Source organism: Podarcis gaigeae (assembly GCF_964106915.1).
Source record: "Podarcis gaigeae genome assembly, chromosome: 2".
Taxonomy (NCBI): Eukaryota; Metazoa; Chordata; class Lepidosauria; order Squamata; family Lacertidae; genus Podarcis; species Podarcis gaigeae.
In genome coordinates this window covers 7,400,960-7,473,048 of record NC_139679.1, presented here as the reverse complement: position 1 = coordinate 7,473,048, position 72,089 = coordinate 7,400,960, and the positions used below count along the sequence as shown (strand labels likewise).

At 45.0% G+C, this 72,089-nt stretch overlaps 1 protein-coding gene across 1 annotated transcript; it reads left to right on the top strand.

The window, feature by feature from the left end:
- The first annotated feature begins 29,886 nt into the window (after positions 1-29,886).
- Positions 29,887-70,858, top strand: FAIM2 (Fas apoptotic inhibitory molecule 2). Its single transcript, XM_083729512.1, has 12 exons — positions 29,887-30,267; positions 34,336-34,525; positions 44,167-44,267; positions 45,053-45,117; positions 48,230-48,283; positions 51,854-51,904; positions 53,231-53,270; positions 54,604-54,641; positions 55,465-55,552; positions 57,541-57,636; positions 62,055-62,108; positions 68,263-70,858. Exons 1-12 carry the CDS (start codon positions 30,253-30,255, stop codon positions 68,410-68,412), a joined length of 942 nt encoding a protein of 313 aa, XP_083585638.1. The 5' UTR covers positions 29,887-30,252; the 3' UTR covers positions 68,413-70,858.
- Positions 70,859-72,089: the final 1,231 nt, after the last annotated feature.

Genomic DNA, 72,089 nt, shown 5'->3' with positions numbered 1-72,089 from the left:
ACAGGGAGCCCTCCGGAGGGCTCCCCGTGCTTCGGGCGAGTGTCTGTAAGCCTTGCGCACCCTGCAGGAGCTCCCGCCGGGAGCTGCTGCTGCTGGGAGCCCCCACAACCCCCGAAAGAGGACTCGCTCCAGAGATCCTGGCGGCTCCCAACCCGGGGTCGCTTCACCGTGCGGGGCAACAATGAGTGAAAGGAGGCGCACTAAAAACAATGGCTCACGGGGAAGGCGGGCGCGTGCCGCTCGGCCCTTGGGGAGCCTTCCTGCTGCCGCTGCCCTGCGCCCAACTCGCGAGGAGAGTGGCGCTGCCTTCTGCTCTCCGCTGCCGCCTCACAGATGACAGCGACTGCACGGGAACAAAGGAAAATGCGCCTCCTCCCCTCGCCTCCACCCCGGAGCCGCGGCAAAGGCGTTAAAGAGCCGCATGCGGCTCCGGAGCCGCAGGTTGCCGACCCCTGTCCTAGCTGATAAAGAGCCCGAAATTAACAGGCCTGTGGCAAAGTACTGTTACATTGCAACAAGAATAAGACGAGCAATGATGTCAGCAACGGAGTTCAAATTGTAAACACCGAAGGAACGATAACAAACAGTAGCGACATTTGAATTTAATTCTTAAGACCTTAACAGACGAAAACTGGTCATAAATATAAGCACCAATTCTGTGAATTGGCCATATTTCCACTGTTATTTGTAGCACAATACTGCTTATAATGTCATATTTCTTTTATAAATTGCTTTCTGGTCATTGACCGTATTAAAGATATTAAATAAGCAGTCACAATGAATTGCCCACACACAAATAGCCACATCCTGATATGATTCATACGGCCAGCAGACTTGCTTTTGACTACTCTTCTATTTGGAATGCAGCTCTTTATTTTGCATGTGTGTGAGAGTGTGCCACATTTGTAAATTGCCCATCCTCATAGAAATGCAAATCAGAGTGAATGGGAGCATTTTGGCTTGATTAAGAGGTGAATGGGGAACCATTGCCATGTGTGTCTCAATATTTTCGTCTTCTAGGAATTTGATCCAGGAAGTTATCATCATTTCCCCTGAGGCAACTAGAGAACCCAGACATTGTTTTGAGAAAAAGAAGGAGCCATTAAGCAAAGTCAAGACAAACAGTATCTTGAATGGACAAGGCTCTTCTTTTTTTGCTTTTCATGAAAGATTGACAATTCCACGACTGACAATTTCTAAAAGACCATCTGGTGTGGTGTGCAATGTTTGTAAATTGCCATTCCTTGAAGGAAGTCACAGGCCATATAATCCAGAACAGTAACTTCTAGGCCCGCATGTTCAAAGGGGACCAGTAATTTAGTATTGTCATTATTTTATTTATGGATTGCTTCCTACAAAACAGCTTGAAGCAATTTTACAACATAATAAAAACCAACTGCAAAACAATTGCGTACATAAACAATTAAAACAACTGCATATATGAAAAAGAATACTGCCCTTGTGGCACAAAACAGGTCAAATCCATCACACGTTTTATTTGATTGTCCATTTTATGCAGAAATATATGAAAAGTATTTTGCCCCCTTATTGAAGGAGGGGATTTATCACACTGACTCGTCCAGGGTGTCTTATCTGCTGAACAATTGTAGGAATGATGTTGTGGAGAATGTGGCAAGATTTTTGAGTGACGCCATGAAATTACGTCACCATAGGTCCTAAGAGCCATTTTTGTACCTCACGATGTCTGGACAGTTTTATCCTAAAGTATATCCTACTATGTTTCATTCTCTATGTTGTGTTCTGATCCACGTATACGATGCACTTTTTCACTGCCAATAAAGGAGATTGATTGATTGATTGAAAAACGATTAAAACAATTACATATATAAGCAATCAAAAAATGACATATAGCAAAACAACTGCCTATATAAAACAATTTTGAATAAATTCAGATTGTGATTGGGATAAAAGTCTTTAGCAGCGACTGAAAATACCATAAAACAGCACCAGTCTGATTTGTAATGGGGGCCAGTTGCAAAGAGTAAAGGTAAAGGTAAAGGTAAAGGCAGTGGCGTAGAATGGGGTGCAGGGGGGGGCCGGCCGCACCAGGCGCAACATCTGGGGGGGGGGGCGCGCTCGCACTCGAGTGCTAAAATCCACGGGTTAGGGGGCGCAAATTCCTTGCCTTGCCCCGGGTGCTGACAACCCATGCTATGCCACTGGGTAAAGGTAAAGGTAAAGGGACCCCTGACAGTTAAGTCCAGTCGCGAACGACTCTGGGGTTGTGGTGCTCATCTTGCTTTATTGGCTGAGGGAGACGACAGTTTTTCCAGGCCATGTGGCCAGCATGACTAAGTCACTTCCGGCGAAACCAGAGCAGGGCACAGAAACACCGTTCACCTTCCCGCTGGAGTAGTACCTATTTATATACTTGCACTTTGACGTGCTTTCAAACTGCTAGGTTGGCAGGAGCAGGGACCGAACAACGGGAGCTCACCCTGTCGCGGGGATTCGAACTGCTGACCTTCTGATCGGCAAGTCCTAGGCTCTGTGGTTTACTTCACAGTTCCACCTGCGTGTTGCTTAAAGGCCCTGTTCATGATAAGATGGTATCTGCAAGTTGCCCTCTCCTGCAGAGCACAGTGATCAGCTGGGTATAGAAGGAATAACACACACACACACACACACACACACACACACACACACACCCTGCACTTTGGGCATTGGCCTCATTCCATTCCACTTGGCACTGCATGTCAGGAAATTACAGGTGACCAGCTTTCATGCACATGTAATGGTAAGTAACAAGCTTGACAAATGGTTACTAGGGAACATTCTCTGCCTCTTTCATTTCCACCTCTATCTCTCCCCACATGAGTTATGATTATTCTGTTCATAAATTATTAACAAATGATTTTTGTGAACTAATTTTTTGGGGGAAATCACATGCTGAATTGAGCAATTGACAGTATTCACATAGCACTCAGGCAGAGAAAAGTGCAGTGGAGCAAAACACCTGAGATGAGCCTATTAGTGAAATACAAAGCCCCACAGTGAAATACACGGAAAATGGAATTTATGTCATCTGGAGCAGAAACATACCTGGCGCAAGAAAAGCACTAGTTTGGCCAACACTCAAACCATGTTAGCGAACTAAGGACGTAACTGTAATATCTACCTCCAAATTATTATTCCACCCTCTCCATTTTGCATAAGTCTTTAGTACTGTGGTTGGTTGATAGTTTACTGAAACTAACTCACGGATGTCATGCTAGCAGTGCAACAGCAGGGCTCATTCAGCTTGAAACTTAAGGGTTAATTCTGTTAAGGTTAAAGTCAATGAGCCATTCACCTATAAAATTTTGTGCCTAGTCTGTGGAAGTCTGTTGGACTCATAAGCAGGATAGTCTCGCAATACTTAAGTTTCAATATTCTTTTTTTAAAAAGATAATTTTATTGGGTTTTACATTTTTATCACAATCACATCATAACAAATAATACAAATTTGAATTTCCCCATGCGTTCCCTCAACTTCCCCTTCTGGACTTTTTTTTTACATATAAGCTTGTCCTGCTTGCAATATTATACCTGTACTTCAAAATCCTTTCAATCAGATGTTGTTTTATTTTTGTCACTTTAACCTCATCTTTATAGCTTCTATGTTGGTTTTGTTAATTGTAATTATCTTCATAAATATTAATGTTTCTAGTCAGGAATATTTTACTTTTTTATGAATCTCTATTCCTATAGCATGAGATAATTCCTTTTTATCTACTGCTGTAAGGTTTTTGACTAATAATTTTGTATTATTTTTATTTACGGTAATTTAAAACCTGTGACTTGCCCAGACTCCAAGTTTCAATATTCTCACTTGCTTAAGTTTCAGCCCCACCAGGAATGAGTGGCAGTAGTCAGCTCTTGAGGTTATGAAAGCACAAATGATGATGTCAGGGATCTTATTCTCCGATGTAGGTCAGGTGAAGAGTTTGACCATTTGATCAGTGGAAAACCATACCCATGAGCTCCTGGAGCAGAACACTCTTTATCAGCATTTCACAGTGATCAAACATTAATGGTTGTTAGCGAAGCTTCTGTTGCTCCCTTATGTTTGAGAAGAGAGACCAGAGGGCTTTGGCTTCCTCTGACTACAGAAAATGAAGGAAGTGAGCCAATAATGTGTGTTTGATAGCTGTTTTGCAATGCTAACTGTGGCTTAGATCTTGGAGATATCCATACTTCTCAGGCTCCAAAGAAGACATAAACAATATCACAAGTTGAGTTCCACCTGAAGAAGGTATGCTGAGCTTCATTAGTATTGCAAAGGGAGGCTGGGTTGCTTTCCACTCCCCCCCCTGCTTGCGTTTGGTGACCCAGTTAAGGGGTGGCATGCATGCTCCTTGCCCAGCAAACACCCAAGTGCTGCCACCACGCGTCTGGCTTGCTTTAGATCCACAGCTTCATCTCAAAGGTGTCTGTGTTGGGGGAAAAGGAGGCTCGCTCTCAACAGGGTGAGGAAGGCACTTCCTGTTATCAATATTTATTCTATGCCAGCCTTCCTCAACATGGTGCCCTCCAGATGTGCTTGACCACAACTCCCATCAGCCCCAGCCAGCAAGGTCAATGGTCAGGGATGATGGTAGTTGGGAGCTCAGCAACATCTGAAAGGAGCCTCATTTAGGAAGGTCCTGGAAAGTATCTTCTGAAGTGCCATCCTTCCTTTCAGCCTGAGCTTTGCTGGTGCTATGAGGGGGAAATAGTCTGAACATCACCAGAGAATGAAGGTGGACTTCAGGTGAATGGAATTATTCCCTACTGACCTAAGGCCAAAATGCTTTTTTACTAACTTGGAGTCCTGAAGAAACCTGGCCCACCATTGGGATTGCTAATTATTAAGGGGTGGGAGAAGTGGCCTAGCCAGGAATTCTGTTTGGGGTCACAGTTTTTGTTTGTTTGTTTCTTATAATTTTCTGTATCCTGCCTTGAAGCCCCATGGGGAACTCAGTAGTGCAGATCAGGCAACAGTGAGCCCTGCAGGCCACTGCACAAGCAGGAGTGTACCCATGTCTCTACTTGTCCCATATCTGACATCACATGTGATGTTTGGTGTGAGATAGGTGGCTGCGGTTTGCGGGAAATGGCCTTGTGGGCCAGATTGGGACCTATGTTGGGCCTAATTGCACCCATAGGCTAGAGGTGCTCACCCCTGCTTTAAAGATATGAACACCTCCAAGTAAAATAACAATCGTCAGTAAAGCCACAATGAAACCAAACCAACCAGTGTAAAACCAGAAAATATAAACTTCTGTCTTCTAATCTTTCTTTTCTGTTTTATATTGGTTTGGCTTTATTGATATATTTTATGTGATATACACTGAGTACAACAAAGCACCTTTTTAATATTCTAGGTCTCATGGCTGTTTATGCATTAAGAACCAGAAGTGGGACATGGGGCAGAATGCTGCATTTTGCTCCTGTAGTGTTCTATGTTCCAGCCAGCCAACAACCTTTTCAGTTTACTCCATTCCATCCCCACTGGTTTTCAACGCACACACAAAATACTTAATCAATATTCTATGGCCACTAAGCATTCTCAAACTGGGGTGTTTGGGGGTTTCTACTGCCTCAACCCTAGAGTCGTCTGTGACTGGACCTAATGGTCAGGGGTACCTTTACCTTACCTTACTGCCTCTTAGGCCCCCCCCTTAAATATTTTGTTCTGAAACTTTGGGATGCCTCCAAGCCTGCTGATACCTCTGTCTCTCTCACCCCCCCCCCCCAGTGCTCCTGTGTGGCTGAGCAAGACTTGTGCCTTGGGTCACAAATGATTCCCTACATGTGTCTTCAAGATGGCTAACCCTTTTCTTTTATCCAAGTCTTCCTTCCTCTCCTTCCTGTGTCTTCGCTGTGTCCACAGAATAGTTGAGGGCAATGTTCTCTTTCTAGTACATTCTGCTCCTGAGAGATTTGCTGCAGGTTCCAACTGTGTGTTCCTCAGCCAATTGGCCAGGTCTTTGGAAAATTAATAATGTATATGTGTGTACATTGTGTGCATATCAACATATTCATGGCTTCCATTTCCTGCCTAACTGCATCACGCTGCCTAGCTCCTGTTCCAATATCTTTTGTATGACAGCCTTCCCAGTTGTGGGTTTCAGGAACTCAGCTTGAGAATGCCAGTGTTCTTGGAAAGGACAATTTGCATGTCTTGGAACCACACCTGTCACGATAATGTAAACTTGGGGAAGCATTTATAATTGATTGCCACAAGTACAACAAGCAAAGTTATTGTCTGTTCCTCATGATTTCCTCCTAAGCAGGCAGAACACTGGCTCTCAGTCTTCTTGTGAGAAACTATTGACATACAGGATCAAAACATAAAGTTCAGCCAGACTGCTAATTATCAGTTCCCAGCAATGCCTGCCTGTTTTGTTTTTTGTTTTCTTTTTTTAAAAAACAACCATGCCAGTTTCAAAATGTAGTTTGCTTTATTAATCAACTTTATTCATAAGGACGCAAAGGAACTAAATACTTTAAATACAGAGCCCCTCACCTGTCAATCAAATGTCAGAATCCCTTGTGCTTTGCAACTCTTCCTGCACTCCCCTTTTACATTCCTGATCTAGGAGGCTGAAAGGGGAGTGTGGGGAGCATCACAAAGCCTTTTGCAAGAGGGTTGCAAATGGCTGTAAGGCAGCCCCCATGTTTCTGTCTTAAACCCTTTGCAAAAGCACTCTTTGTTGTAGCTCTCGTGTGATCTGTTTCAAAGAACACTTTTGTAAAGGACTATAATTCCTTCTCACATGATGAGCAGGGATTAAATTATGCTGCTATGACCATGTGATCTTGTTGGGTCACACAGCCAGTGCAGGATTAAACCTGTCCTATTGCCTATCAGCTGACATCACTGGCATGATTTGGGAAAAATGTCCTTGTGGGCCAAATTGGACCCCCTTCCAGGTGATGATTGACTCATGGGCTGGAGGTTTCCAATACCTGGCCTACAGTAACAGCCACTTAGACTGCAGTCCTATATACACTTACTTGGAGAAAGTCTCACTGAACTCAGTGGGAATTACTCATAAGTAGACATGCTACTCATAAGTAGACATGCTGTCAATACTACTGATTGAAGAAGGTTTCCTTACATAGCTGTGAAATCCTCCTTCATTTTTTTAAAAAGGTGCCAGCATAATTTCCAGTTTCACACTTGCCAGTCCAGGCTGCTGCCCATAATTTGCAGAGAAAGAGGTTCCTTCCCTCCTCTTCCTTTCCTAAGCCTACACAGAAAGTTCACTGGAGAGCTAGGGCCAGATCAAACAACAATAACGTGGCACATGGCAATAAAGCCCTCCATTGAGTAGCAACACCCTGTTCGTCATGTCAGAAGGGATGTCAAGATGGAATGCAGTTCCTTGGCAAAACAAAGGAACCCAGAAGTGGCCTAAGTCAATACAACTGCCTCTGCACTGTGGCTAATTATGGGTTGATCTGCTCAGCCTGTGACTACAGGTGATGAGGGAGCAAGATTTTGCACAACTGGCACATTTTCAAAGGTAACAACATAAGAACAGTCTGCTGGGTCAGACCCAAGACTCATCAAGCTCTGTGTCCTGTTTTCACAGTGGCCAAACAATTGCCTGTGGGAAGTCCACAAGCAGAGGGATGCAGGTGGCGCTGTGGTCTAAACCACTGAGCCTCTTGGGCTTGAGCTCCCATTGCTCTGTCCCAGCTTCTGTCAACCTAGCAGTTCAAAAGCATGCCGGTGCAAGTAGATAGATACCGCTGCAGCGGGAAGGTAAATGGCATTTCCGTGCACTCTGGTTTCCATCACGGTGTTCCATTGCGCCAGAAGCGGTGTAGTCCTGCTGTCCACATGACCTGGAAAGCTGTCTGTGGACAAATGCCTGCTCCCTTGGCCTGAAAGTGAGATGAGCAACCCCATAGTTGCCTTTGACTGGACTTAACCATCCAGGGGTCCTTTACCTTTACCTTTCACCTTTACCACAAGCAGAACCTGAGGGCAATAGCATTCTCCGCATGCCTGACTCCTGGCAATTGGTATTCTGAGCCATTCTGCCTCCAGCTGTGGCTCGCAGCCATTGACAGCTTTAGCCTCCATGTACAAGGCACCACACACAGCTGGCATTAGCATGTCAACTCACTCATTCACTTATCATGCAGCAAAAGGTAGGAGCAAATGTTCTCCATTTGTGTTTGTATCATTTCTGTTTTTGTTCTAGCTGCTTCTTCCTAGGCAGGTGAGGAACAACTGCATCTGGTACAGCACCTATTTCCCTTTGCATATTGCCGGCTCATCATCTGAAGAGGTGCAGAGAGGCCGTTGTTGCTACAGGGCACAGATGCAATAAGTCACACCTATCCATTTTCTGCGTGTGACTTCTTCTGTGCACCTTACGGTTGTTATAGGGATTTCTAAAGTTGCAAGGCACCATGCCTGTTATCTGTCGGATCTGTGTGGGAGGGGAATGAATTGGCGTGTTCACACTATTCATCAGAGTCTTTTTTCTCCCTTTCGCTTGTCTGAAAGGTTAAGTGCCCTTGGGGCTGCTTTACAGTGTAAATAGAAAGGACCCAGAGGGGAGATAGCATGGAGCGTGTGGAAACTGTCTGTCTACAATTAGCACCAATTTGGGGAAAGGGTGAAGCATTCACTTTTCATGCTGAAATGTCCCAAGAGGTTGTGTCTCAGTGAGCCTCAGACTTGAGCTCCCCACTCACCTCTTCCAGTATGCCCATAAGGTGGAAACCATGTTATATTGACCCCAGCATAACTTTATACCAGGGGTCAGCTACCTTTTTCAGCTGTGGGCCGGTCCACCATCCCTCAGACCATGTGGTGGGCCAGACTTTATTTCGAAGGGGGAAAAACGGAACAAATTCCTATGCCCCACAAATAACCCAGAGATGCATTTTAAATAAAAGCACACATTCTACTCATGTAAAAACACGCTGATTCCCGGACCGTCTACAGGCCGGATTGAGAAGGCAATTGGGCTACATCCAGCCCACGGGCCTTAGGTTGCCTACCCCTGCTTTATACCAAACCCTAAACTGGTTAATATAACAATGGTTTGCTGGAAGCCACCTTCTTTAATTAGATGTTGGCTTGTCTCAGCAAATCATCATTTCAAATACAGTGGTACCTCAGGTTAAGTACTTAATTCGTTCCAGAGGTCCGTACTTAACCTGAAACTGTACTTAACCTGAAGCACCATTTTAGCTAATGGGTCCTCCTGCTGCTGCCGTGCCGCCGGAGCACGATTTCTGTTCTCATCCTGAAGCAAAGTTCTTAACCTGAAACACTATTTCTGGGTTAGCGGAGTCTGTAACCTGAAGCGTATGTAACCTGAAGCGTATGTAACCCAAGGTACCACTGCATAGCAGCTAAACCATGATGTGAACCAGGCAGATTTGGAGAGGTCTGCCTGAAGATGGAGAGTTTCAGAGCCACTTCTCTACACCATTACCATTCTTGGTTGAAAAGTACCAAATTCCGTACCTAAAGGAGCAGCGATTTTTACCATTTTGAACAAAGGGCCCTCTGAAGTGATAAAAGCAGAGGTTTTTTCTCTCTCTTTGCTGGCATCTGATGAAAGATGCCCTGTTGGGCAGCCAGAAATAACGAAGCTATAAGATTCCCCTCCCCCAAACTTGACCCAACAACATATGTAAATTGCTGTGCTGTTAGATGTCTGAACCTGATATACCACGGTCAGTTTTAGCTCCGCATTGGAAAAAGTGACGACTTATAAACAGAATGTCAAGTTGCAGCCAGGGGCTGTCGACTTTTGAAGAATGAATAGATAGGGATTTCCTTCTCTGATGTATGTTTAACACCAGTCACGAAACCTATGTTATCTATAGGTTAAACCCATCATTAACATTAGCAGCCTAAATATTAAAAACGAAAAGGAAAAAAAGCCTGCGTTGGATGTCTGATGGGAATCGTGGTCAAATGCAAGCTGAGCGCAGTAATTCAGTAATTCATGCTCATAAAAAATTCTGACTCTGCAGGCAGTGCTCTGGTGAACTATTTCTAAATTCAGAGCAGATATCCAGTTAGATACCTGTTGACCTACTAACTAAGGATGAGGGAGAAATTGGATTATCTTCTCATATGAAGTTGAACCTGCCTTTCCAAAATGATACATGAACTTGCATTTTAAACACAGCCATCCCTTGGCAAAACACCCTCTTGTGCTTAGCTGGTGGTATCAATGGGTGGCCATTTAAATTTCCCACAATGCTACCACCACCACGCTCTCTGCCAAGCCCTTTCTGAGGTGTGTGTGTGTGTGTGTCTGCTTTCATTTGATGGAACAGCAGCGAACCTGCTAACTGGAAAGCGTGAGGGGTTAGAATTCCAATTTTGGGATAACACATTTATTTATTTATTTATTTATTTATTTATTTATTTAGTTCGTTCGTTCTCCATTTTTTTCAATATTGCATCATAACAAATAACATAATTCACAATTCCAAAATTTCCCCATCCCCCCCTCAGACTTCCCTCAACCTCTTTCTCTGGTTTTTTTCAAGATAATATCATTTCCTGCATGTTTCCCTTTTCTCTCCTTTTTTATATTTTAGCTTATAAATTGTATAAATCTTGCTAATTGTAAATGATTATTCAGAACCTACCAATGAGTCCAGTTCTTTGCACTGATTCTGTAAATAGGGTGAAAATGGTTCCCAGTCTTTATTAAAGGATTTTTTTGTCCTTATTTCGAAGTCTTTCAGTTAGTTTTGCCATTTCTCTTGCCATTCTTTTTTGGTCGGTATTTTATCGCTTTTCCATCTTTGTGCCAGTAGCATCCTTGCTGCGGTTGTAGCATACATGAAAAGTTTTTGTTTGCTTTTTGGTAAATCTTGACCTAAAATTCCTAACAGGAAAGCTTCTGGGCTTTTAACACGGGTTATCTTGAACATTTTTTTCATTTCATTATATATCATTTCCCAATATTTTTAAACTATTTTACAATTCCACCATAAATGATAAAAAGCGCCTTCCTTCTCTTTATACTTCCAACACTTATTGGAGCCTGTTCTATACATTTTAGCCATTTTCACAGGTGTAATATACCAACAGTACATCATCTTCATATAATTTTATCAAAATACAGTCAATAAATGTCAAATTCACTTTCCATAATTTCTCCCAGTCCTCCATTTGTATTTTGTGTCCTATATCTTGTGCCCACTTAATCATTGCGGATTTCACCTCCTCGTCTTTCGTCTCCCATTCTAATAAAATATTATACATATTTTTTAATGGTTTGAAATTTTCATCTACAATTTCTTTTTGGAATCTGGATACTGTAAAACTAAAACCTTTCTTATTATCTACTTTAAATACCTCATTTAATGGTTGATATTGCATATCAACATATTCTCTAATTTCATCAAAATCCTTAAGTTTCAATTTTCCTTCTTTCTCCTCAAACAGCTCTCTATATGTTGGCCATTCCCTTTCTCTATTTAGGGATAACACATTTATTGAATACTAGTTGTAAAAGGAAGTCAAGGCAGCTGTAACAACTAGACAGTTGTTGTAAACAACATTAGGTAAAGGTAAAGGGACACCTGACCGTTAGGTCCAGTCATGGATGACTCTGGGGTTGTGGCACTCATCTCGCTTTATTGGCCGAGGGAGCCGGCGTACAGCTTCCGGGTCATGTGGCCAGCATGACTAAGCCCCTTCTGGGAAACCAGAGCAGCGCACAGAAACGCTGTTTCCTTCCCGCTGGAGTGGTACCTATTTATCTACTTGCACTCTGACGTGCTTTCGAACTGCTAGGTTGGCAGGAGCAGGGACTGAGCAACGGGAGCTCACCCCGTCACGGGGATTCGAACCGCTGACCTTCTGATCAGCAAGCCTTAGGCTCTGTGGTTTAGACCACAGTGCCACCTGCGTCCCACATTATCATCATTATTATTACATTTCCATGCCACCTTTCCTTGAAGGAGCTAAATGTGATGTACACAGCTCTTTCTGCCTCCTCATTTTATCAGGACAACAACCCTGTGAGGTAGGTTAGGCGGCGAGACAGTGACTGGCCCAAAGTCACTCCAGTGAGCTTCTCAGCAGAGTGGGCCCTTTCCACCAGTTCCAATCCCCATCTGAAATATAGAAATCATAATAGATGGTAGCCGTTGTAACAGAAACTGGAAAATCATTAAGCTGCTAATCGTTAACTGCTTAATTAATTACTGTTCTGTTAATGGATGGTCAGTACTGCACTTACTTTCCTATTGTTACTTTCAATAGAACTTAACAATGAGAAAGGAAGCGCAGTATTGACAAGCCATTAACAGGACGGTAAATAATTATGCAATACGTGAATAGTGGTTTAATGATTCTCTAGCTTCTGTTACAACCACCACTTAGTATTATGATTCTGTATAAAAATAAAATTAAAAGGCTGAAGAATCACAATCAGTGAAGGTCTGACCTGCCCGGGCGGGGGGGGGGGGGAGTGTGGGGCAAACAGGGATATTGCTACAAAGCAGGGATGAGGAGCTTATGGTGGACTTCAGGTTGTTCCTTAGCAATTGGGGCTCACTGACAGTGCTGATCAACTGGAAGTCTGGTTAATTTTCATTTTATAAAAATTAGATATTCCTGGCTAACATAATCTATTTTAGCAAAAGTTATACAGTGGTTTGTTGTTGTTGTTTAGTCGTTTAGTCGTTTTGGACTCTTCGTGACCCCATGGACCAGAGCACGCCAGGCACTCCTGTCTTCCACTGCCTTCCACAGTTTGGTCAAACTCATGCTCGTCCTCTGTCGTCCCCTTCTCCTTGTGCCCTCCATCTTTCCCAGCATCAGGGTCTTTTCCAGGGAGTCTTCTCTTCTCATGAGGTATATACAGTGGTACCTCGGGTTAAGAACTTAATTGGTTCTGGAGGTCCGTTCTTAACCTGAAACTGTTCTTAACCTGAGGTACCACTTTAGCTAATGTGGCCTCCTGCTGCCGCCGCGCCACTGGAGCACGATTTCTGTTCTTATCCTGAAGCAATGTTCTTAACCCGAGGTACTATTTCTGGGTTAGCAGAGTCTGTAACCCAGTGGCGTAGCGTGGAGGGTGCAGGGGGGGCCAGCCGCACCGGGCGCAACATCTGGGGGTTAGGGTTAGGGGGCGCAAATCCACAGGTTAGGGGGTGCAAATTACTTGCCTTGCCCCGGGTGCTGACAACCCACGCTACGCCACTGCTGTAACCTGAAGCATCTGTAACCTGAAGCGTCTGTAACCTGAGGTACCACTATATATAGATCTGCTCATGAGCAGGACTTGGGTAACCCATAACTAATCACACCTTATTTCAGTCTGGAGGGCAGGCACACCTTACTGCCAGAGAACGTGATACATGATGGCAGAAGATGATGGGATAACCAAAGGGCATCTCTCGCTCATGCAGAGTTCTGTAATGCGAATCCACAAGAGGGAAACAGGTAAGAAGTTACTCATCTTCCCTCAAAGCAAACAATTAACCCCAAATGTTGTCACTATCTCCATCCTGATCAATGTCACCTGAGAAATGACAAGGAAAAAGATTTTCCTTTTGTGTAAAACGCTCAGTTTCAACATGACCCCAAACAGGGAGGTGTCCGAACCACATCACATCTTCTGCCTAAGGGGAAGTTTCCTAAGGCAATTTACTAAATAAAGGTTTTAGTACATAGCCCAAAAGGCTAGCACGCAATGTACAGTACTTTTTTTTTTGGTTGGGGTAGGCCTAACTGTACAGGCACGTACGCTGTGATGCCAATAAAGTTATTTGATTTGATTTGACACCTACCCAACCTGGTGTTGCTAGACTCTGAGTGTTGTTCAGCTCTCAAGCCCATCTGTGGTTAGGGATGCTGGAACCTGGAGTCCAGGAGCATTTGTGGGCACCAGGTTGGGGAAAGGCTATTGTAGATTTACAACAGAGTCTCCCTCCTGTTAGATATGTTTTAAGAGATGATAAGCCACAGGTTGCTATATTGCATAGTGCACCTTGTAGCAAGGGCACAGAGAACATATCACTGATGTGGGGATAAACCAGAATTTTAATAACAACTGAAAGCTGAAAGTTTTATCTTTCTACCTACTAGAACTGCGCCCTTATACACACATACCCCCAATGTTGTTGTTGTTTAGTCATTTAGTCGTGTCCAACTCTTCATGACCCCATGGACCAGAGCACAACAGGCACTCCTGTGTTCCACTGCTTCCTGCAGTTTGGTCAAACTCATGCTGGTAGCTTCAAGAACACATTCCAACCATCTCGTCCTCTGTCGTCCCCTTCTCCTTGTGCCCTCCATCTTTCCCAACATCAGGGTCTTTTCCAGGGAGTCTTCTCTTCTCATGAGGTGGCCAAAGTATTGGAGCCTCAGCTTCACGATCTGTCCTTCCAGTGAGCACTCAGGGCTGATTTCCTTAAGAATGGCTAGGTTTGATGTTCTTGCAGTCCATGGGACTCTCAAGAGTCTCCTCCAGCACCATTCATGGGTCACTGCCTTGCCGTGAGGCTTGAATAACTCAGAGAAGCTATGCACTATGCCATGCAGGGCCACCCAAGATGGACAGGTCATAGTGGAGAGTTTTGACCAAATGTGATCCACTTGGAGCAGGAACCAGCAAGCCACTCCAGTATCTCTGCCAAGAAAACTCCATGGACATACCCCCAATACTGACCACAATTATCTGTCTTAAAGCATAGGATTTCAAATGTGGGTGGGTAATCTCAGGTGTGGGGGGCAAATGTGGCCCTCCATGCCTCTCTGGAACTCCCCAAGTCACACTGCTAACTGGTCCGGCTTTGCGCCCTGAATGTTTTGGCCTGGCTAGACTGTGTACTTGAACTCTGATCATACCTCATAGCTGTCAACTTTTCCCTTTTCTTGCGAGGACTCCTATTCGGAATAAGGGAAAAGTTGACAGCTATGTCATGCCTTCTGCTGGCTTTCATGGAGGACAGAGGGAGATGGGTATGTGAGTTTGAGTAGAAACTAGCACACTGTTCTTGGCATCTGCCTGTCTCAAAAGAAAATGGAGTGTGTCTCCAGGGGCAAAGTCAAACTGCTGTGTTAGTGACTTCCCCAAGGCACAAGCCTGGGCAGTGTGTATGGAGGTCATGAACTGCCCTGTATAAAGTAAAAATTTATATTCGTTGCTCCACCAACTTCAAGCAAGCATGGGGGGACATTTTCCATCTAATGGCCATGGTCATCAAACTGAAAAAGTTTCCCACACTAGATTTAAAGAGAAAGTAAGAAGATTATTCTGTCCCAGACCTATGATTAGTCTCCAGCCAGTGGCCAGCTAGGTGCCGTGGGGAACTTCACAAGAACATGGCAGTGGCCCTATAAATAATAAATAATTTATTTATACCCCGCCCATCTCACTGGGTTTCCCCAGCCACTCTGGACAGCTCCCAACAGAGTATTTAAAACATGGTAAAACATCAAACATTAAAAACTTCCCCAAACAGGGCTGTCTTCAGATGTCTTCTAAAAGTCAGATAGTTGTTTTTTTCCTTGACATCTGATGGGAGGGCATTCCATAGGGCGAGCACCACTACCAAGAAGGCCCTCTGCCTGGTTCCCTGTAACCTCAATTCTCATAGTGAGGGAACCTCCAGAAGGCCCTTGGAGCTGGATCTCAGTATCCGGGCAGAACGATGGTGGTGGAGACGCTCCTTCAGGTGTACAGGGCTGAGGCCATTTAGGGCTTTAAAACACTTAAACACTTTGAATTGTGCCCAGAAATGTATTGCAAGCCAATGTAGGTATTTCAGGACTGGTGTTATATGGCCTCGGCCACTCCCACTCACCAGTCTAGCTGCCACATTCTGGATTAGTTGTAGTTTCCGGGTCACTGTAACTGTTATGTGTGCCGGCGTGGTTGCTCGAGAGCAAACAGGCAAGACTCCCTGTTGGTCTTTGCAAGGCTTTATTATCTGTCCAAAACGTTCACAATGCCGATCGACTCAATTCCATGTCTGCTCACTTGCTAGCAGAATTTGGGAGTGGGCGGTCCTTAAACTTTCCCCAGCAGAGTAGTCTTTTGACCCCCCCACCCTACGCTTCTCCTCTCTGCGCGTAAACCGACTGCACAGAGAGGGCGTGGGCAGAGGAGGACCTGCCTCCCCTCCACTTTGTTCATGCTCGGTGCTGTGTCACTCCCTTGCATCCTCCGAGCCCTGCACCCCTTCCCCACTGGAGGTGTGGCTTCCCTCCTCCGTGGAGGAAGTGCTGCTCCTCACGATCTTTGGAGTCTCCCTGTAACCCAACTGCCCTTCTACCTCTCGCCTCTGAGCTGATGGCAGTTCCCTGACAGTAACATTTAATCATTTTGTTTTCCTTAAGTATGGCTAGGTTTCACAGTCTGCAGGGGCAACAAGTGATTGAAACTCCATTGGTCAAGCTCCACAGACAGAACTGTGCTGTCACCTTACTTCACCCCACAATATGATTCCATGGAGTCATTGAGCTGTGAGTCACCAAGTGTTGGGTAACCAAGGGACAAAAATGCCTGCAAATATCACCTAATCAGGATGTCCGTTTGCGGCACCTACCCTTAGGAATTTCCTCCCCTTGAAGATGAGTCAAGTTCTGTCTCTGTTGGCCCTTCAGCACCTACTGAAGACTTTCCTCTTTCAACAACTCTTCCAAAGTAGAAATCTTTCCCAGTCTGCACCTGTTTTGGGATTGATGTTTTGAGATGTTTTGGTTGTTTTAACGCTTGTAATATTTGCCATCCTGGGCTCCTTTGGGAGGAAGGGATATAAATTCAATAAATAAACAAATGAGTGAGCCTTCACATTGTGCCTGGATCTTTGTTTCCTTCCTTTCCCATTGTGCTGTGTTTCAATTTGCCCCTCATTGCTCCTACTCTTCTCTTTCTGTGTTTACAGTGCCAGTGTTTAAACACCACTGGGACTAATAAACCAGGACTGGCAGAAGTACAGTGAGAAACGCAGGAAAGGCTTGAATCCTGCTTAGCTAGGAACTGCTGGAACAAGACACCTAAATCATTGTCCTAGCACTCTTTTTGAGGCAGGTCCACTCAATTCAAGCCTGACTAAGAATGGGATTCACCCCTCACATCTTTCCTCCTAGGGTCCTAAGCATAAAACATTTGAGAAGCTCTGGAGTAATATGTTTGCAGTGCCCAGCTCCAGATAGCAACACAGACTAAGTAAAGGTAAAGGGACCTCTGACCATTAGGTCCAGTTGTGGCCGACTCTGGGGTTGTGGCACTCATCTCATTTTATTGGCTGAGGGAGCCAGCGTACAGCTTCCGGGTCATGTGGCCAGCATGACTAAGCCACTTCTGGCGAACCAGAGGAACGCATGGAAATGCCGTTTACCTTCCCGCTGGAGTGGTACCTATTTATCTACTTGCACTTTGACGTGCTTTTGAACTCCTAGGTTGGCAGGAGCAGGGACCGAGCAACAGGAGCTCACCCCGTAGCGGGGATTCGAACCGCCGACCTTCTGATCGGCAAGTCCTAGGCTCTGTGGTTTAACCCACAGCGCCACCCGCATCCCAGCAACATAGACTAGTGACCATGCAAACAAAAGCCAGCAATTCCAGCACTGCTCTTTAACAAGAGTGGGAAGTAGGACTAAACAATCCAAATCTATTGTCTCAAAAACACCTCTGAACTCTTCATGGGGCCATGGGCAAAAACCTCTGGCTCCCACGGTAAAGGCATTAAAACACATGCTTATCCTATGAAGCGGCCTTGTCATTGTAAAAAATAATAATAACACAGACGGCTTAGCTTCAGTTTTGCCTTTCTGATTGCTGTCACCTTAAAGTCTCCGGTCAGCTCTTGGTTGAAATAGCAAGAATAAAGCATAATCTGCTCAGATCTCCTTATGCAAGAGGGAGTGCCTCATAGCATGGGAATATCACCTTCCTTTGAAATGCATCTTGACTCTGTTGAGCTCTCCACCACCACCTCCCCCCCTCCAGCCCCCTCTAGCTTCAATGGCACACCTTTGCATACCTGTGCACCAGCCTTTCACTAAATGCACCTAAATCCGTGCCATAATGGCAGGAACATGTTCTTCAAGGGGTGGTGACCCAATCATTCTCCTAGATGGCAGAATAATTTAATCCCAGGGAGTGGCTCGATTTTTGCAATGAGTTGATATGCTCTGATCCTCCTACCCCATTCATCGCCACACCACAGAGTTTGGGTGTTGTTGTTTTTTATCCGCTGGAGCAAATAATAGCTTTGTGTTTAGCTCCAGGTCTGCTGGGACCGTTGATTTGGAATTAATATTACAGGTGCATTTTAAACCTGCAGTAGATTTGACACTGAATTGCACCTGTAAAGTGAAATTTCAGGGCACAGCAAGCAGCTCCTGCTGGGGGAAAAGAGATGAGGAATGTAGGTGGAAGAAGAGATTAGATAAAGAACAGTAAAATTTAGGGAATGGAGAAGTTCTGCCTGTCTGAGACATGTTGAAAATGCTAGGGCCTATTTATACCTTGTCTTAATGTAGATTGTGAATATCTCGTGCCTCCTTTAATTCCCCCTCACCTATGCAGCCTTCTCCTCCAACCTCAGTTGTCCCACACTTTCTCCCATGTAAAGCAAGAGATTCCCTATGGTTTGAAAATCCGAACAGCAAATCTACATCAATTGCACAGGGAACCTCTGGATTTAGGGGGCAGAAAATGTGGGGCAGCAGCAGTTTGGAGGAGAACTCCACATGAATGAAGGGGAATCAAAACAGGAACAAGGGGTTCCCAATCCACATTAAGCCGAAGTATGGATGGGCCTTTAGTTTAGCTGTGATGTTTGTAGCAGCTTCTTTTCCATTTACTGGGCAAAGCTGAGGTTCCAAATGCCACTAAATTTTACCTGAAGCAAATGTTCAAGACTTCTGCACGAGAGGCACACCCAAAGATTCTGGAACCTAACTCCCAACCCTGTGATTTTAAAATGAGGAAAGTAATCATCTTTAAATGTCTGTAAAGATATAGCAAAGTTGTCACCCCCCCCCCCCAATCCTGTCAATTTTTTGACAGGAAGAAATTTAGCAGATGCAGGGTTTTCCAACCAGGAGATATAGTCATATACTGTTATACAGTGTTACCTTGGGTTAAGTACTTAATTTGTTCTGGAGGTCTGTACTTAACCTGAAACTGTTCTTAACCTGAAGCACCACTTTAGCTAATGGGGCCTCCCACTGCTGCCACACCGCCAAAGCACAATTTCTGTTCTCATCCTGAAGCAAAGTTCTTAACCTGAAGCACTATTTCTGGGTTAGCGGAGTCTGTAACCTGAAACGTATGTAACCTGATGCGCATGTAACCCGAGGTACCACTGTATTTCTTTCCATGATCTTAACAACTCACCCACCTGGAAATATGCTTTGCCCCTTCAGTGTCCCCCCTTCAGTGTTCAGTTTATTCCATGCCACAACTGCTCCTCCAAGATCCCACAGATCTTTTTGCAGCTGTGACAAAAGCAACATTTTTTGAAAAGTAGAGTCCAGCATCAGTGGCGGAGCTTCATGCTCTGGCACCAGGAGGCAGAGAGCAGGTGGGGGCAGGGCTGGCACGCATCCTGGGGCCGGGACGTGGTGCCTGCGGGGGCTTGGCGCCCAGCGGGAGCGGAGGGCAGCCGCGATGGCACCCAACCGGGATTGCACTGCCAGGGGCAGTGCGCTCCCCCTGCACGCCTCTTCCTCTGCCAGTGCCCAGCATTCTGACGGGGGTGCAAGTTTCCTTCTCCTTGGACATCAGATGGACGAATCATCAAAGGAGGGGGCTGCCTGCTTCCCTGTGTCCCCTGTATCTGTGCATGTGACAGTGCGAGGTAGCCATGCCCATCGCTGTCATGGATGAATGTGGCCATCAAGTCAAATCAAGGCTGGCCACACCTGGCACAGAGCCGTAACAGGAAAAGCTACCAACTCTACAGTTAGGCTTCATTTAATTCTTGATTAACCTTTGATGTTTGCTTTCATAGACTGGTTTCTCTCATAAAGCTTAGCTCCTCCCTCAGCTTAATATTGTTGTGAGTTGCTCACAGGTGTGTGTGGGTAGGGGAGTTGGCTGCATGCCTAATCTGGGATCCAACAAGCGTCAAAATCAAATGGATGATTCAATTACTTGAATAGCCAGACAATCTCCTTGGTAAGGACCCCCTAAGTGCGGGTTGTTAAGGTAACAAAGGAAGTGGCTCTGGGCCAGAGAGCAAATGTGTGGACCCCCCCCTCCCTCAACTGTCTAGAAGTTAGAACAGCAAAAGTCAAATGCTGAGTTGAGGTGGAAGCCAGAAGCAGATAGAAGCCAGAGAGTCAGAGCCCTTGCTTAATTTCTACTTGATTCCAAAGCTATGACTATGGGAGAAGTAAGACCCTCCTGGTGGCACTGTGGGTTAAACCACAGAGCCTAGGACTTGCCGATCAGAAGGTTGGCGGTTCGAATCCCTGCGACGGGGTGAGCTCCCGTTGCTCGGTCCCTGCTCCTGCCAACCTAGCAGTTTGAAAGCACGTCAAAGTGCAAGTAGATAAATAGGTACCACTCTGGCGGGAAGGTAAACGGCATTTTCGTGTGCTGCTCTGGTTCTCCAGAAGCGGCTTAGTCATGCTGGCCACATGACCCAGAAGCTGTATGCCAGCTCCCTCGGCCAATAAAGCGAGATTAGCGCTGCAACCCCAGAGTCGGTCACGACTGGACCAAACGGTCAGGGGTCCCTTTACCTTTACCTAAGACCTTCCTGGGGTGTTAATGCTATGAACCCGTACATCATAGTCTCAGGTTGTGTATATATGCAAATAAACTATATATTACAATTAGACCACAGTCTTTGCTGTCCCTCATTCCAAGGAAACTGAACCCTGGGTAAATGCCTGGAACCCCTGGAATCTCACACCGCTCAGAGATTGGGGTGGTGTGCAACACTGGTGTTAGAAGTGGGATACATGTTTCCTGGAGGAGGACCTGTTAGCAAGATATGTCCGAGCCAAAATGGAAAGAGGAACAGCAACACTCCCAGAGCAGTGCAAGTTAATGCTTTAGCAGCAAAGCAGGCAAGAGATGGAGCAACTAGAAGCAGAGAGGGTGAAAACCTTCTTGGTGAGGAACGTATGGCTCCATGCAAGTTGAGAGCCCTGCCTGATGAGATGCTACAGGTGGGCCATTGGCAAGAACTGCTGGCTCCCACTGTAAAACCATTAAAACATGTGTTTATGCAGCATTTCTATTAAGTATTTTAGATAAAGAGATCCCCAAAAATCTAATAGAGGTATTCTTGTATGCAACCACAGTGGCTCATATACTTGTGGCCAAGGGATGGAAAGATCACAAGGCTCCAAAAATAACAGATTGGCAAATCAAATTACAGGAATTGGTGGAGACGGCTCAACTGACTAGTAAACTCAGAGGAAACTCAAAGCAAAAATTTGCGGGAAAATGGGATGGTTATAGAAGATATGTTCAAAAATACAATAATAGTTTTGACTCCATGCTAGCATTCGAGTGATAAAGGAACTAAAAGGAGGTGGACAACAATTAAGGATTTTTTATTATGTTTTCAGAATGTATTAGAAAAATTATATAGAAAGGTTTATTGTTTTGTGTACATTCAAATGTAAGATAAAATATATGCAAAGGGACTTGACAGGAAGTCAAAGTTGAAGAAAAGATTTTGGAAAATAAAAGGGGGAAAATATTTACTTTCATTATTATCATTTTGTGTGCTGGTGTGGGTGTGTGGGTGTCTGCACATATGTTGTTGTATGCAATGTCTGGGAGGAAATAAGACGGTAAATATCACATAACAAACTAAATATTGATGTATGTAATTTTTATTTCTTAATTATATTTAGTGGTAGTATGGCTGTATTGTTTTTTGTAAGATAAAATCATTCAATAATTTTTTTAAAAAACAAAACAAAACATGTGTTTATGCAGTAAAACAGCATTGTCATTATAATAAAAATAAGAATGACAACAACAAGTGACTTAGCTTCATTTTGCCTTTCTGATTGCTGTCTCTTTAAAGCCTCTGGTCAGCTCTTGGTTGAAACAGCAAGAATAAAGCATACTCTGCTCAGATCTCCTTATATAAGAGGGAGTTCCCCATATCATGGGAATATCACCATCCTCTGAAATACATCTTGACTCTCTTGAGCTCTCCAACACTGTCTTCCCCTGCTAGGCTCCTCTAGCCTCAGTGGCACCGCTCCACATACCTGGCACACACCTAAATCCATGCCATAATGGCAGGAACATGTACTTCAAGGGGTGGTGACCCAATCATTCTCCTAGATGGCAGAATAATTTAATCCCAGGGAGTGGCTCACTGTTTGCTTTCATTGCCACACCCCAGAGTTTTGGTGTCTGTGTCTCACCTGCTGGAAGAAAGAATAGTTTCATGTTTAGCTCCATGTCTGCTGGGACCGTTGATTTTGAATTAATATTACAGGTGCGTTTTTAACCCACAGTAGATTTGACACTGAAATGCACCCGTAAAGTGAAATTTCAAGGCACAGTAAACGTCTCCTGCTTGGGGAAAAGAGCTGGGGAATGTTGGTCGAAAAAGAGATTGGATAAGACCAGTAAAATTTCAGCTGGTTCTGCTTATCCAAGATTTGCAGAAAATGTTAAGATAGGTTGTTAGGGCCCATTCATACCACAGCTTAATTTAAGTGGTGATATAATTCCTTTTTGAATTATAATTCCTTTTTGAATTATGGTGCTGGAGGAGACTCTTGAGAGTCCCATGGACTGCAAGAACATCAAACCTAGCCATTCTGAAGGAAATCAGGCCTGAGTGCTCACTGGAAGGACAGATCCTGAAGCTGAGGCTCCAATACTTTGGCCACCTCATGAGAAGAGAAGACTGCCTGGAAAAGACCCTGATGTTGGGAAAAATGGAGGGCACAAGGAGAAGGGGACGACAGAGGACAAGATGGTTGGACAGTGTTCTCGAAGCTACCAGCATGAGTTTGACCAAACTGCGGGAGGCAGTGGAAGACAGAAGTGCCTGGCGTGCTCTGGTCCAGGGGGTCACGAAGAGTTGGACATGACTAAACGACTAAACAACAACAACAACATAATTCCTTTTGGGAATTATAGGGCCAGAACTACCCAAACTGAATAGAAATTTATTCGTGTATGCTACTACAGCGGCAAGAATGTTACTTGCCCAAAAGTGGGAAGAAGAAGAAGTCCCAGCAAAAGAAGAATGGATACAAAAACTTATGGAATATGCAGAAATGGCGAAACGTACCAGAAAAATAAGAGATCAAGATAATAAACTTTTTTATAAAAGAATGGAAATGGTTTATTGAATAATAAACTGTAAACAGATAAGAACACTGGCAGGATTATTGTAATTAAGCTGCAGTTTTATAAAAGTATATATTTAAAGTAGATGAATAAATGAGCAAATTAAGTTAAATTGGATATGCAGAAAATATTAAAAATAAATTTAAGGAAGCGAAGAAAGATGGGGAGGAAAGTCAAGTTTTGAAATGTTAAAATGATTATAAAATTATTGAAATGCATAAAATTGAAATGATGATGATGATGATGATAATAATAATAATATAATTTAGGTGGCAAATATCTTGTGCCTCCTTTAATTCCCCCTCACCTATGCAGCCTTCTCCTCCAACTGCAGTTGTCCCACACTTTCTCCCTATGGTTTGAAAATCTGAACAGCAAAGCTACATCGATTGCATAGGGATCCTCTGGATTTAGGGGGCAGAAAATATGGGGCAGCAGCAGTTTGGAGGAGAACTCCACATGAATGAGGGGGAATCTAAAGAGGAACAAGGGGTTCCCAATCCACATTAAGCCGAAGTATGGATGGGCCCTTAGTTTAGCTGTGATGTTTGTAGCAGCTGCTTCTTCAGGTACTATTAAAATAATAGAGCAGGGATATCCTAAAGAGCAGGCTTGAACCTCTAGAATCTTCTGCCGCTCAGATATTGGGTTGGTGTGCAATAATATTTTGTTAGAGACTCTAAGACATGTGACTCTAAGACACGTGACTGTCAATGCTGTAAAGAAGGAGACTGACATGGGATGAATCAATTCCTGGGATGATAATACTAATAACTGCAATACTGCAACAATCCAGTTACAGGTAGGTAGCCGTGTCGGTCTGCCATAGTATAATAATAATAATAATAATAATAATAATAATAATAATAATAATAATAATCCTTCCAGTGGTCTCTAAGGTGCTACTGGAAGGATTCTTTTTTTAAAAATTGTTGCAATAATCCAAACACTTTTAAAGACACAACACTGGGGGATGGGCAGAGAAACTCTGTTCAGTTCACATTTTAATTTGAAACCAATTCACACTTAAAAAATAATGACACACAAATTAAAAGACAGCTAATCTTCAAAATTTTCAAAAATTCAGAAAGCTTTCTGAATTTTCTGATGCAGATCTCGAAACAAAAAAATGTTATATTAGGGGAAAGGGTGACTATAAAGGTGCATATACCCTCCTCCTCCTCTAGTTGTTGAAACTGTGAATTATTCTAAGTTCTCTGAGAAAAGCAGATACTTAATAATCAGTAATAGGCAGTGGGGTGGAGGCTTACCTGACCTCCCAATTGGTGAGTCTCTGTTGTTTACCATAAACCATAAGCATAAAAAGCAGCTATCCAGAATTCTGCTTGGCTTGAGCAAATCCAAAGAGTTCTTTGACAATCTTCAAACACGGTCTACAATTTAGCCTTAATGTGCTTGTCAAGAAAGCGAGTTTGCAGCTCAGGCTAGGCTTCTCTGGGTTTCCCGAACCCAAGTTAAGTTTCCTCTTCTTTTATCGCTAGGTCCTCACAACGGTAGATCTCTCTTTTACCTTTCATGTTTATAGAATGACATTTGTCTGTTTTGCTTTGTTTGCATACATCCATAATTTGATTGACAATCATGATTCTAGACAAATAAAAACCTTTTTGCAAGGCATTAGTTATATATGTAAACAGAGTAATGCTGATCTGCCTACAGAACATACACATTGGTTACATAATTAAATAAATTGTCTTTCTAGCTGCTGATTACTGTAAGTGATTATAGATATTGTCTTGTAAGTGAAGTATGTATCTTGAAGTATGTATCTTGGGTTTTGCGGTTAATTAACTGCTGGCTTTCTTCCCCTTACATAGTGCTTTGTAATTTAGCGTTAGATTACTGTGGCTTGTGGTTTTTACCTAGAGGCATCTCTACATGGCAAACTTCCTTGAAGAAATTAGTTGTGCTGACTGCGGCCTGCGGGAAGGAGGGACCAAACCACGGCTACCTAACCATAAAATAGGTCTTAGGAATGGTATTTGCAAAAAGCATGGAGCAGAGATGGGAACTTGTGTAAGCTGCACATTCAGACCACAGAATTACTGAATCATGGCCTTATTAACTTGTTAACCATCTTTAAAAATGTGGGTGTGAAGACTTCAAGCAGACTGGAACAGTGGCGGAGATCAGGCGGGGGCAGGGCTGGTGTGCATTCTGGGGGTGTGGTGCGTGTCCTGGGGGCATGGTGCACCATCTGTGGGGGCACGGCGCCCAGCAAGGGAGTCGTGGTGCCACGGGCGGTGCACTCCCCCCACTCCCCTCTTCCTCCACCAGTGGACTGGAAGAATTTATGAAGACAGGCAAGCTATGGACTAACAATTTATGCATTACTACGAAAGGTTACAGACCCTCCAAGTATCTCTATTTTCCAGGGATGTCCCAGATTTAGAGAAGCCACCCCAGTTTCTGATTTGATCCCAGAATGTCCCACTTTTCCTTAGGATGTCCTTATTTTCATTAGAGAAATGTTGGAGAGTATGGAGTTATCCGATCCCTGATTGGTCTGAGGTCGTCCTGTACAGTGGTACCTCAGGTTAAGAACTTAATTCGTTCTGGAGGTCCGTTCTTAACCTCAAACTGTTCTTAACCTGAGGTACCACTTTCGCTAATGGGGCCTCCCACTGCTGCCGCACGATTTCTCTTCTCGTCCTGAAGCAAAGTTCTTAACCCAAGGTACTATTTCTGGGTGAGCAGAGTCTGTAACCTGAAGCGTCTGTAACCTGAAGCATCTATAACCTAAGGTACCACTGTATAGGGAGGGTTTTTTATTTTTTAAAAAGGAATGTTTAATGTTTTCTTATGTTTTTATATATGTTGGAAGCTGCCCAGAGTGGCTGGAGCAACTCAGTAAGATGGGTGGGGTATAAATAGTAAAATTATCATTATGGAATGGGACGTCCCTATTTTCATCGGAGAAATGTTGGAGAGGATGAGAGTGCGCTTCTGGAGCAAGAAGACCAAACCCCCTCTTGGGCTCAAGGGGGAGAAACAAACTGTATTGAACTGAATGTATAAATAATGTTTTTGTTGTTTAGTCGTTTAGTCATGTCTGACTCTTTGTGACCCCATGGACCTCAGCACACCAGGCACTCCTGTCTTCCACTGCCTCCTGCAGTTTGGTCAAACTCATATATAAATAATACAACTTGTTAAACTGTTGCCATCCTGACAGGTAACTATTCATCTTCAAGTCTTGTATAAGGAGTTTACTTTATCGCTAAAGTCTGAGGGTGAAATTGCTGCATCACTCTGCATGACTCAAAAATAGACAACAATTTACAGGGATGAAAAAAGCAATAGTATTTTTTATGGGGATGCGGGTGGCGCTATGGGTAAAACCTCAGTGCCTAGGACTTGCCGATCGCATGGTTGGTGGTTCGAATCCCCGCGGTGGGGTGCGCTCCCATTGCTCAGTCCCAGCGCCTGCCAGCCTAGCAGTTCGAAAGCACCCCCGGGTGCAAGTAGATAAATAGGGACCGCTTACTAGCGGGAAGGTAAACGGCGTTCCGTGTGCTGTGCTGGCTCACCAGATGCAGCTTGTCACGCTGGCCACGTGACCCAGAAGTGTCTGCGGACAGCGCTGGCTCCCGGCCTCTAGAGTGAGATGAGCGCACAACCCTAGAGTCTGTCAAGACTGGCCCGTACGGGCAGGGGTACCTTTACCTTTAGTATTTTTTATGACACAACAGTAGCTAAGTTATACTGCACTGTGCCTATAGCTTTAATAAAACAAACTCCTGAATTTCCAACTTTGTTTTGGCAGCATTCAAGAGCAAAATGTTTTCTGGACTGTATAACTAATTAGCAGGTTAAAACTATAAACTGCAGGTTAATTGTTGAAATAAGTAAGTAAATAAGTAAAGCAAATCTTGTTTCAACATCAGTAGTACTTTTTACAGTATCCTAGCAAATGGCCAGGACCGGCCCTACTGTTAGGCAAATAATGTGGCCACTGCCTCAGGCAGAAGATGTTAGGGGGAAGTGGTGGCCATCTGTTGGAGGACTATTCCCCTGTGTTGGAGGACAGAGCTGTGTGGCTCGAAGGTTGTTCTTGTCTCATCTAAGCTAGTCTGCTGCCCTCAGATACAAGGGAGAAATGGGCTATGCTATCACCAGTGCCAATGGAACAACCCCCAGCTTTCATTTTCTTTAAAGAATCCCCCCCCCCAAGCATTTGTAGAACCTGGGATATGAGGCAAAATGTACAGGAGCTATTCTTCTTTTCTCTTTCTCTCTGTTTCTTATCTTTCATCTGCTCTATCCTTTTGGTACTCCTCCCTCCAACCTGGAAAAATTCCTGCAGGCTGCCCTGCAAGTGGGCCCCTTAGCCATAATGCTTCAATTTAATTTTATGTTATTATATTATATTATGTTATAATTATATTTATTATATTTTTATCCCATGTTTTAGGTGAAAATGGACTTCCAGTAATTAAAATTCAGTATGCAATGCCACATAAGGATGCGGGTGGCATTGTGGTCTAAATCACTGAGCCTCTTGGGCTTGCCAATCAGAAGCTTGGCGGTTCAAATCCCCGCGATGGGGTCCCATTGCTCTGTCCCAGCTCTTGCTGTTTGAAAGCAGTTTGAAAGCATGGCAGTGCAAGTAGATAAATAGGTACCTCTCTGGCGGGAAGGTAAATGGTGTTTCCGTGCGCTGCTCTGGTTTGCCAGAAGCGGCTTAGTCATGCTGGCCACATGGCCCGGAAGCTGTCTGTGGACAAACGCCAGCTCCCTTGGCCTATAGAGCAAAATGAGCGCTGCAACCCCAGAGTTGTCCGCAACTGGACCTAACGGTCAGGGGTACCTTTACCTTTACCTATGCACTGCTACTGTCAAGCACCATCTAGGAATGCCAGTGGGGCACACTCAGGGCTCTGGTTTGCATGCAGAATATAAGGCACACAAAGGGGAAGGCCAAGAATGCGAGTCTTGCAGCACTTTGAAGGCCAACGTATCATGGGCACAAGATTTGTAGTCGACTACATCACATGAATCCCACCACAATAAATATTTGTGGGTGTTCCACAAAAGCTTGTGCTCTTACAAATTTGCTAATATTTAAGGTGCTGCTACAGGGACGCGGGTGGTGCTGTGGGTAAAACCTCAGCACCTAGGACTTGCCGATCACATGGTCGGCGGTTCGAATCCCCGCTGCGGGGTGAGCTCCTGTCTTTCGGTCCCAGCTCCTGCCCACCTAGCAGTTCAAAAGCACCCTTAAGTGCAAGTAGATAAATAGGTACCACTTTATAGTGGGCAGGTAAACGGCATTTCCGTGTGCTGCGCTGGTGCAGGCTCGCCAGAGCAGCTTCGTCACGCTGGCCACGTGACCCAGAAGTGTCTTCAGACAGTGCTGGCCCCGGCCTCTTAAGTGAGATGGGCGCGCAACTCCAGAGTCGGTCACGACTGGCCCGTACGGGCAGGGGTACCTTTACCTTTACTTTAAGGTGCTGCAAGACTTGTTGTTGCTACATAAAAGTGACATGCGGCTTCCCTGTGGGGGAGGAACAGAGGAGAAAGATCTGTCATGGATGCTTTAGTTGAGAGTTCTACATGGCAGGGGGTTGGGCTAGATGATCCTTGGGATACCTTCCAACTGTACAATTATATGAATCTTTGACAATGCCCAAAACCAAAGAGTTAAGTTGTTAAACCTTGCACCTCAATGAAACTGGGTAGATCTCCTGCTAGTGTTCTTGCTGATGTGCATGTGGCTTGTGACTGTTTTTTTAAGAGCACGACAATAAAACAGCAGTCTTCAGGGCTCAGCAATTAAGGCAAATAAAATGCATGCTGAGCTGTAAGTTTTAAGAGGGATGAGAATAGTCCTGTAAGGCACCTAGGAATACAGGAATAGTCCTGTGTGGCACCTAGGCCATAATGCACACAGCATATAAACATGTTTGTATTTTAAAGGAGAATCTGACAAGAAAATGCAAAGAATAATGAAGGTTCTGCGTGAAACACACTCCAAATCCTGGGAAGTGTAGTTTTCCCTAGGAGAGCTACATTTCCCAGCAGCTTCAGTTCTCAGGATTCTTTGGAGGGGAATTGTTTTAAATATGTGGTGTGTCCACAGCCCCACAGCCAGCTGTTCAGGGAGGATTAAATATGTGCAAAGCCACTGTGTTGTTTCAAATGATATTCATCAGACGAGCACTTTTAGTGTTTTGAATTGTCCTATTGCTTTATTTTTAAAAGGCATTCTTTTAAAATTCTTTATTTTTAAAAGGTATTGCATTTCATCATTGCAAATCTCTTGGGGATGTCTTTGGATGCATGGAGTGATATATGCATACCTGATAAACTATCTAGCTGACTATGTGAAAGTCAGAGTGGAAGCAAGAGCGTCTTTCCCTTCTGATGTGCAACACCCCAAGCTGCTCTGCTGCTAATCGCTCCCTGGGCTGCTGTTAGTAACGCAGCAAAGTGGTGCATTTAAGTCTTAGAAGAACATCCTCTCCTCTGCATCACCTTCTCTCTTTCACCTCCCCTTTTGTTTGTTCACTCTGCGTTTTTGGTCCTCTGTCGTTCAGCTGCATTCTGGCGTTTGCTGGGTTTGTCTCCCTCTGTGTGTGACACTGCATCACACTCTGAAAGAGGCTACGTCAAAAGCTTGCACGGTCCTTCCTCAGCACCCCCACCTTTCTTTCTTGCATCTGCTTTCCTCAACATCCGCCCCCCCTGTTCAGCAACTCAGGAATGGTAGATTCCCACCTCCACCACCAGAAGGGAGATGAGATCTAGATGTTGCTGGAATGTAAGAGCATCACCCGACCAGGCTGCAGAGGTTGAAGCGACACACCAGGGAAAGAGCCAGCAAATAATACGTAGCCAGTCAGCTGCTGAGCAGAGGGGAGAAAAATAGCTCTCCTCGCTCTCACTTCCTGCGAAGTGCCATTCTCTCAAGCAGAGGAGCATCAGTCCATAGGAAAACATGACGCAGGGAAAGGTAGGTGGGGAGCAGAGCCAAAAAGCCTTGCTTATTTCTAATAATCAGGCTGGCTTGTAGATGCTTGGCAGAATTAAGCGCGGTGTAAGGACGAATGCAATTGTGGTGCTGAATTAATGCAACCTCACCATCTTTGTGTGTTTGTGTACGAGAGCAAATCATCCATCTGCTTGTTCTTTGCACCAAATCCCTGTTGCGAAAGAGAAAAAAGGGGGGGATGTGGGAAGAGGTTTATTGCATGTCACCGCAGGGCTAGTGACAGGATTGCTGTCAATCACCTCCACTTATCCCCTATCATCTCCCCTGGGATTTGTGTTCCTGCCAGCCCTTAAAAAGTGCTCTTGAACCCTTGCAAGAATAAGAAATCCTGTTCTTACTCATTGCAGGAGGTTGAACTGAAGGAGATTAAATTTCATCCATCACACCCTCCTGGCCCCGGCCTCCCCAACCCGCCCCTGTAAGAAATCAGTTGCCATGCAAAAGCAGCATCAGAGGGGCTTTAAATGCATGCTTTAGTTTTTAGCCTCCTGTAGGTGTTAGAACCCTGGACTTATGGCTGTGATGTAAGCAACAAATCTATGGCGGTTCAATTTTGGATGCTGCTGCAATCGCTTATGTCGCGTGTTCCATAATTCTGGGTCTCACCTGTGCGCAAAGGAAGTTATGTAATAGGGATGAGTTATCCCAAATGCTCCCTTGCTTGTGGAACTGGAATGTGGCCAGCAGGGTGTTGATGTCATGCAATGAGAGTCTACTCCCATGCCTATACTAGAGGATACGTATGAAATGCTAAATTTCTTGCACGAAGCTGGACCTAAGAAATCTCCTTTGCAAAGGTCCCCCCCTTCTCTTCTGCCCCCCTCACCTTCTAGGCACTCGATCCCTTTGAATTAGGTCACCTCAATCCAGATGGCACCACACTGACGCAACTCCTGGACAACTCCACACACCTCTGATTCATTTTGGCACTGCTGCTGATTGGCTCAGATTGTTCAGCTGCCATGTGTTGAGTTGTTATAATTATAGAAAGCTTTTGTGGGGTGGCTGCACTGCAACACTGCACTGCTGTGAAACAGCCGGGGGGTTGCATTAGCATTGTTTTTATGGAGCTGTGCTGTTGATTGTACAGGGTTGGAATTGGGGACGCCAAATTGAGTGTCAGGCTGCACTAGGACCTAAATCCTTCTGAGGTCAATAGGGCTTATTTTGAATCTGTTGTTCAAGATAGTGGTGTCAAGTGATGCTGGATCACAGAGTGTGTTGCTTCTGTTGTTTTAAGTATTTTTAACTGCTGTGAGACATTAGGGAGGACATGTGTTTTTTGTTCAAGCCACAGAAGCAGAGGCATAATTTGAAATGCTATGGGAGCAGCAGGCTGGATTATCCTGCAGTCTACAGGAGGGGTGGGGAAGTTTAGGCCTACCAGATGCTGTTGAACTACAACTCCATCAGACCCAGCCAACGTGGCCAATGGAAAGGGATGATGGGAGCTGCAGTTTGGCAACATCTGGAGGGCCACAGGTTCCCCACCTCTGGTCTACAGATTGAACCTCCTAGATGGCAAGGCTGAGCTTACAGTCTCACAAAAAGCCAGTGGATCAGTCTAGGGGCAAGGGTAGGCAAACTAAGGCTTGGGGGCCGGATCCAGCCCAATAGTCTCTAAATCCAGCCCGCTGCCCCATCCGGGAATCAGCATGTTTTTACATGAGTAGAATGTGTCCTTTTATTTAAAATGGGTTATTTGTGGGGCATGTTGTTGTTGTTGTTTAGTCGTTTAGTCGTGTCCGACTCTTCATGACCCCATGGACCAGAGCACGCCAGGCACTCCTGTCTTCCACTGGCTCCCACAGTTTGGTCAAACCCATGCTGGTAGCTTCAAGATCACCATCCAACCATCTCGTCCTCTGTCGTCCCCTTCTCCTTGTGCCCTCCATCTTTCCCAACATCAGGGCCTTTTCCAGGGAGTCTTCTCTTCTCATGAGGTGGCCAAAGTATTGGAGCCTCAGCTTCAGGATCTGTCCTTCCAGTGAGCACTCAGGGCTGATTTCCTTCAGAATGGAGAGGTTTGATCTTCTTGCAGTCCATGGGACTCTCAAGAGTCTCCTCCAGCACCATAATTCAAAAGCATCAATTCTTCGGCAATCAGCCTTCTTTATGGTCCAGCTTTCACTTCCATACATCACTACTGGGAAAACCATAGCTTTAACTATATGGACCTTTGTTGGCAAGGTGATGTGTCTGTTTTTTAAGATGCTGTCTAGGTTTGTCATTGCTTTTCTCTCAAGAAGCAGGCATCTTCTAATTTTGTGGCTGCTGTCACCATCTGCAGTGATCATGGAGCCCAAGAAAGTAAAATTTGTGGGGCATAGGAATTCATTAATCCCCCCCAAATATAGTCTGGCCCCCCACAAGGTCTGAGGGACAGGGGACCGGCCCCCTGCTGAAAAAGTTTGCTGACCCCTGGTCTAGGGAAATGGACACATCTACAAAACAAAATGGAATACAACAACTGTGGGGAACCCACTGAGGCCTTCGAGATGTCATTGGACTACAACCTCCATCAGCCACAGCCAGGGATGGTGGGAGTTGTTGTCCAGCAACATCTGGAGTATGTTGATATACTCACTTGATATACATGAGGAAACAATGGCTTTCATGAAAAACGTAATGAGGAGCCTTTTGCTATAACCCTACTAGTTCCTCTCTTGCTTCTTTAAAAGCACCACAAACTTGAGCTTCTGGGTCAGGGACTGGCTGGATGAAGAAGAGTGGTGGGAGGCTCCGGAAGAACCCCCACGGGAGGAGAGGAGAGGAGGCTGTGAACCAGGGGACTTGTGGTGGGACATGGAAGATGGGTCAGAGGAAGGAGGAGGGTGGGGTGATGAAGAAGCAACAGGCTTGAGGGCAAGAGAGGAGCCACAGGTAGAAAGCCATTCAAGGGCAGGGCAGGAAGCAGAGGGAAGAAATTCAGGTTCAGGACCTGAAGCAGAGGAGGAAGGGGACAGGAGCTATGGCAGCTTCACGGGAACTGACAGGTCCCACTGTATTAATCTCCCTTCCCACCCTTGTCTCCAAGGACACACAGAGCTTTGCATGTAGCCAAACAAAGAGCACACAGAGAACAAGAGGTTAAGGTTGTTTGGAAGACATACAGCTAATGAAGAGATTTGGGCTTGCCAATCAGAAGGTTGGTGGTTCGAATCCCCGCAATGGAGTGAGCTTCCATTGCTTGGTCCCTGCTCCTGCCAACCTAGCAGTTCGTAAGCACAAAGTGCAAGTAGATAAATAGGTATCACTCCGACGGGAAGGTAAATGGCATTTCCGTGTGCTCCTCTGGTTCGCCAGAAGCGGCTTAGTCATGTCTGTGGACAAACGCCGGCTCCCTCAGCCTATAGAGCGAGATGAGCGCACAACCCCAGAGTCGGTCACGACTGGACCTAATGGTCAGGGGTCCCTTTACCTTTACCTTAGGAGGTGCAGACAGGCAGTCTTGGCCACTGTGCTCCTGGAGGCAAGCTGTGCCCTGTGGTGCTCTCTGGATGTACTGTATGCTGTTTATCCTAATAAAAAGCTAACTTTACTTCAAGTCTCTGAATCTCCGTGCTGACCTGCATATGAACCACCTCTGGCATTAAGGTTCCCTCTTACGACTGTTGGCTAACATGCCATCATTGACAAGAGGTCTTAGGAAAAAATCATTTCCCAAGACCTTACTTGGTGTATATGAGAAATGAGCATGTCCTAAATCTGGGCAGTAGTCAATTTAGTTTACTCAAGGTGGAAAGACTCAGCATTTAGTTCAACCAAGGTTCACCACAGATCCATTGCCATTCTTACTGGACATGGGAAAGCTGAGAAGGTCAGACCATTCTCTGTATATATGCCCCACCTCTTCTAGGCTAAGAGGGCTGCTGAAGCTCCCTTGGCCATGTGTCCCCTTAAAAAAATACTGGACCTGGAACTTTGTTTTGGTTGCCTCCTCTTTGTCCCATATAAAACACATGAGGTTTTTTTTTAATTTATTTTCTTAAAAATAAAAACAAAAAAATTTCCTATTTTGCTCTGCAGCTCTCCGTGAATAACAAGCCTGCAAACTCTGAAGGGCAGCAGGCAGATGCAGACAAAAGGGACAACACAAACGTCCCATCGGCTCCTCCAACATACGAAGAGGCGACTTCAGCAGAAGGATTGAAATCAGGGGCATTCCCTCCACCTCTGAACGTTCCTCTCCATCCAGCTTGGGCGTATGTGGATCCCAGTGAGTTTCCGCTTTCTCTTAGAATACAACCCTATGAATTTAATCAGACTTACTTTTGAGTAGATACACATAGTCTTGCACTGCTATTGACTTCTTACCCTGCATGAGTATTTGAGTATTTGTGGTGTCATTATGCAGTTATATGCAATTATTTATTTATAAAAATATTCATATCTATCTATCTATCTATCTATCTATCTATCTATCTATCTATCTATCATCTATCTATCTATCTATCTATCTATCTATCTATCTATCTATCATCTATATCTATCTATCTATCTATCTATCTATCTATCTATCTATCTATCATCTATCTATCTATCTATCTATCATCTATCTATCTATCTATCTATCTATCTATCTATCTATCTATCTCTATCTATCATCTATCTATCTATCTATCTCTCTCTCTCTCTCTCTCTCTCTCTCTCTCTATCTTTCTATCTATCTATCTATCTATCTATCTATCTATCTATCTATCATCTATCTCTATCTATCTATCTATCTATCTATCTATCTATCTATTTATCTATCATCTATCATCTATCTATCTATCTATCTATCTATCTATCTATCTATCTATCTATCATCTCTCTCTCTCTCTCTCTCTCTCTCTCTCTATCTATCATCTATCTATCTATCATCTATCTATCTATCATCTATCTATCTATCTATCTATCTATCTATCTATCTATCATCTATCTATCGATCTATCATCTATCTATCTATCTATATTTAATTAAAATGTCTGCATTAATTCATAGCTTTGTGGATAAGTTGGGAGCTCCTCCACTGCTACCTTTGTGGAAACTCTATAAATTATGTACTAGTTGTTAAGAGAACTGGGAGATTTGATTTCTCACAGCTCTGTATAAACTTGCCATTCTCTCTTGTTTCCCTGACTGAGGAGTCAAGAAGGGACAGTTTAATATCTTGTTGCTATTTTGCTCTATGTTTGCTGGATTTTCTAAATTCTACAGACATTCTCCTTTGCTCAGTTAACATATATGTTCTTTTTATTGCATCATCTATTTCATAAATGTGTATTTATATGGAAAATGTTTGTGGCCATGTGCTTGCTGAAACATTACACACAAACCAATTTAGGTTTTAAATGTTTTAAATGTTTACAGTGAACATGACTTTGTGTTTGAAAGCTTGAAATCCTCATTGTGTGAATGTATTCCTGCAATGAAAATAAAAATAATGTCCAGTTTTAAAATTCCCTGCACAGTACAAAAGGAACTGAGTAGCATCTAGGAAAGTACAACAAGCTATAAATCAACAAAACCTGGTGGTGGTAGTGGGGGAGAAAAGTACATTTAAATTAAATTTTGGTTTGAAAATAAAGATTTAAGGGATGGATTGTAAGTAAAAATGAGCAGTCAAATCCAGATGGTTTTCCCCAGTTTGACAAAGGGACTCTGACTAACTGTAGAGCACAGATAAAATCCACAGGTAACAAGAGATCATTTCTTTCCATGTGAAAAAGCAAGAATGAGTGATTCATTCCACTGGTTTTTGAAATTCACAATAGGAAACAGATTAAGGTCGAAATCCTAACCCCCACTTACCTGGGAGTATGCCTCGTTGAAGTTTTGGGATTTACCTCTGAGTAGAACATGGTTAGGCTTGCAATCAATGCATATAGGCTCCCTCTAGCAACAAACACTTCAGAAATTTAAAAAGCAGAGAGGCATCTATTGGGACACTGGCAATTCTACATCAGTGATATGTAAATAATGTACATTGCAAAACAATTTATGCATCTATATATGTATCATGTGAGCATGTTTAAAAAATATTTTCAGTTTCATGAGCTAAGATGAAAAGCATTTATAGCAGGTTTCCTCAACCTCGGCCCTCCAGATGTTTTCCCTACAACTCCCATGATCCCTAGCTAGCAGGACCAGTGGTCAGGGATGATGGGAATTGTAGTCTCAAAACATTTGGAGGGCCGAGGTTGAGGAAGCCTGACTAATAGCAAGAGTCTGTGCTGCAATAGGGCTTGAATGGGTGGACAGAAGAAAATCTGTTTGATAGTCCATTTTCAATGGATTCCTTGGACATCCCTAGCCATGCCCCAGGAAATCCTCAGTGAGGAACCAAAGGCCCCAGAGGGATGGGTGAGTTCATCTGCCACCTGAAGGTTCCAGTCCTGTGCCATCACAATGATGTCACCAAGGAGGGGCATGCAGCCTTTCAGAATGGTTACTCTCTCATTGATCTTCACATCTGCTTCTGGGTGCTGGAGCCTTCAGAGGACAATGGACATGTTTTTGCTACGTAAAAGCAGCAATAAGAAGAATACGCTAGAGAAATACAGTAAATGCGAATTTTCAGCTACTTAATTTATAGCTTAGATCTTAATGTTCCAATGGGTGTTGGGAGTTTAATACAAGGTCCAACTGAGTGACTATGAAAAGGTCTCAGTGAACGTTGGCTTTGGTTCAGGCGCTTATTCATTCATTGATTCATTCCCCTCCCATCACCCTAAGGTCCCAGGCTGGGTTACGTAACACAACAGTAAAGCACAATATTAAAATCAGTTTTAAACAATTTACAGTCACAAAAATAAGGTGGGTCCTAAAAATATACACCTTAAGTGTCCCCCGGGGCGGCAGTATCATTTGATTGTTCTTAATATGAATGCCCTGATTCCACAGGAGTTTGCTGCATAAAGCTTGCAACACAGTGGTGGAATCTAGTTACCAGCAAACCTGGGTTTAGGGTTGAATAGCGGGTAATAATTCAGAAAAGCAAAGGTATATTATTCACCTTTATCACATGTCTCATAATCCGGGCTCCCCCTCTCAAAGCACTCATTCTGGGTGACCAGCATTAAACCACTCCAACGATTCCAATATACACAGAGCTGGAACAAGGCATTTGGGTACTGGGGGCAAGCAACCAAACAGCAACCCCAATGGCTGTAAAATAATGTAGAACCATCATAATGTTAATAATCTGGATAATCCGAATGTTGCTGCTATTTTTGGTATCCCCAAATCAGGTGACTGAGATGGGCTGCCTCACTCTGCCTAATGCCAGGGGTGGCTTTGAGTAGCATTGTGATTAATGAATATTTTGTTTTCCTGCGGTGGGTTAGAAATCTAATGCACATCATTCTTTTTTATTTGACATGTTCTAATCTTCTTCCTGAACTATTGCAAGAGGCCAAGAGGCCTAGTTTCAATATTCCCCCAAATTGATTCTGTCCGAAATGAACCCTATTTTGTGGCTTGATTAACCGTAACCAAAGTATCCTATCGTTTTTTGAAGTCCCTTAGAGTTAGGAATGTACAGCAACTCTAGGAAGGGGGTATTAATGGGAGGGAATTCTGTATGATACTTCCTCAAAAACTGCATCTCTTGAACCTCTGTGACGTTGGTGAAACATCCTTAGAGAGAGACTGCCCACAAGCTTGAAAGGGTGGTTTAGAATTAATAAGTCCCTAAGCTCCTTATCTGCAGCTCCCTTAAGACACTTAAACCTTGTTCATCTTTGCTTTCAGCCTGCTGCTTCACAACAGTTAAGTGCATCTGGAAATGAAGTTGGGCTTAGTAACAAAGAGCAGCAAGTTGCAATAGCCTATATAAATTCACAGAGGGATTGCATCATGGGTTGTTGACCACTGAAAGCCTGTGCTATTAAATTTTTACAATTTTACATGCTTGACAATCCAGGCTCCCTCTCTCAAAAATCTAGCATCTTTTATGGAAGAGAAGGGACCAAATGTCCAGTTTCCTCCCTGCCAAAAGTAGGAGGCCCAGCCACACCCTCCCCTATCTACTTTTGCAAGTCAACTTATGTTGTGCAGAGCAGATCATAATGTACTATAAGCATAAAGGCAACCTACACATGAAATAAAACCATGTGGCCAATAATTTCTAGGTCACAACCACTTTAGACTGTAGGTGGTTGAGGACTGCATGTTTGAAGGTTCCTTGCAATTTAAGAGTCCTGATAGAAATTCTGGACCAAATGATTCATATGGAAAGCTTGGTCCAGACAGCAAGTGAACCACAGAAAGATGTAGCTCCAGGTAACAGCATCATGCTGGCAAAACTACAAGGTAGAGTAGAGCAGGGCTGAACAGAAGGTAGATTGCAAACTAATGGTATGGCTTACAGTATACCAGATGTATGGTATAATACTACTACTGGTATTATTTCTGGATGGCTTGCAGTAGATGGGCAAGGGTTTCCTACTCCCTTGGGGGACTCAGAGGAAATGGTGTGGCGGTGGGGAGCTACAGCGGCCTCACTCTGCCTAATATCATTTGCATTGTCTGCTGATCCATTTCTAAGTCCAGTTCAAAGACCTGTTGGTGATGGTGAATGCCTTAAGGGGGCTGGATATTGTAAGGGCTGCTGCTTCTGTTATGACTCCACCTGACTCCTAAGCCCTCCAGCACTTTATCTTGCACCTCTGGCTGAGAGGTGTTAAAAGGTAAAGGTAAAGGTACCCCTGCCTGTACGGGCCAGTCGTGTCCGACTCTGGGGTTGCGCGCCCATCTCGCTTAACAGACCAGGGGCCAGCGCTGTCCGAAGATACTTCTGGGTCACGTGGCCAGCGTGACAAGCTGCATCTGGCGAGCCAGCGCAGCACACGGAAACGCCGTTTACCTTCCCGCTAGTAAGCGGTCCCTATTTATCTACTTGCACCCGGGGGTGCTTTCGAACTGCTAGGTTGGCAGGCGCTAGGACCGAACAACGGGAGCGCACCCCGCCGCGGGGATTCGAACCGCCGACCTGATGATTGGCAAGTCCTAGGTGCTGAGGTTTTACCCACAGCGCCACCCGCGTCCCATGAGAGGTGTTACCTTTGGATAATACCAACTTGTGGAAATCCATGGCTTAAGACTATCCATTTACCTTCCTCTCTATCTGCCTGTTACTATTACAGTACTTTATAAAAAACAGAGTCAAAACTAATTATTGATTTGGTTTTGCTGTTACTCTTGCTGACAAATATACCCACAACATAACTGGCTGTGTTTAAATTCTTTGTGTATAAATTATTTATACATCATATAAAGATAACTCTTTTCACATGATCTAATTGAGTAGAAGCAATTAAGGACCAACATTTAGAACAGGAAATACAAATAGATCAGTTCTTATATACGTAATGTCCAAATAGAAGCTTTTGTGTTCCACGTACAGTGGTACCTTGGGTTACATACACTTCAGGTTACAGATGCTTCAGGTTACAGACTCTGTTAACCCAGAAATAGTACCTCAGGTTAAGAACTTTGCTTCAGGATGAGAACAGAAATTGTGCTCCGGTGGCGCGGTGGCAGTGGGAGGCCCCATTAGCTAAAGTGGTGCTTCAGGTTAAGAACAGTTTCAGGTTAAGAACAGACCTCCAGAACTTATTAAGTTCTTAACCAGAGGTACCACTGTATGCACAAATGAATCAGTTTTTTTAAACGTAATGTCCAAACAAAAGCTTTTTGTGTTCCACGTATGTCTTAGCGAATACAAGTGTCAAACGTAACAACTTTAAGGAGGGTACTTGCAAAAGATGAACTTTTCTTCGTAATGTTCCACATCTGCCTTTGCAAAGTTAGGTTGTTGTATGCACGTTGTGGGTATATTTGTTAGCTGAATTTACGTAACTATCGATTTGACAGTGTTGTGTTGCTCTTGCTGAATCACATTGGAGTTTGCTGGTGGCTGTTTTATTTGTAGTGCTTGAATCTGAATTGTTGTTGTTTTCAAATGATGGATTGTTAGCCATCTTGGAGTCCTGTATGGATGAAAACATGGGGTAAAATCGTTTGGCTAAATTGCAGAGCAGGGAGGGCTAGTGTGGTGCCCTCCAAGTGTTTGAGGCCAGCATAGTCAATGGTCAGGAATGATGAAAGCAATAACTGGAGAGCATCATACTGGATGCTTTGGCTATAGTGTAGCTACCTGGTTCAAATACATTTGTACAACACAGCAATAGAAAACAGAGTGAGCCTTGCACCAAACAAGCAAATCTTTTACCATTTTAAGACGAATAACGTTGGAACGTAGGCAATGCAGCAGCTTGAATTCCATGTTCTCATTGTGTCGTGGTGCCTTGGGTAAAATACGAACTCTGTAAATGAAGCAGACTGTTGTATCTTGGCCAAATTTGTCCCTGGCGTGGATGGAGTTGTCATAATAGGTGATGTCAAGACAGTATAGTCTGAGACAATTAAACCAAGCGGAGGGATTTCTTCTGCATTAGGCGTAAAGGAGAAATATTCCCTGGGAGACCCACCTCATATGCTCACAAGAAGACTTAATGCTCTCTAATAGGAAAAGCCTCGGCCCCACAGCTGAAAGATAAAGGGCTAACCTGAGCCCTAATTGCAATATCTATATAGCCCATGATATGTATAGATACATATCATTTTGTAGCAAAATGTCTGTCCTGATTGGCTATGGTGGAGAAGAGGCAACTGTACTGCTGTATTTCCTGGAGGCAATAAATTGTATCTCTGCATTTTCTGCACACATATATGTATTATTACCCGCTATCACTCAATGATAGGAGAAGGGATTTCAAAGGTACAATCACTGGAATGCCTCTAATTTTATCAACCTGCCCATGTATCTTTAGAGTAGTTATAGGCGGAATACAATATGTATACAGTGGTACCTTGGGTTAAGTACTTAATTCATTCTGGAGGTCCGTTCTTAATGTGAAACTGTTCTTAACCTGAAGCACCACTTTAGCTAATGGAGCCTTCCGCTGCGCTGCTGCTGCACAATTTCTGTTCTCATCCTGTAGCAAAGTTCTTAACCCCAGGTACTATTTCTGGGTTAGTAGAGTCTGTAACCTGAAGTGTATGTAACCCAAGGTAAGTAAAGGTAAAGGTACCCCTGCCCGAACGGGCCAGTCGTGTCTGACTCTAGGGTTGCACGCTCATCTCGCTTAAGAGGCCGGGAGCCGGCGCCATCCGACGACACTTCCAGGTCATGTGGCCAGCGTGACGAAGCTGCAGCTGGCGAGCCAGCACCAGCGCCGCACACGGAAACGCCATTTACCTTCCCGCTATAAAGCGGTACCTATTTATCTACTTGCACTTAGGGGTGCTTTTGAGCTGCTAGGTGGGCAGGAGCTGGGACCGAACGACGGGAGCTCACCCCGCCGCGGGGATTCAAACCGCCGACCTTACAATCAGCAAGTCCTAGGCACTGAGGTTTTACCCATTAGCGCCACCCGCGTCCCATGGTACCACTGTATTAAAAAGATAGGCCCTTTGCTGTGCTGGCACTTCAGCTATGGAATGCGCTCCTGTGAGAGGTATGCCTAGCATCAGTTGTATATTCTGTTTGGCACCTTTAAAAAAAAACTTAAATAAATAAATATCAAATACATTTTTAAATATTGTTGAGTTTTTGGTCCTCTCAATTTTATTATAATTTTGTTGAATTTCTTTTGAGTTCATTTACACTATTTTAGTACTGCACTGCATATTTCAAGTGTTTATCTATACTGCTCTGTAATCTACTTTTGGATGAAGGCATGGTTTATACATTCTTAAAATTAATAAGTATGTATTTTAATTTTTTTCTAATCTCCACCATTATTTTCAAAAGAGATATTGGGGTCATGGTGAATGACAATGCTCAGTGAATCTATCAGCTCAGCTCAATATATGATGGCAATAAAAAAAGGCAACTTCCATGCTGGATGTTAGTAGGAAAGGGTTTGAAAATAAAACAAACCACTATCATAATGCCATCATATAAATCTTTGGTGCAGTCACTTTTGGAATACAGTGTACTGTGCTGGTCATTCCATCTCAGAAAGGATTATTGTAAAGTTGGAAAGGGGCAAAGGACCTTCCTTATGAAAAAAAGACTAAAGTGTGTATTGTTTTCAGTTTAGAGGGGGGGAAATCACAAGGGGTACATGGTAGAGGTTTTTCACAGTGTAACAACACTGAATAGGTGTTGGTATCTTGTAGTTACCAACTACCAACTCTTTCAATGTGGCTTTCATTAAAAATTATCCAGGGATAACAGCAAATCAGAATGTTTATTCAAGGAACAATGGAAAATTCACATTAAATCAAAGTCTGCAACAAATGAGATTTGAGCTAATGATCTCCTGAGACCATACCCACAAAGGATAGCGGGGAAATCTAATCCAGTTCACATTAAAAAGCACACTTAGCTAATTCACACTTTCTGAAAACAACACACAAACTAAAGCAGAGCCTGCCTTCAAAATTCGCACTTCTCTGAATTTCGCAGTGCAGTTGTCCAGCTAAGTAATGTGTACAAAAAGGCATACACTAGTGTAAAGTTTACACACACACACACACCAAGCACATTTTGTTCAGAACTGGAAAGTCCTGTGAAATGCCCTCTTTCTTGAGACATTCACATGATCCTGAGAGTACAAAGTCTACCTGGGCTCCCCAGGCCCTGTGGCCTTTTGATCCTATTTTTTGTTTCTTTGGTAAGAACTGGAACATGCAGTTTTCATTGTTTTGCTGGGTTTGCTACTCTCCCCCCCCTTATATCTTTGATCTATGATACTGTCACCTGTGACATCTTTTTAAACTGTTCATCTTGAAGATGGTAACTTTCCATTCACTTCACCCTCAAAAGGGAATCAAATGTTGGCCTTTTCCCCCAGCCTGCAAAGAATTTGTTTTGTTCCCCATTAACTAAAGCCACAATCTAACTAAATACTCCATCTTAATACACTGGCGCAGTTCACACATCATACATGTTTTCTATTAACATGCTCATCTAGGCCACTCTTATCCCTGCTAGCACATGGGAGAGACAAACCATGATCTCTAGCTTAGCATCACATCTAAAGCTAGAGATTTGACTTGTTTTGCTCAATGAAGAACAAAGTATTGTCTTCTCAGAAACAAATTTGGCAAAACGTGGGTGGATCTTTATCTGATCTACTGATACAGAATCAATGAAATATACAAGTCTCATTCAATGTTGCTGGCTAAATCCAGGGAACATAAATGTTAACCATTTTATAATGGTTAATATTAACCATTTTATAATGTCTGAAGAAAGCTTATGTATCAACAAAATGTAAGTAAGTTTGGGGGTTTTGTCTATTTTTGTTTTGTTTTGCAAAGGCCTTTGGTTTTATGCCATAAAGTTCATTCATACCTGATCCTTTTTGTGTGGTAGAACATTAAAAAAAGGTAAAGGACCCCTGACAGTTAAGTCCAGTCATGAACGACTCTGAGGTTGTGGCGCTCATCTCGCTTTACTGGCTGAGGGAGCCGATGTTTGTCCGCATACAGTTTTTCCGGGTCATGTGGCCAGCATGACTAAGCCGCTTCTGGCAAAACCAGAGCAGCGCATGGAAACACTGTTTACCTTCCCGCCAGAGTGGTACCTATTTATCTACTTGCACTTTGACGTGCTTTTGAGCTACTAGGTTGGCAGGAGCTGGCATTGTGTTTTTGTTAATGGCAGTTGAATATGCAGATACTGACATAGAAAACATCATCTGACATGCTGCAAACTTTACGGAAACCAATGACAGAGTATCGTAGTGGTGTTAAAATGCCTGGAAGAATTTGTGCTGGTTTGAAGAGTCATGGGCCCTACTTTCCCCCAGGAGAGCAGTGGGTCAAAACTTGACTTGTCTTACTTTCCATCCTTTTCAGGCTCCAGTCCCAACTATGGCAGTGGATTTTCCGGGGACACTGAGACACTCACAACTTTCAGCTGGGATGACCGCAGTGTACGCAGGGTGTTCATTAGGAAGGTAATGTCTGAAACAGTCAACCTTCCTCCATACTGTGCGGAACAAGGGTGTCCAACATGCTTCTTGCTCTAGGCTCACTTATAAGAAGAAGAGGAGTTTGGACTTGATACCCCGCCTTTCACTCCCCTTAAGGAGTCTCAAAGCAGCTAACAATCTCCTTTCCCTTCCTCCTCCACAACAAACACTCTATGAGGTGAGGCTGAGAGACTTCAGAGACTAGCCCAAGGTCACCCAGCAGCTGCATGTGGAGGAGCGGGGAAGCGAACCCGGTTCACCAGATTACGAGTCCACCGCTCTTAACCACTACACCATGCTGGCTCTTATCCAGTTTGCCTCCCTATCCAGTTACATGTGGGTGGGGGTGGAGACCTATGGGTATAATCCCATATAGGCCACAGGTGTGTGGTTTGTGCCACTGGTGTGTGTATGTGTGTCATGTGAACCTCCTTCAAGAAACATAGCTGATGGACAGTGCTATGCAGATTGCTTTGATTCTCAATGGCTCACATCCCACAAGGAAGGACTGTGTCAAACTATGGGCTGAATTCAACTAAGTTGTTGCACTATTGGAAACCAGCACAATTAGGCCCACTGTTGCAGCAGGATTTGCCCCCTCCCTGTGCAGTTGCTCAGGAGGTTCGGGAGAACCTCCACAATGGGCGGGAGGAGGAAGAGGGAGAATAATTTTTGCACAGATGGAACGATTACCGTAGCACAGTGTTGAATTCTACCTTTTGTTTCTAAGCATCAACCATGCTGATTTGATTGTTTCCCCCCAATTTTAGGTTTACAGCATCCTTTTGCTTCAGCTTCTTGTTACAGTTGCCATTGTGGCCCTCTTCACCTTCTGGTAAGTCTCTGGCCCACCAAGAAGCCTTTTGCTTTAGGTGCCTTTTCTGCTTTGGCTAATATTTCCTAACGGTAGTACTGCTCCCGTATTATTTCTTCCTGTGCATGGGGAATAAAAGGAGCAAACTATGCACGACTTTCTGACTTGTGGACTATCCTGCAAACGTCTAAGTCTGTGGACTTGCATTCAAGCTGACACACTTGATTGATGATATATTATTTGTTTGTTTGTTTTACTTTGTGTCTGGAGCCTTAAAATTTATTATTTAGCTGGCCTCAACCAGAGCCAGGGCTTTTTCGGCTGTGGCCCTGATCTGGTGGAACGCTCTGTCACAAGTGACTAGGGCCCTGCGGGACCTGACATCTTTCCTCAGGGCCTGCAAAACAGACCTGTTCCACCAGGCCTTTGGCCAGGGCACAGCCTGACTCCCTCCTTCGGCAATCTTCACAGAACTCTAGGCCAATGGTTGCCATTAATTTGATTTGAATTAATTTTATAATGAAATGATTTTAGAATGTTGTATTATTTTATTTTTGTTAGCTGCCCTCAGCCCGGCTTTGGCTGGGGAGGGCGGGATATAAATAAATTATTATTATTATTATTATTACTACTATTAAACAGAATGATAGCAGACTACAGGAAGATATTAATAGCTTCCCTCAAAATTTCTGGGATATTTTAACCATAGAGGAGCATCCACAATGGCCTTGAACATTGCTTTCAGGAGTAGCCAGTGTGGTACCCACCAGATGCTATCAGACTCCAACTCCCATTGCCCCCATACAGCATGACAAATTGCAAAGCATGATGGGAGTTGCAGTTCACATTTGGAGGGTACCATCTTGGCTACCCCTGCTCTAGGTGAGAATTGGTAGCACCTAGGGATGGATGGATGGATCTGTCAGTTTCTGGTTCTCTCAGTTTCTCATTTCTCCAATCATAAATTCACATTATTCCTAACAAATATATTTTTGTATGCAGTTTTGACTAAGGTACATATTTTCTGCAGGCAATTTCTCCTAATATAATGCATTTTTGTATGTTACTTCCACGAACATATTCATTTTTTATGTACATTTCCCCATAATATATGCCTTCTTTTGTAAACATTGGGTGCTTGGAGACCTGCACTGCAAATTTTGCCTAAGTGCAAATTTCAAAGGGCGACTTGTGTTTCGCTTTTCGTATTGTTTCAGAAACTGTGGATTTGATCAATTCAGCTTTATATGCAAACTGAATTGAATTGCTCCTCCATCCTTAGTGGCAGCTCTGTTCAACAGCTATATGTTCCACCAATATGTATCAAGAATGACGGGAATCTCATACATTAGAGTCTGTGGAATCAGTGAAATTTGTTGAAAACATTCATAGCCTGTCTTTCTGCATTCTCAAGCTGGCTCACAAAACTAAGATAAAATAAAAAAGAAAGAGGGGTGGATGTCCTTTGTGCTTTTGTGAAGGGAGCACCACTGTTCAGGGCCCATGAGGTTGGGTGGAGCAGCTGCCTCAGGTGGCCAAAACCCAAGAGGTGGTGCCTCCATGAGTGCTTCCTTGCCTTTGCCACTGGCTTCCGGTGAGACCTTGCTGAAATCTCATGAGATCTCATGGAGTGCATGAGATCCCCCTGGAAACTGCTGCCACTGCTTCACAGGCACTGCTGTACCACCCTGGTAAGGGAGGCTTAAGCGGTGGGGCGGAGTGACAGCACAATGGCAGATTCCCGTTTTGTCTCAGGCAGCAAAACCCCCTCCCTAGGCGAGATACATTGGAGATCATCCTCTCTTTGTCCCTAGCAGCTGTATCCGGAAGAAGAAAGCATTAGGACTCTGCAACACAGTTTGGTGCGCTTTTATTCATAGCCTCGGTTTTCAGCGGCCACCTGTCTGATGCTCAAATAGCAGAGGTGGTGGATGCAAAGGCTTACCTGCATCAAATTGCATGTCACATGAATAATACATTGGTATCGCTTTGAGACTTTTCAAGCCATTTAATCACCTGGCTACAAAGCCAACAGCCATTTCCCTGGAGTAGAATAAAGCAAAGAAATCGATGGCATTATGCTGATTGTGATGCCCTCTTCAATTATTTTTGAGGCTGTGTGCGAACTGAGAACATTGACCCCACCCCACCCCTTTCCCCAAACACTGGGTGGTTTAAGCGGTGCTTGCTGTTTGCAGGGTCTTGCTCAGTAAGTACATGAAGCATTTATTTCCCACAAATCGGTGTATAGCTGCACAGAAAAAATGGCTCAGAATAAGCCCCTCCTAGCACTGTCGATAGACCATTCCTTTGCACCGATGCTGGGGTGAGTGACCCAGTTCTCCAGTGCTAACACAGCAGCAGCCTGTTACACAACATACTAAGAACATTCTGACTAGACCCAGATCTGATATGGCCCTGTAACTAGACTCAACAACAAAGTGGCTTGCTTTTTTGTTGTTTTGTTGGCCAACCTTCCTGAGGTCACATGGCAGCAGTGGATGTGGCTAATCATACTCTCATGCAAATTGCTTATATGCATGTACACACAGTCAGATGCACACCCAGGACCCTTTTTCGGGGAAACCATGCAGATCACCTGATACTGCAACCTCTCTGCTCATCAGATGATCGATCCGATGACTGGAAAGGGGATACTTTGCGTTCCCATCAGGGTGCTGGGCTCCACCCTGCCCAGCATTGTGTCTACTTTTATTTTTGTTTCGTTTTAACTTTCTAATACTGAATTCTAAATTTTTGTAACCTGCCCTGAGATCTGCGGGTGAAGGATGGATAACACATCTAACAACAACAGCTTTTAAAATCTGATACTAAAATTGGTGGGGCCTTGGGAGAGCCAAAAAAATTGCTGGGAAGAGGGTGGTGGATCAGGCTCCCTCTAGTTGTCCGTATTATACACCAGTGTCAAGATTTAGCAGCAGAGGACACAACGTTGCAGCCACAGTGTGGATGGGGAGGAGAGGGAGGCAAGAGGCAATGGTTGGGTGGAGGGTGTTTGGTTTGGTGTGCCTCCTACAGGCCATGGGCAAACAGTTGAGATGCCAGGATCACAGATGTTCTGCCCTCTTTGAATTGCTCTCATATGCCTTGACATTCTCTTTCTTTACTGCAGTGAACCAGTCAAAACATATATCCAAGCAAATCCAGCCTGGTACTGGGCTTCCTAGTAAGTACTGGCTTTATCTCAGAAATAAGCTTCATCTCTGTTTACGTTCTTATTTAATATATAAGGCAAGTTTAATTATTTTGTAGGCCCAGCACAAGAGGCTATTTATTCATGGATAGGCTAACATCCAACTACATCGGAAAACAAAAGCAACCTTGCTAAAGGGTAGAGCCTGAGCTCCAACCCATAATAACCCTGCTCAAAATGACACTATGGCTTCAGTGGCACTGGGAATAGTCATACAGCTGGGGCTCACCCAGTGAATGTGATGCTAGGCAGGAGAAAATGGAGGTTCATTTCATTTACAAATTCTCTAGAAAACCAAAGACCCGTTTGAAAGGTTTATACTAACTTGTGGATCATTTAATTGGGAACATGTGTTACAGATGTATACTGTTATTAGTTGTGGTGTATGTATGGTGTATGGTGTATGTATGGAGAGCGCAAAATATGGTCTGAAACTCAACATCAAAAAAACGAAGATCATGGCCACTGGTCCCATCACCTCCTGGCAAATAAAAGGGGAAGAAATGGAGGCAGTGAGAGATTTTACTTTCTTGGGCTCCATGATCACTGCAGATGGTGACAGCAGCCACGAAATTAAGAGACGCCTGCTTCTTGGGAGGAAAGCAATAACAAACCTAGACAGCATCTTAAAAAGTAGAGACATTACCTTGCCAACAAAGGTCCATATAGTAAAAGCTATGGTTTTCCCAGTAGTGATGTATGGAAGTGAGAGCTGGACCATAAAGAAGGCTGTTCGCCAAAGAATTGATGCTTTTGAATTATGGTGCTGGAGGAGACTCTTGAGAGTCCCATGGACTGCAAGAAGATCACACCTATCCATTCTGAAGGAAATCAGCCCTGAGTGCTCACTGGAAGGACAGATTGTGAAGCTGAGGCTCCAATACTTTGGCCACCTCATGAGAAGAAAAGACTCCCTGGAAAAGACCCTGATGTTGGGAAAGATGGAGGGCACAAGGAGAAGGGGACGACAGAGAATGAGATGGCTGGACAGTGTTCTCAAAGCTACCAGCATGAGTCTGGCCAAACTGCGGGAGGCAGTGGAAGACAGGAGTGCCTGACGTGCTCTGGTTCATGGGGTCACGAAGAGTCGGACAACAACAACAACCTGTATGGCAGTGTTTTAGGAGGTCTTTGGGGAAATAAAATAAAGAGGAAAAAGAAATAGGCAAACACTGTCAGTCCTTTTTGGCCAAAAGTGGGCAGAGTCAGGGGTGGAGTTTTCATTAAGCCCCATCCCATTTTAGTTGAGCACTGGAGATGAGGAGGAAGGAACCCCCTTAGTATGCAGTGGGAAAGAGTACAGGGAGAGGAGGACCCTAGACATCTTTTCCCCTACGACTGAGTCCCTGGGAGGAAAGAGTTGGGAGACAGCGGACCTAAAAGCAGACCCCTGACCTGCTGGGTTGGACCTACAATAAACAATGGTTTATTGAAACCTCAGAAGGCAGAGGGGTTCATCATTCCCTCCCCCCTCTCCATGATCAGCAAACAATGCAAAATAGCAGAGAAATGCAGAATCAGTGAGACAAAGTAAAGGAGATGGTGCAGGTGCATTGGCGGATGAAGGTGTGGGCGGGGTGGTGGTCCGCCCCGGGTGCCTTCTGGGTGTGTGTGTGACATCACGGCCGTGGCTGCCCCCGCCCCTAGGATGCTCAGTGCTTGCCAAGCACCCTGGGATGCTTGGCACTTGCTGCGCACACCCCAATACGTGCCACGCCCCCTGGGATGCGTGCCATGCTCTCTGGGATGCACACCAGCCATGCCCCCCAGATGTATGCCCCTCCCAGTGCTGAAGCAGGTAGCTTTGTCACTGTGCAGGTGTGCGCAGTTAATGCCAGCCTGGCTTTTCTTGGCACAGGACTAGAGAAGCAACAGGCAAGATGTAACCAAGGATGGGTAGTTGGAAAACACCGAAGAAAAGCTCTGGGGGGAGGGCTGTGTAGCTCAGAGGTAAAGTTTGGGGTTAACCACCTTAGAACATGAGCATCATACAGGAAAGAGTACCACCTTCTATGCAGCATGGTTTGGTTTTATTCAATACACACAATCCATTGAATGTGGCTTTCGCCCACCAAGAACACATGGAACACTGTGGAGCGACACTTTCAATTCATTACTTTATTGATGCTTGTGAAAATCTAGAGCTGGACAGAAGCCATATCTTAAAGGTAAAGGTAAAGGTACCCCTGCCCGTATGGGCCAGTCTTGACAGACTCTGGGGTTGTGCGCCCATCTCACTTAAGAGGCCCGGGGCCAGCGCTGTCCGGAGACACTTCCGGGTCACGTGGCCAGCGTGACATCGCTGCTCTGGCGAGCCAGAGCCGCACACGGAAACGCCGTTTACCTTCCCGCTGGTAAGCGGTTCCTATTTATCTACTTGCACCCAGAGGTGCTTTCGAACTGCTAGGTTGGCAGGCGCTGGGACCGAGCAGCGGGAGCGCACCCCGCCGCAGGGATTCGAACCGCCGACCTTTCGATCGGCAAGTCCTAGGTGCTGAGGCTTTAATCCACAGCACCACCTGCGTCCCTAGAAGCCATATCTTACCTAGGTGCAAATCTGCCCTCTGGGAGTGGAGGGTTGGAGGGAGTTTTATTTGTTGTTGTTGCTATGCAAATCTGCTTAGGCTTGCAAAATAAATAAAATACGTTTTCATTTTAAAAGAACCAGATTTAAGGGGTGGGGCATGGCAACTGCAAGTACTTCCAGCCCCTCCCCATGACTGTTTTTATTTCCCAGTTGACCACATGCCTCAGCCTCACTGTTGCAAATGTAAGTGGAACCTGTCTTCTCAGTCACAAGCCATCTCCCCACCAGGCAGAAGGTGACAGTACGGCAAACAGTTTAGGGTTACACTCTACAGCCCTTCACATAGTGGAAAAATACTTGGAGAAGTTTTCCTCTCGCACAGACTCTCTGAAGGTTGACCTCCTGTTCCCTATTCAATCAGTTGTCTGGAGTCACTAATAATTCTCCACCAGGTTGAACTGGTTGATTGTGTGGACCATTCCCTCCCCCATCCCATTAAGAAGGGTGTTTTCTGTTTCTGTTGTAGCCCTTAGCCCACTGGGAAGTAGGCTGGGGTTCAAGGTGGAACTTGAGAGGCTTGAGCTAAAGTGCCAAGTAAGTCATAGATCCTCTTCTTTCTCCCTATTAGACCACAGATGGGGAGCCTGTGGTTCTCCAGATGTTGTTGGACTGCAACTCCCATCAACCCCAGGCAGCATGGCCTAAAGGTCAGGGGTGGGAGGCAGTTGTAGTCCAACATCTGCAAGGGTTCCCCATCCCTGCATTAACCAAACATCAAGAAGGGCCATAGCTCAGTGGTAGAACAAATGGTCCCAAGTTCAATACCCTGGTATCTCCAGGTAAGACCAGGAAAGCTAACATAAGAAGAGCCTGGTGGATCAGGCCAGTGACCCATCTTGTCCAGTATCCTGTTCTCACAGTGGCCAACCAGATGCCCTGAATGGGAATCTGCAATCCCACCCCACTTGGTTCAACTCTCTCTCTCTCTCTCTTCCTCCCCACCCCTCTCATTGCAGTGCCGTCTTCTTTATTACCTACTTGATCCTGGCTTGCTGCTCTGGACCCAGGTAAAACTCTACTTTTAGTGCATTTGTCTTGTTTGTGGAAGAGATCTGTGTCACCTTGGAAGTTTGGATATTCTCATATCAGTACAAGCTTTTAGAAGACATCGGAAGGCAGCCCTGTTTAGGGAAGCTTTTAATGTTTAACAGACCACAGTATTTTAATACTTCTTTGGAAGCCGCCCAGAGTGGCTGGGGAAGCCCAGCCAGATGGGTGGGGTATAAGTAATAAATTATTATTATTATTATTATTAGCTGGTCTTCTAGCTGTCACTCTGATGTAGATCTTCACTCATGCCTTCTTCCCTGGCAGGGGTGGGTGCTGCTGATGCAAGTCGGATATAATGGCTCATCAGTTTGCCTTGTGGTGCATGTAGTGAATTGGCATCACTGGCCTGGATTCTGGTTTTGCATTGCACAGGGAGAACAGACCTTCTTTTCTGAATGATGCCACAGTGAGGAAAATGCTCTGCTATAGTTATGCATTGGAAAGAAGAGGAAGGGAGGAAGATCTCATTTCCCCCACTGAACATGCCAATGCTTTTCAGTATATTGATGTCCTTGGGTATTATTCCTCCAAATCCCTCTTTCCATCCATATCCTAGCTGCTTTGCCCTTGTAGCAGATACTATACTCACAAGGGACGCAGGTGGCACTGTGGTCTAAACCACAGAGCCTAGGGCTTGCCGATCAGAAGGTCGGTGGTTCGAATCTCCATGACGGGGTGAGCTCCTGTTGCTCAGTCCCTGCTCCTGCCAACCTAGCAGTTTGAAAGCACGTCAAAGTACAAGTAGATAAATAGGTACCACTCCGGCGGGAAGGTAAACGGCATTTCCGTGTGCTGCTCTGGTTCACCAGAAGTGGCTTTGTCATGCTGTCCACATGGCCAGGAAGCTGTACGCCGGCTCTCTCGGCCAGTAAAGAAAGATGAGTGCCAAAACCCCAGAGTCATCTGCGACTGGACTCAAGTGTCAGGGGTCCTTTACCTTTTTATACTCGCAGCAGCAAAGGAGTGACATTGTTCATTTCCATGCCACTAAATGCTTGCTTGATATAAACCACACCTTGCAAGCTACTGTTGAAAAGGCACATCTGAAAAGGTGGCATAACTCTTAGTTAAGTTGAATCAGCAAGAGAAGCATTTGTGCTCCAGAGCATCTCTTGATCGATAGTCACCCAGTAGAATTGTACGCATGTTATTGCCCTGCTGCTCTACCCGCCCTGCTTTAATTATCTGATTATGCAAGATGCTGTTGTGCAATTTTCCTTCTAGTGGTTATGCTCTTTCAGTAACGACAGTGTTTTCTTGGCTCCCTTTCACTTAACTCACAGGAGGTACTTCCCATGGAACCTGATCCTCCTGAGCATCTTTGTAAGTAGTCTACCTGGGGCTGTGATTTGTGCTAAGCTGAGGGGGATTTTACAGGAGCATCGGACCGCATGTTCAACAGGAAGCCAAAGGAAGAATAAGGGCAGAAAAGGAGTGTTTATTGATGCAGCACATAGTTAAGCTATGGAACACAATCCCACAGGAAGCAGTGATAGACACCAACACAAATGGCTTTAAAAGAGGATTGGACAAATTCATGGAGGATAAGGCTATCAGTGGCTACTAGCCATGATGGCTGTGATCTGCCTCCATATTAAGCCTCCGATTGCCAGTTGCTGGAAACCCAATGGAGGGGAAAAGTTCTTATGCTTGATTCCTGCTTGAAGGTTTTCCACAGGCATCTGGTTGGCCACTGTGAGAACAAGATGACGATGCACCATTGGCCTGATCTTGCAAGATACTTCCTATGTTCTCATGTCATGTTCTTAAAGTTGTCTGTCCATTTCTAGTGGCTGAAAGCCAAAGTCTTAAACCATTGACTCTGTGAAACAGCCTTCGCCAACTGAGGACCCTCCAAATGTTTTGAACTCCCAACTCCCATTGGCCCCCACCAATGGTCAGGAATGATGGGAGCTGTAGTCCAGCAATATCTTTGGTTGATTGAGCACAAATCCCACCATCCCTGACCATTGACCGTACTTTCTGGGCTGCTGGGAATTGGAGTCCAACAACACCAGGAAGCCCCCAAATCAGAAAGGTGTAGACCAGGGGTAGTCAACCTTTTTATACCTACCACCCACTAATGCATCTTTCTTGATGGTGAAATTTCCTTACTGCCCACCAGTGCTCGATGGAAGGAGGATTCAGCTTGTGCCGTAGAACCCCCCACCGCCCACCTAGAATCCTGAAACACCCACTAGTGGGCAGTAGGGACCAGGATGACAACCCCTGGTGTAGACAAAGGGTACTGCAATTTTTTGGGGGTAAAACAGTGCCTTAGTTAGAGTGCCCAGCAGCAAAGAAGGCTGGGGGGTCCTGCACCTTCAAGAGTTGAATAGATTGAAGGATTTTGGCAGCACAGCTTGCCATGCAGGGGTGAGGAAAAAATTGCACCACCTGAAATTCCCCCTGCAATGCAACTATTAAATGAATAGTTCTCTTTGGCTTTTGGCCTGTTTATGACACCACAGAGGAAGAAACTACCCAATGTAAATCCATCCTTTATGTACTATTATTGCTTGGTGGGTCACAGGTTCTTTAAGTTTCTCCTCAGAAAGGACAAAGAGCATGCGCTTCTGGTGACATCTGGTTGCGCCTCTTTCCCTAACACTCAGCTCCAGCTTCTGAAGTTAATTAAGTGTCTTTCCTTCCACAGACTCTTTCCATGGCCTATCTGACTGGGATGCTCTCCAGGTAGGTTGGTCACAAGAAGATACTGCATACTTGCCATATTTCTTCTATGTGGGAGATTTCATTCTTTGGCCTCACCCTCTGATGTTTCATTAGAAAGTCAGAGCATGCTTATTTACACACACCCCTCTCTATCCCAAGGGTGGCCTGTTCCATTTTGCTGCTTGAGGTTCTCATATTGTTTCGGATAGTGCGAATTTGATAGATTCAGCCTCAAGCATCAACTGAATAATTTTCCCCCTGCATCCCTACTTGTGGCCCAAGTCATGTACATTTGTCATTCTCCGCCACCATGCTGTAACAATCTCATGCAGAGGTGCATCATGAATTTTCATTGTTTTATTTTTGTCTGATGGCCTGTCAGTGGTAGTGGAAGGACAAAACAAAGGCATTAGTTGGTCACAGTATCTAGTAGAGCAATCAGCACATTGCAGCAAGATATTCTGCTGTTGTAAATACAAAACAAAAGCATAATATGCCAATTTGGGCTGTTCTTGATTAAGGCTGCAGTCCTAACCCCAATTACCTGGGAATAAGCACTGAATTAAATAGGAGTTTCTTCTTCTGAGTAGTCATGTTTAGGATTAGATTTCATTGTGGAGAATTCAGATATTTTGACAACATCTGTTCCTTGTGCTCCTGAGCAACATGTACAAGTTGGATTCCCTCTTCCAACTTAATGGCTTGATCAGAATCCAAAGTTTCGGGTTAGTTTCTAAACCAAATGTGTCCCAAGCTTCTGAGAACTATAGCACATGTCCTTTCCGAAGGCGGATCTTTTAGTTTGGATCTCTAAAACCATTCCATTCCATTTTTCATTTTGCAGCTACTACAACACCAAGTCAGTCCTTCTGTGCCTGGGGATAACAGCTCTGGTATGCCTCTCTGTCACCTTATTCAGCTTCCAAACCAAGGTGAGTGAATGTGTCTTAGTAGGGTTGGGCACATAGCTGTCAACTTACAGATTTGATAATAAGGGACCAGTGGCCTTGAAAATAAGGGACCTGCAGCCTCACCTGTTCCAGACACTCCAGTCTTCCTGTCCTCCTGCAGTCTGGTCAAATTCATGCTGGGTAGCTTCGAGAACACTGTCCAACCAACTTTGTAACCATAGGTTCAACTGAATAGAATCTGAATCACATGCACCACAAGGCCTATGCAGCCTCAACTTAAGATGGCTCCCCAGCCTGCTTTGCACTGCAAAGTTTTCAGCAGCACGTGCACCAAAATGGCGTCCAGCATTCAAAAAACCCCTCAGCTTGCATTAACTAGCCACACACAAGGCATGCAAGCTCCACCCCCCAGTCATTCTTAGACTTCTTATTGGGTGAGCAACACAGCCAAGCAACACAGTTGGAGCCTCCCTCCTCCCTGGCCGGCAGGGAGGGAGGGAGAGGAGCTGCTTCCTTTGAAATTTAAGGGATATCATTTAAGGGACATTTAAGGGACATCCATCAATAAGGGACAGCAGCGGGACATGGCGCTGGAATAAGGGACTGTCCCTTCAAATAAGGGGCACTTGACAGCTATGGTTGGGCATCATAAATTTTGTCACTCCGTTTACAGGTGAAGGAGAAGTTGTGAGGGTCATTCTGGCAATTTTCAGGTGGGTGGGGGCAAAACGGGGCAAAAATAAGCTACAGTTACCACTAGTAGTGCAGAGCCAGGAGCAGGCAGCTTTCATTTCCCACCTCAGATGTATTCTTAGAATAACACCACATGTGACCATAGTATTGTTCAAGGAGACATCTGGATATAAAAAATGGCAGCCACCTGTCACTGGAAGGAGACCATTGCCATTTCTACTGGGGAGAGGGCGACCACCAGTAAGAAGCAGCAAAATGAAATGTTTAAAAAGGGAGCTGAGGTGGTATAGGGGCACCTTCAGCCTCCAAGTTTGCTTATTTGTTCCTTCCTTTCAATCCATTTTTCTTTTGCTGAGGACTACCTTTTTTCTTTTGTAATCTGCAAGTCATTCTGGGAATCTTGATGGCTGAAGAACAGAATTTTATGCTGTGATCCATCCTGAGATCTATGAGTACAGTGGTGCCCCGCAAGACGAACGCCTCGCAAGACGAAAAACCCGCTAGACGAAAGGGTTTTTCTGTTTTGGAGGCGCTTCGCAAAACGAATTTCCCTATGGGGTTGCTTCACAAGACGAAAAAATCTTGCGTCCCCCAGCGGTTTTTTTTTGCTTTTTTTGCCCTTTTCCTAAGCCGCTAAGCCGCTTATCAGCTGTTCCGCTGATAAGCCGCTTAACAGCTGATCGCTGGAAGCCGCTTGACAGCTCTAGCACTAATCCGCTAAGCTGTCAATGGGCTTGCTTCGCAAGACGAAAAAACCGCTAGACGAAGAGAATCGCGGAACGGATTAATTTCGTCTAGCGAGGCACCACTGTATAGGGCAGCATGCAACTTCAATCAATCAATCAATCAATCAATCAATCAATCAATCAATCTCCATAAAAAACGAATGGCCCATTGAAACTCTGAATTTTCTATAAACTGAAGTGACAGGGGCAAACACCAATATGAGATACATTATGTTCTAATTTGGAAGGGTCTGAGTTTGGATTGTATTGGGACGAGGCTTCCTGAAATCTCTTGAAATCTCTCCAACATGTGCCGAGGTGGATATGGTGGCTCATATAGTCAAAAAGCTAGATGTGATGGAGAGCTTGTCTGAGTCTAAGACAGGGTAAGTGAAGGGATCTCAAGGCATGAGAGATAACTTGAGAAGGATGAGCGTCCATCTGCGTGCAAGATTCAGTAGCAATTGCCTGGCAAATGCTATATGTGTTTGGTTATGTGAGTACCCTGTGCTCCCTGGAAGTTGGGTGCCTTTGAATATACTCATTCGGGGTACACAGATACAGTGATGACCTTTTTCTTTCCCCCCACAGTATGATTTCACCTCCTGCCAGGGTGTGCTGTTCGTGATGCTGATGGTGCTGTTTTTTAGCGGGATCATCCTGGCCATTCTGCTTCCTTTCAAATATGTAAGTCTCATCTTGCTTCTACCAGCAAAAATATATGCACATGGGATTGTGTCGTTTCCCTGGGACAGTGAGGTTCAGGGCCAGAGCACACAAAATTGCTGAAAGCAGGAGTACCCACCCAGATGTTGCTGTACTAGAACTCCCGTCATCCCTGACCACTGGCCATGCTAGCTGGGACTGATGGAAATTATAGCCCAACATTACCGTATCTTTCTTCCTATAGGATGCACATTCCCCCCTCCAAAAACGAAGGGGAAATGTGTGTGCATCCTATGGGGCGAATGCAGGCTTTCGCTGAAGCCTGGAGAGCGAGAGGGGTCGGTGCGCACCGGAGCGGGAGTTCCCGCTGGGCTCGCAAGTCTTGCGGGCGGCAGCCTGCAACCAGAAACACGGGGTCGTGCTCCGGAGCGCACTCCGGGCTTCGGGCAACTATCCGCAAGCCTTCGGAGCGCGGCTCCGAAGGCTTGCGGATAGCAGCCTGTTCTGGGGGCTGGGGTCGGGGGAAGCTCGGGCTGGGGGGGGAAAATAAATTTTTATTTGTTTATTTCCCCCCAAAAAACTAGGTGCAGCCTATGGGTCAGTGTGCCCTATAGGGCGAAAAATACGGTATCTGGTGAACATCATGTTGGTTACCCTTGTTTTAAAGCTTAATCTACAGGGAATCGCAGCATTGGGACAGGAGTCAAATGGGCTTTTGAGTCAACCCACTGCTTACTACCAGTTCTCTGCTGCCCAACCTTCAGAACCTAAACTACAAAGCAAAAACAGGAGACAGTTGTTTGGGTCTGTTTCAAGAAAGTGAAAAGGGATAGGTGAATCTGTCCATTTTGGTTTCTCTCTGCTTCTCATTTTTCCAATGTTAAGTTCAGTTCTCCACATTTCTGCATCAGTGTGCAATGAAAAAGAAGAGGAAATCGCGGAAATTCATTGGCATTCTAGCCTAAACGTTCCCTAGCATGCACATTTTTGTATGCAATTTTGCCTAATTCACATGTTTTTCCTAGTCATTGTCACTACTTTAGTGCATTTTTAACATGTTGTTTTCAGTACTTAGTGTGTTTTATGCACACTAATGTACACATTTTTGGGGTTCCAGATTCAAAGAGGTGTCAGTTTTGAATTTGGGGAAGTGCAAATTAGGTAGGTTTGCTTTAAAATGCAAACCAAAAAGAATTTCTCCTCCATCTGCACATGGGATGGAAAAACCAAATGGTATTCACCACTTCCCCAAGATAGCATGGGCCGTATGAGAAAATACTGCATGAAGGTGCATTATATTAGGCAAAATTGTGAATAAGAATGCATATGAATTTCCATGCAGACAATTTTAACCCCCCCCCCCCCCTGAAACTGATGCAGACATTGAATAGCTGAACCTAAGACTGGGAAAATGAGAAACTAAGAAAAACAAAAATCAACAGATTTATCCATCTCTATTCTTAGGCAAAATTGTGTCTGAGGTGGCTCTGGCTATTCCCCTTTCCTTTTGCAGCCTATGGGATCCTACCTGCAAGACTATTAAGCTAGACTGGTTCAAAAGTCTTCATTTTTGCCCTCACCGTTCTTTTCCAAACAAACACATTCCCTCCTGCTAATTTCCTGTCCCTTATCTCCATTGCTATTGTAGCACTGTGGTCTCCATTTCCATTCCCCCCCCCCCTCTGACACACACACACAACTGCAAGGTTTGGCACCGGCTTGTGTTTACTGTTCGTGACCAGCAGTTGCTCATGAAGCAAAGACTGATTATGAGAGGGAGGAGGAGAAATGGGAAAGAGGGCAAAGATGCCAGAATCTCTCAATCATTCTCCATCAGGGAGTTTTCGTTCTGCAGTTATCATGAGAGCCTGCTAGATATTGACAAAAGAAGGAGTGTTAGCCTGGGTTTTGAAGCCCCCATTAATCACTGCGGACTTGGCTTGTTTGCTTGATTTCCAGGGTGGGCTGGGTTTTCCATGACCTCAAGTGGCTGGAACCATACTGAATACCTGATTATGTTGCCTTAAAAGAACAATCCGTCCTTTGATTCACACCCTTCCATGATTCAGGCCTGAATAAGCAGAATGTCAACACATGTGAGAAGGTTGTGCTTTGCAATAGAGAGCCCCAGATTTCTCATCCCTGAAGCAGGTTCTATGTGACACTATTTACTTCTCGATGGCAAACACCAAACAGGTCCGTCGTGGCCTTGCTTTGATGTTGCTGTTTTAATTTGGCACAGTGTTGGATGGTTATCTAAAACCTGACCCAGGTGAATAGGTGCTTCCATCATCTTCACCAGGTGATATTCAGCGTGTGGCGCTGTGGTGTAAACCACTGAGCCTCTTGGGCTTGCAAATTGAAAGTTTGGGGATTCAAATCCCTGCGATGGGGTGAGCTCCCATTGCTCTGTCCCAGCTCATGCCCACCAAGCAGTTCGAAAGCACACCAGTGCAAGTAGATAAATAGGTACCACTGTGGCAGGAAGGTAAATGGCATTTCCATGTGCTCTGGTTTCCGTCATGGTGTTCCATTGCACCAGAAGCGGTTAGTCCTGCTGGGCACATGACCGGGAAAGCTGTCTGTGGACAAACGCCGGCTCCCTTGGCCTGAAAGCGAGATGAGCACCACAACCCCATAGTCGCCTTTGACTGGACTTAACTGTCCAGGGGTCCTTTACCTTTATTCAACTAAATAGCTGTGCTTGTACAAGGATTGACACTAGTACAATGGGATTTTTCCACTTCTTTTTCCCCTGCATGTTCCTCACACCAACCATCTCCAAATCTATGGTTGCTATATTTCAAAAAGTAGAAATCTTTTTTTGGGGGGGGCGGTCAGGGTGGGGTGGTCGTTGTTACTAGCACACACTTCCTGGTTCTGTTGGCAAAAACCTGGATATTTTGCCGATTTTTTTGAATTTTTCCCTGGACACTAATTTTGCTGTTGGAATCACGGGAAAATCCAGACGTATGGCAACGCTTCCCAAATCTGCTACAGGGGATTAGGGAAAACCCCAGAACAGGGGGTGTGTTTTTTGTTTTTTTGTTTTTGAGGTGGGGTGGAATGGAGAGAATGTTCTGTTTTGTGCAAGGAGAAATCCTCATATTGACAGAACATTCTCCTTAGCGCTACATTGAATACAATCCAAGATATTATCAAGGTGGGTAGGAAATGTATAACACATTCCTGTCATACATTTATCTTAAATATTAACAGGGAGTAGAGAATAATGCTTCCATGTAGTTCAAGTTAACTGTTTCTCTCTCTCTCTCTCTCTCTCTCTCTCTCTCTCTCTCTCTCTCACACACACACACACACACACACACACACACACAGGCTGTAGTCCTAACCCTCATTTCTTGGGACTAAGTCCCATTGGATTCAGTAAGACTTACTTCAGAATAGACATGGTTATGATTCTGTTACTGACACACTACAGGAGTCCCTGCCAAAAAAGAGAGCTTTATTCAGCTTCCAGTTATCACCCAACACCCTTCAAATCAAGTGATGTTTGGTCCTCAGCCTGTGCTTGGGAGCCTGTTTAATGAAATGAGAACAATGCAAAAGTAATTTCTCTTCCTCACACCTTGTTGGTTCCTTTTCCATCTTCTTTCTGGAGGTGTCTATTATTAATGTTATTATTTTACTTTGAGCCAACCTGTACCTTGAGCCTCTAATAAGAGAAGGGCCATAGCTCAGTGGTTAGAACATCTGATGCCCATGTAGAAGATCTCTGGTTCAAGACCTGGTGTCTCCAGGGAAGGCTAGAAATGGAACCCAATAGAGCTGCTGCCAGCCAGTTCAATCAAAACTGATGGTTTCAGTCATTAGAAGGCAGGAGCTTGTCCTACACTCGAGTAGGACCCTGGCAGAGACACATGCCTGACTGGCATGTTCTCTCCCTCCTGGTCGATCGTTCGGGAGCTTCAAAAGCTTTCTTCAGCCTGAACATCACAGTGACCGATGCCAACAGACATCAGCACACTTAGGGATACGCAGAGTCTTCGCAGTTCGCGTAACAGACCTCAGCAACTCAGCATTTTGGCTAATCTACTTTATTTACATATAAACACACACAGGGCACTGCAACATGGCTCCCTCCCTCTCTAGCATCAGACAGCAAAGAGAAAAAACAAAGGACAATAGTCCCACTTCACGGAACACAGTAACACAAACATTCTGTCTCTGTCACTTCCCACTCTGTGGAGTCAAAACATACACCGTCATATGAAAGACAACAATCCCATGACTGCAACCACGGAGCAGGAATTCTAACAGTTCTCACCTGGCATCTCCAGGAAAGGCTGGAAATGGAACCCAGTAGAGCATCTTACTATGTACAAACATCCAGCCATTCATCCTCCCACATGGATTGCATTGTTTACATCTTTCTGTCCTATGAGGCTGACCAATCTCTCTTGCCTCTTTCCATGTAGGTGCCATGGCTCCAGGCCATTTATGCTGTGCTGGGTGCAATTGTATTTACGATGGTAAGTAAGCTGAGCTCAAGACAATTCTTTCCTCGACTCATTGCAACCAGGAGTGAGAATTCACAGAGGTTAAAATATCAGCTGTGCTTTTCACTTGTAGCCATGCAGAGGATGCAAAAGATGTGGGGGAATGACACTGGGGAGGATGTGCATCTTTCAAAACCACCACCACCACCAATTGAGTCCATATAAAACAATTGAAGGTCCAATGTGTTCAGTTTCTCTTGTTGCGCCCTAGAAGAAGGATGTCATCAACCAAAAGGCATTGGGTCATTTATTTATTTTTTGGTCTCCTAAAGACTCTTATTGTTTTATACAGAACCGCCACCAGCCCAGGTCCTTTTTAATCCTTTGCTTCCTTTGATTTTGTGGGAGAAGAAGGCTCCCCTAACCCCACTCCTTCAAATACGCAAGCTGAGCCTCTCCTTGTATTTCACGAATCTGTGCTTTATACAATCCAATCTGCAATCCATGTGTTCAAGTCTTCACTGTTCAGGATCTGGTCTCAGCCATGATGGGCAACACACCCACTTGTCTCAGTTCAGAATGGGAAAACCAAGCTATCCCCTTAGAGACCTTGGCTGTGGACACAGCATAGATTTAATGCAGATGATTTTCCTCCAAAGAATCATGGGAACTGAAATTTACTCCCAAAGAGCTCTAACCCCCTTAAGAAACTACAGTTCCCGGGAGTCTTTGGGAGGGGTGCTAGGTGCTGTAAATATGCTTTAAACTTATCGTGTGTATGCAGCCCTTGCTATTACTGCCTCACCATCAGAGTGTGGGGATGAAAAGATAAGGGCAGATAAATCTGTCAGTTTTGCTTTTTCTGAGGTCCTCATGTTTCCAATCTTTGGTTTGTATGTTACTTTCATTATTAGACACATTTTTTGCACCGTTTCCCTGAATATACTTGTCAGGACTGACAATACTTTTTTCAAAAAAAAGAAAAAGAAAAAAGGATTGCATCAGCTGAGCGTGTTGTTTATCTCTTGCTATCTTTGCTCTCTCCCTTTTCACAGCGAATTGTCCTCAGGGCTTGAGGGGGGCAATTGGCCACTATATAAGTTAAGAAGCAGAGATAAGCAGTGAGCTCGGCCTACAACCCCTTGGGCTTGCATAGCATTCCCTGCAGCCTTTTCCGCCAGTCTCCCAGGGAGCTGCAGGAGTCTCAGAGTCTGATGTCTGTGCTATATATATATATATATATGCGCATGCATGAGAATGTATTCATTTTATACAACATCTGTGAATGTAGCCAGGCTCTAACTGTATGCTTGAAGCTGGTAAGAGGCGACAGCCATCCATCAGTGAGGGGAAACTCAAAGAGATACTAGCAAGTAGGGACATTTGGCCTGGTGCACAAGGGCACCAGCGCCTGCATCTGAAGCTGGTGAGGCTGGGCATATATTGAGGGCACAGGCAGTGGCGTAGCGTGGGTTGTCAGCACCCGGGGCAAGGCAAGTAATTTGCACCCCCTAACCCGTGGATTTGCGCCCCCTAACCCTAACCCCCAGATGTTGCACCCGGTGCGGCCGGCCCCCCCTGCACCCCCACGCTACGCCACTGGGCACAGGGGCTTGGAAAAGCTCATCACTGATCCTGCCAAGCCCACCACCATTTGGAGCCTCCCCACTACCAGAGCTGCAGCACAGTATGGCTGCTTACCTCTGCCACCGTCACCAGCAGCTCCTCGTCTTGCCTCCCTTCTTTGCCGCAGGCATATGTATCTCACAGCAACGTAATAATAATAATAATAATAATAATAATAATAATAATAATAATTTATTATTTCTACCCTGCCCATCTGGCTGGGTTTCCCCAGCCTCTCTGGGAAGCTTCCAACAAAAGATTAAAAATACATTAAAACATCAGTCATTAAAACTTCCCTAAACAGTGCTGCCTTCCGATGTCTTCTAAATGTCATATAGTTGTTTATCTCTTTGACAACTGATGGGAGGGTGTTCCACAGGGCAGGTGCCACTACCAAGAAGGCCCTCTGCCTGGTTCCCTGTAATTTCGCTTCTCGCATTGAGGGAACCAGCAGAAGACCCTCGGAGCTGGACCTCAGTGTCTGGGCTGAATGATGGGGGTGAAGACGCTCCTTCAGGTATACTGGGTTGAGGCTGTTTAGGGCCTTAACGGTCAGCACCTTTAAACTTTGGTAGACTGAATAGTGCAACTGCATGTACCTGTGTGTTAAAACTAATCATGTGGTTCTTCTTGCTTGAGCTGCAGCATGAAGTCTTAGCGTATATCCTCTCTCTTCCCATGTTAGAAATGTGTCCCATCAGTGAAACTGTGTGCCACCTTCTCAAACTGCAGAGTTCAGCTGGTGCTTAGCTCAGTGCATACAACAATTCAGCATACAGGAAGAAGGTCCCCGTGCATTGTAGTATTTCCCTTAAACCTCCCTCTCATTGACACCTCGGAAAGGCTTATTCCCTGAACATGGAAAAGTAGGTTTTGGATGTCACTTTGTGTGGCTGAACCTGAAGGCCAGATCAGGCCTTCCCCCAAACCATTTTAGTCAGCCACCATGTTACCTTTCCAACATCAGGGAGAATATTGCCCCAAATACAGTGGTGCCCCGCAAGACGAATGCCTCGCAAGACGGAAAACCCGCTAGACGAAAGGGTTTTCCGTTTTGGAGGTGCTTCGCAAAACGAATTTCCTATGGTCTTGCTTTGCAAGACGAAAATGTCTTGCGAGTTCCTGCGGCTCCCCCCCCTTTCCCCCCTCTTTTTCCCAAGCCGCTAAGCCGCTTATCAGCTGATCCGCTAAGCCACTAAGCCGCTTAACAGCTGATCCGCTAAGCCGCTTAACAGCTGATCCGCTAAGCCACTAAGCCGCTTAACAGCTGATCCGCTAAGCCGCTTATCAGCTGATCCGCTAAGCCACTAAGCCGCTTAACAGCTGATCCGCTAAGCCGCTTAACAGCTGATCCGCTAAGCCACTTATCAGCTGATCCGCTAAGCCCACTAATAGCGCTAATCCAGTAAGCTGCTAATGGGCTTGCTTCGCAAGATGAAAAAACCGCAAGACGAAGAGACTCGCGGAACGGATTCTTTTCGTCTTGCGAGGCACCACTGTATGCCTATTTCTAATGCAGTGCTGAATGTTGCGTGTCAAGGTCCCCAAGCCATGCCCCGATAATTCACACATCACACATCAATTTTGGTTTGGGTTTTTGGCACGATTTTGGCCACAACTTTATTTAAATACATCCAAGTGAGTGGTTGCTTAGACATTGGTTCTGACTATCTGTCCTTGCCCAGGGGACAGGACTGACTTCCGGATTCCAGTGGAAGCCAGTGAGGGAAACAATTTTGGGGAGAAAATGAAACTGGGCCTCAGTCCCTCACTTCTCACCCTCATGCTCCTGGTGGCTTGCACAGCCCAAGTCCAATACCAGGGACAAAGACGAAAAGAATGGCAAGCCCCTGGATTCCTTTAAGAGAATTCCCTTTCCGCACCACCATTGGAGGGGTAGGCACTTACCCCTCCACCAACCAATTTGAACCAATGCCTAACCACCAACCTTACAAGTTGTGATGATTTGCTGCGCAGTAGGCAAAAACCAAATGGCACCAGCCAATCAGCCAAATGGACAAAATTCCCACCAGGCCCCTGCCTCAAAGCAGACGACCCCATGACAGGCATAGCAAGGTCAAGCGAACAACCCCCCCAGTACAGGGAGGGTGGGCGGGTGATCCGGTGCAAGCAGCCAAGAGGACGCCCAAAGTTGGGCATCCAGTATTTAACACCTCTGACCCCTCCTTCAAAATTGGCAACAAGGGTCCCCAGAGACCCAAATTAAACAATTCACTGCCTGGGTCACTTCGCAAATCCGCCCAGCAACAATGGGGTGGCATGTATCCCCCACCACAATACGTGCTCTCTGTTAGGGAGAACACGTTTTCTCCCATCCTGCTTTTAATCAAAAAGGTGTGCTTTCAGGGATGCCAACATGTTCCTTCAAACACCAACCTGTGAAGAAGTTTGCCATATTCACTGACTAACTTTGGGATATTTGAAGCCTGTACTTAGGTATTTGCCCACTGGTAGGGAATATAGGTTAAGATATAGGCCAGTCTAAGGGAATGGCCCAGTGCCCTTGGCTAACCAGATGATCCCGCCAGGGTGTTTCTGTAACCATGCTAACCTTAGTGGAACAAACCTGCCTGGAGATTCCGGTTACCAACAAAAGAGGGTTGTTCTCCTGGAGCTTTCTAACAACTGCCCTTTGGACCTTGATAACCCACCATTTATCATGCAACTAAACCACAAATCTGAACTGCAATCCTCGGCAAGCATTTTAACCGGGCTCTGTTCTGTGACGCAAGAAAAAGTGGGACGCAAAGCGCTGTTTACATTAGAGTAGACATTTTGGGCTGAAGGTCACATTGCCTCTGAGCACCCTTTTCCAGGGGCCACAGGTGGGAAAAGCCAGAAGCAAAAGCGGGCGGGGGAACAAATGCAAAATTTGTCCCCACCCTTGAATTAAAAACCAAACATGTAGCATAGGGGAAGGTTGCGTGATGTTCCTTGTGTTCCTCCTTTGGGAAGAATGCAGTAGGCCACGTTGGTACATAGCTGTCAACTTACAGATTTGAAAATAAGGGACCAGCAGCCTCGAAAATAAGGGATCAGCAGCCAAAATAAGGGATTTTCAGAACACAGGTATGTTCAACTTCTGAGCCCCTCCGAGCCAAAGGCAGAAAGCCTAGCCAGCAGCCAAACGAAGCCTCACGCGGTGGTTCCCATAGCGCAGCAACCCGGCAAAGGGGATGCAGCAAGGAAAACCACCTTCACCTCTCCGCTGGGAAGCACTGAGCAAAGGCGAGTCCCCAGGCAAAGCAGCCGATTTGATTGGCACAAGGCATGCAAGCTCCACCCCCCAGTCATTCTTAGACTCCTTATTGGGTGAGCAATGCAGCCAAGCAACACAGTTGGAGCCTCCCTCCTCCCTGGCCGGCAGGCAGGCAGGGAGAGGAGCTGCTTCCTTTGAAACCCGGGAAATTTAAGGAACATCATCAATAAGGGACAGCAGCGGGACACAGCGCTGGGATAAGGGACTTTCCCGCCAAATAAGGGACGGTTGACAGCTATGTGTTGGTAGGCCGTGGTGGTGGTTGTTTAAGCAGATAGTGGGATGCAGGGAAAATCTACTGGATTCTGTAGCCCACTGTGAGCCTTTTAGTTCTTTTCTCCTGTTTCCATTCGCTCAGAGAGCCACAGGGACATGGGTATAGTGGAAATGCATTGAAGCATGCACATTTTCAGTTCTGTTTATGCATCTCTTTCCCCCTTTGTACAAGGCAGGAGAGTGAGGTGTTGCATGCGGGCAGTGAGATCTTGATTACACTGGCTCAGGCTGGCAATTCAGGCTGGCACCCACCCAGCAAGGATCCTCCCTCTTAATCCAAGCCATGGGAGCTGCCTTAGCTTTCCGGGTGAGGAGCAGAGCGAAGGAGGTTGAGGCTGGATATGGGTGTGGACTTGACCTACCAGCAGCAAGGGAGGTGGCTTAAGTATCATGCCAATACTGTTATCACCATAAGCTCTGAAGGTCAGAAAGGATGGGATGAAGCTCAGTTCAGTCCTCATCTTCATCTGGGCCAACTCATTTGTCCTTTCCAAATCAATATACAAACCAAAACACCGCCAGCCTTCAAATGTTGCCATTCTCCAACCCAGAATTGTGTACATCAGGAGAATATGCACATAAAAGTGTGTGTATTAGTAGGAGGAGTCGCAATATTTTTAGCCCTCCATTCCTCCCAAATGCTTTATCTTAGGGGAAATTGCTTGCCCAAATATGTTTAATGGGCAAAAGTTACATACAAAAATAATAAATAGATGTGTATTAAGGGGGAAATGTGGGCACAGTAAAATGCTAAGGACTTTTTTTATTTAAATGTAAACAGGCGTGGAAATGTGGCAAATTGGAATTGTAACAGAGAAAACAAGCGAAACTGATTTGACAGATTTCTCCAGAGAGTTTACCGGCACACTTAGCAATCCTATACTGCAATCCTATACTCGCTTCCCCTGGAGCAAGTCTCACTGAACTTAGGGGGACTCAGCGCTGAGCAGACATGTATAAAATGGTAGCGCTGACCTTGGCCTGTGTTTGGTTTTCTCTCCTCAGTTCCTGGCCTTTGACACACAGCTCCTGATGGGAAACCGACGCTACGCTATGAGCCCAGAGGAATACATCTTTGGGGCTCTCAACATCTACCTAGACATCATCTACATATTCTCCTTTTTCCTGCAGATCTTTGGGTCTAGCCGAGAGTGAGCTTGGCAAAGCTGCTCGGGCTTGTGTCTGATTTATTATTATTATTATTATTAAAAAAAGAGAGAAAGGAATATACATCGGATGACACAACAAGAAAGAAAGGAGAGAGGAAAAAGTTATCCAACCTCTCTAGCCCTTTAGCAAGTTCCATTCCATCAGAAGGGCCCCTGTCCACCCACCGGCCTCGTTGAGCTCCTGCAGGCTGTACATATATACATATAGATGCTGTTAAAACTTTTGTGACTCAAAAAGCAAACTGGGGTGTAAATGTACTTGTTCTGGCAACTGCCTTCAAGCTGTAAATTGAACCTGGAGTTGCAGGACCAGAATGGGCACTAGAGTGAAGGGGAGGGGGGGATCATTTTTTTTATGTGTGTGGTTTCAATTGCTGAAGCAAAGCAATTGGGAATTCAGAAATGATCTTAATCAAGGTGGTCACAAATGTTTGTGAAAATCTTCAGAATGGCTGATTTATTTATTTATTTATTTATTTATTTATTTATTTATTTAATTTACTGGTGTTCTTCATGACAATTGTTGTGCAAGCCTCAAATTCAAGTCCTGGCACACATTTAGGGCCAATCTGTTCATTTGCTTTCTAGCCACTAGATGCTTTTCCTCCGAAGAGCTCAGAGCAGCTTAAAAAGTTCCATCTCGCTTAGCTTCAATGGTAGAACTTATTCACATGCCCTTGTGCTCACTAGGATGTTTTGGGGGTGGTGGTGGTTCCAGACTCTGAGCCTCTTCTGCTCGGCTTTGAGTTTTAATTTGCTGATTTGAAGTTGCAGGGTTCAGTTTCAGTTCTTTTGGCCAGTTCTTTTGTTTCAGCACTCTTTCCAGCATTGCAAGAGGAGCAGGGGAGGGCAAACATCCAGAATAAATGGCCACTGTGTTCCTGCTCAGGCAGTGATGGCATTTCTAGTCCCAGCCACTAACAAGAGCAAACATGTCCTTAGATCTAGGATAATACCTTTTGCTGCCACTTTAATGCTGCGCTCCCATGCACCAATGACTTCACTTCTCTCTTCATCCCTTTCTTGGGATGTGGATGACATTAAGACTTCTTCCCATGAGTGGATCAGGGCTTGAAAGATGAGACAGAGAGGCGAGCGACAGAGGAATGCTTTCTGCTTTCATATGTCTAGCTAAGCAAGTCTTTTCAGATCTAGAGAGGATGGCTACGGCATTTCTCATGGCCTAGCATTTCTTTGCCAATTGTTACAGACAGAAAGATGTAGAGAAACACACCCCAGCACTGAGAAATCCACGTGTAGGAGATTCCAGAAATGTAGACAGGAGCCTACCATTCTCATTCGTATTCAGATCACCTTTGCATTATGACACTGCATCTGTTTAGAAATATTGGTTGCATGAATGGAGGCCCTATGTCTCCTCTAAATCTCATATATAGATAGATCCTTGCAAGTGAAGACATTCCAGCCTCTTAGCTAGATCCCTTCACCATCTCGGCTAGAATAGCTGCCTAAATTAAGCCTAAATTCCTGATTGGAGTTTGAGGTCATCCCTCTGCTGCCAGAAGTGGATGGGTCATAAGACGAGTGCTGAGGTTGGGGTAAAGGGTTCAAGAATGAAAAAGCTTCAGCACCACTGGACAAAGAACGTGAATAAATTCTAAAATCCCAAATTGACCAGATTGTGTGTGTGTGTTGAGGCAATGAGGTCATATCTAACCCCTGCCTAACCAATGGTGTATTTCTGCATCAGATGATAACATACAATCACCCTGTGTAATTCAAAGTGTGCCCTGCATTCTTTGCATATATATAAAACTGCTGGCACGACCATGATGTAGGTGTTTGCACTTTGTTCACCTGTGTGATCTAATGAACTTTTACATTATTATTTGTGCATTCATGGCATTGATACCCTTCCTCCCCTGAACTCAGTGGTGCATGTGTGTGTGTGTGTCAAGATAAACTCTTTGTGAGGTTGTTCCCACATGGGATATATTAGAGCAATCTTCTGAAACCTGGCACCCTCTAATATGCCTATCAGCCCCAGCCAGCTAGATTGGATGTGCTCTCTGGGGCTGGTGGGAGTGCTGGTCAAAGCATCTGCAGGGCACCACGTTGGGGAAGGTTTGGTAAGACTGAGATGACAATTATTTACTCGGGGTCACCCAGGGAGTTTCACAGCTGATAAAGAACCGAAACCCAGGTCTTCATGGTCCCACACTCAGTCCACTACCCCAGACTGGATCTGTAGATAGTGATGCTATGTCATATGATGCTTTGTGTGTTTATCTCTTTATTGGTTTGTGGTGCTGTTATCCTTATTTTGATTCCTAGAAGCTCAGAGCACCTTACATGCAGCTCCCAGCCAGTCTACCATCCAGCCAATCAACAAGCTGAGACCTGCTTTGATTTACAGCGTAACAGCATTCTATGTCATCAGATGATTCAGTTATTAAAACAAGTGTATTCTGTCCCAGGGTGATTTTGTTCTGTTACAGCAAAGGTACAGCCAGAGGTGTAGATAGATCACCACCACCCTTAGATGGTCTCTATTGCTTTAGTCCACCCGATTCTTGGATTACGTGGACATATAATGAAGAGGCTCCAGCCCACTCAGGCCTGTTTGGCCTAAAGGCTGATTCTGAGACCAGGAAAATCTCTTGTCTTCACGGTTTCCATGGGAAACTTCGTTCCACACTGATAGGGGAAGCACTCCACGGCAATCTGCTTTCTCCACTGGAAATCTCTCTAGGTTCCTGAAGAGGGCAGGAGAGGGCAGAGGAACTGGATTTGAGGTCAGCAACTGGCACCCACTCCTTGGACTGGGCCACGTCTGTTGTCTCCTGAGTCTCGCAGTCATTTGTCAGTGTTGTCCAAAGAGCCTACAGGCAGGATGGCAGTTTCTTGACAGACTGGGGTCCGGGTGTTTTTGAGAAGCTTTTATTTGTTGACCAGCGATCACATTTCCTCAGAGCGTGATCTCGGCTTGGAAAGGGCAGACAGATTGTCTCCTGCCCCATGCCCACCTCCTCCTCAGGCTGCAGCTTACATGAACTCCAGAGCATACCCGAGTATCTTTCCATCATTGCACGTGTGGTATTAATGGTCCCCATGTGGAAATCAACCAGTTATTTTCTAATGGTGGCCCCCAGGCTTCAACAGCCTCTAACTCTTATTTAAAAGATGATCCTTCCACCCGATAGGGGCGGCTTATCTGAAACCTGCCTGGGAATGCTGAGGAGTCTGCGTCACTCCGTTGCCTGTGGCATTTCTGACCAGTGGAGAAAGGGGAGGGGATCTGAGCAGGCCAGTGCCAAGCCCTTTGCTCTGTATGTTATCCTCCTCTTCCTCCTCTTGCTGCTGTCCTCCCCTCTTAGCACTCAGATGTTTGCACAGTCATTGCACACAGATTCAGTTTACAAGCTGCTGGTGCCCCTGAGCGAGTGAGAGGAAAGTTACTGTGCACATGTGGAGTAGCAGTGTCCTGTGCAAAGCACCTGCCTCCCTCCCTGCCTGCTTCTTCTATCAGAAGAGTTTTGCTCTCCCTGGTGCCTGATTCATGCAGTGAACTCTCTGGCTTTGTACCCAGGTTGTAATGCAGGAGAGGAAAACAGGCCTTCTGTAAGAGGGGACAGATAGAAGATGGAGGGATACCCCCTGGTGAAAGTAAATGGGCCTGGACGGATAGGAAATGCCACCATA

Coding starts and splice junctions, on each gene's coding strand:
- FAIM2 (XM_083729512.1), top strand. Junction 34,526..44,166: donor TTGGGCGTATGTGGATCCCA/GTGAGTTTCCGC, acceptor CATCCTTTTCAG/GCTCCAGTCCCAACTATGGC. Junction 62,109..68,262: donor GTGCAATTGTATTTACGATG/GTAAGTAAGCTG, acceptor TTCTCTCCTCAG/TTCCTGGCCTTTGACACACA.